This window comes from Myodes glareolus, chromosome 4, assembly GCF_982192425.1.
Source record: "Myodes glareolus chromosome 4, mMyoGla1.1, whole genome shotgun sequence".
Taxonomy (NCBI): Eukaryota; Metazoa; Chordata; class Mammalia; order Rodentia; family Cricetidae; genus Myodes; species Myodes glareolus.
Genome location: NC_142029.1, coordinates 26,689,944 through 26,761,348, shown reverse-complemented (window position 1 = coordinate 26,761,348; position 71,405 = coordinate 26,689,944). Strand labels below are relative to the sequence as shown.

Below are 71,405 nucleotides of genomic sequence, written 5' to 3'. Positions count from 1 at the left end.
GTTTAACTAGGTTGCCTGGGCAGTGAGCTCCAGAGATCCTCCTCTCTCCACCTCCCCAGTGTTGGAATTATAGAAGTGGGTCAGCATGCCTGTATTTTTATGTGGGTGCTGGGAATCTGAACTCAGATCCCATGCTTGTATTGAGTCATCCTCCTGGCCTCCCATTACCCTCTCTGTCATCTGTCCACAAACTTTCTCTCCCTTTCAGAAGCAGAAGCAGCAGACAGTGGTCATCACACAGAGACAAGCACAGCCCCACATAGGGGCAAGAGACCCTCAGGAATCCCTCTTGTCCTATTGTGACCCCATTGCTTCTTGCACCCATTTCTTTCCCTTCATTTCCCTCCATTGGAAATGAAATAACACTGTGACCATGGCCTTGGCATGGTGGATGGAAACACAAAGATTAGAACTGATTACACTGTTTGGGGTTTCCTGTCACCGTTTACACAGAAACCAGCCACACAGCTCGCGTTCTAGTCAGAGCTCTTAAAGTCACCCTCACTCCTGTTATCCATCATCTCTGTGTTGCCTCCCAGGTGATTCTAGATTTTGTCAAATTGGCAATCAGTATTAACCATCGTAAGACCACCCATGCCAGGCAGCGGTGGTGCACACCTTTAATCCCAGCACTCAGGAGGCAGAAGCAGGCAGATTTGAGTCTGAGGCCAGCCTGTTCTACCGAGCGAGTCCTAGGACAGCCAGGGCTACACAGAGAAGTCCTATTTCGAAAAACAAACAAAACAAAAGCAAGCATGCGTTAACAAAGAAACAAGGCCAGACACTCACTATTTCCCATTTGGAATACCGGGAGTAATGTTTGATTCCTCGTAGGTTATAGCGCTCATATCTCGGAGTAAGCTGTCATCCACTTGACTGGTCAGAACTGTACTACTTCAGGCTACCCGAGGAAACACTGAGATGAACAAAGTTATTTATTATCCTCTCTTGTCTACCACCCCACTCTTCCTCCACAGCCCACCTCCGCCTGTTCCTGCTGCAGTCAATTACATGGCCTTCACACCTGGAGGGTTAAACTGGGCCAGAGCACATCTCAGGTTATGCAGACCAGGGGAGTCTGGGGGTTGCTCAATTCCAGCTCCTTTTAAACGCTAGATTAGATATGGATAACGGCGATGGTAGAAACAGATGTCGAAAGGGTTTCCATTCGGAAAGTCAGGGAGACGGGCACACGGGAAGTCTTTGTTCTGTTCAGCAAAAGTCCTGAAATCCTGGCCCATCTAAAAATAGAATTAAGATAAGATGGAGAGTGGAAAAGACACCAGGTGTACTCTGGTCACTGCATGCACATGCATGACTTCACGTTCATGTATACATACACATCAATATGTGCACAGATATCACACACACACACACACACACACACAAATAAGACAAAATGGCAATAGTGAAGAATGTAACTGGTGCTGACTGGATAAAGGGAAGGCGTGGGGCCTGTAGTCCAGGTAGCTAGGAGAGGAAGATGGAGGCTCAGGGTTTTGCATGAACAGTTCTGACAAACACAGGCACCATCTCCTGACAGATAGAAATAGAAAGCATTACTTCTTTTTGAGATGGGAAACTGCTACAAATTTGTAAAATAAATCCTACTCCATCTTTGCAAAATAAAATGTGGCCTTCCTCTGCTGGCATCTGGTCTGTGGAGGTGTGGTCTCAGAGGGAGGTTGTGTGTAGGTGACGCCAACTCCTCATGCTGACAGTCGCATTTGGGAAGCACACATCAGCTGAGCTGTTCTTTTGCTTGGAACATGGCAGGTTTGCTACCAGTCAAGTGGAAAGATGCAGTTCTTTGTGATTATGTCATTTAGTGCAGTCACCCGGACACGTCCCCAGTGGGCTGCCCTTTGTTCAGACTTGAGGCTAGAATCACAGATGTTCATGAAGCTATTCTATAAACTTATAACTCATTTGCAGGAAAGGCCGTGCGTGCTGTGTTGTTAATTTCTGTCCTCCTTGCTCTGAGAAAATAACTGGCAGCAGCGTCTGAAGGAAGGAAAGTGGGGTTCACAGTCTCCTGAGACAGCCCACTGTGGTGGAGAAGGCACGGCGGCAGAGTGGAAGCCCGCAAGTCACACCGCATCAGTGGTCAGGAAGCAGAGAGAGAGAGGTGGATACCAGTGTTCCATTTGCTTTCTCCTTTTTATTCACTTTGGGAGCCTAGCCCATGAAATAACGCTTTCTTACAGTTAGGGTCGGGCTTTTTTTTTTTTTTTTTTTTTTTTTTTTTTTTACCTCAATATAATCTAGATATTTCCTCACAGACATGCCCAGAGTGTTGTCTCCCAGGTGATTCTAGATTTTGTCAAATTGGCAATCAGTATTAACCATCGTAAGTCCACCCATGCCAGGCAGCGGCGGTGCACACCTTTAATCCCAGCACTCAGGAGGCAGAAGCAGGCAGATTTGAGTCTGAGGCCAGCCTGTTCTACCGAGCGAGTCCTAGGACAGCCAGGGCTAAACAGAGAAGTCCTATTTCAAAAAACAAACAAAACAAAAGCCAGAAAATAAAATAAATAAGTCCACCCATTATCAACTTGATGTCTAAACATATTGCTTTCAAGTCTTAATTTTCCGTCCCTTGCCTTGGCTCATGGTCATCTCATACTGCAAATTCGTTCAGTCCAACTTTAAGAGTCTCCATCATCTTTAACCACTCCAACACTATAAAAAAAAAAAAGTACAAGTATGCCGGGCGGTGGTGGCACACACCTTTAATCCCAGCACTCAGGAGGCAGAGGCAGGTGAATCTCTGGGAGTTCAAGGTCAGCCTGGTCTACAAGAGCTAGTTCTGGGACAGGCACCAAAGCTATAGAGAAACCCTGTCTCAAAAAAAAAAAGAGTACAAGTGTAATCACTTCTGAGACTCAGATAATCTCTTAACTGTGAGCCCCTGCAACATCAAAAATCAAATTATAGAGAGCTGGCCCAGTGGTAAAGGTGCCTACTGCCAAGCCTGATGACCTGAACTTGATCCCTAGAACCAACATCATGGAAGGAGAGAACAGACTCCTATAAGGTATCCTCTTATCTCCACAAACATGCTGTGACTTGTGTGTACCCGTATACACATATATACCCACATACTTGAACACAAAATAAAAATGTTTAAATCTAATAAAGCATTTTTAATCACTTGTTTCCAAGATGCAATGGTACTGTTCCAAAAGGTAGAAATATAGGCCCAGAAAGGAAAGGTCAGACTCAGCATAGCAGAAATTCAGTAGGGCAAACATGGAGTCCCAAAGGTCCATGTCAGGTATCTGGGGCTCATAATGGAATCATTTGCACTCTAAAAAGGCTTGGGGGGGCCCCACCCTTCAGCACACAAAGGTGCTCTCTTGAACTTGATCCATTCTCTTCATGTAGCTTCCCTCAGTGGACATTTCATCGTCAAGACATCTCCAGCATCCTGGGGTCTCATTGCAACTTAAGCGTCACCTCACATATTTACACAGTGACCTCTCGTGGCTCCTCTGGGGGATGTCTGACCCCGACACACTTTGCTTGGCCTCAACAGTCATTTGGAGTCCTTGTCCAAGTCTCCAACCTCCATTCTCAACCACATGGGCATCCCATTCTTTTCCTGTCTGAGATTCACACTGACACTGGCTGCTAGTTTGCTGTCTTCTATACCCTGGGTGTCTCCTTTACCAAATTCCTGAATGTTGCGCTGACTTAGAGTTTGGCGCCCCCTACTCTTTCTGTTTATTCTATCTTCCCACACTCTGGGCACTATTTATTGGGTATTTACTATATGCTGTACTTGGCTTTAGGCATCTGAGGCAGAACAGTGAATGCGTAAACCAAGTTCCTACATTTAATAAAGCATATGTTGTCATGAAACAGAAAAATGTGCAAACAACACAGACAGCATGGAATGTGATATCTAGTAGCAACAGTGCCACACAGAAGGGGGGGGCAGAAGAGGAAAACTAGGTGTTAGCACACGAAGACAGTGGCGCCAGCTAGGACTTTGTGAAGAGGTGACATCGTCATCAGAGTGAAGTAAAGCGTGAGGCAGAGGAGTCGAGGACAACTCCACTTGACTTGAGTGACAGAAAGAAGGATAGTGGGCTTGAGAGACGTCTCGATAAGTAAAATGCTCGCCCGCTGTCTAAGCCCGAGTCCCTGAGTTCAGGTCACCAGGGCCCGCATACAGCTGGATATGGTAGCGCAGGTCTGTAACCCTAGTGCGTCCGTGTGGAGATGGGACACAGAGAAAGGTGGAACCCTAGAAGCTTGCAGGTCACCCATGCCAGAGTGTGCAGGGGCAAACAAAGAGAACCTGTCTCAAATAAGGTGGGAGGAATTTCCCTTTTCAACCCCAGGGAAATATTCCTGGCGACTTCGTCTCTAAAAGCATTTTCTGCTTTCCAGACCCAATGGCCTCCTTATCTTGTTTTTATGATAGTTACTGTAATCTCCGGTAATAAAACTTGTTTTTTGGTTCCTCCTCCTCTTCCTTCTTTGTCTTCCTTTTTATTTTTTGCTGTCCACCTGTCTATCTTGTTCATAGCTGTACTCTCTGTGGTCAGTGTGATACCTATTGCAGAGAAAGGGCTTAGAAGACTTGGGTGAGACAACACAGGGTAGACCAGTCGTCTGGAGAAGTCTGGATGCTTTGGTTCATGCCTAGGTCAACTGTGTGCACTAGCTACATGGCTTTGTGAAAAATGTCTCTGTGATGGCAACTCAGTTTTAAATTATATGATATGCCTGCCTTAGAATTATATTTAATGCAGGATTTGTGTTGGTACCCAGAACTTCATCTGGCTAACAACAATGGGAAGAGGCTTTCTGATACAGAATAAGTGTGAATCATTACTACTACTACTGAGTAAGCATAAAGTGGCCATGGGAAAGCCAAGGCATTCTACATTCCTGCTGTGGGGTCACTTGAGTGTTTAGTGTTAGCTGCCCATCAGCTCGGCTCCATTCAGGAAAACCACTGGGAAGGAAGCACAGGGATCTGCCTTCCGGACTGATGTAGCACCTGTTCTACCGGGCAGGTCCATCCTGTCTTGCTATGGTACCATAAGTTACTGTATTCAAGAGCTGACTGGGGTCCAAGCATCTTTTTGCAAAGCCCCCTGAGACATATATTTTACTGATGAAGCAAAGGACACTTGGACAAGCAACAATGGGCAGAAGGAAAACAAAAGACTAGACCTCATATGTTTCTATGTCTGTCTGACTTTCTGCTATACTGTGGGTAAACCAAGGGCAAACCTTTGGGGTGTAATCAGTTTCTAGTGAGCTCCAGAGTATCTGAAGAATCAACAGATGAAAACAAACCATGTCTCCTTGGTGGGCCAGGGAGATAGCTCAGTGGTTAAGAGAACTTACCTCTCTGGCCCAAGACCTAAGTTTCATTCTCTTTGCCCAAGTCAGATGGCTCGCAACCTCCTGGAATTGCAGCTCCAGGGCATCCAACACTTCCAGTCTCACTGGCACCTGCACTCGGGTGTACATGTCCACAGATACATACCTACACATAATTTCAAAAAATAATAAAAATACTGGGACTGAACGAGCATGTTATCAAACCGGATTCTCTGAATATGGCTGACATGGGGGCTGACTGAGAAGCCATTGACAATGGCACTGGGTCTTGTTTCGTCTGCATGTACTGACTTTTGGGGATCCTAGTCTGTTTGGATGCTCACCTTCCTAGACCTGGAGGGAGGGGGGAGGGACTTGAACTTCCCACAGGGCAGGAAGCCCTGACTGCTCTTAGGACTGGAGAGGGAGGAGGAGAGGGAGTGGCAGGAATGGAAGGGTATTGGGAGGAGGGGAGGAAATGGAAATTTTTATAAATAAATGAATAAATAAATAATAAAAAATAATAACAAAAATAAACCATACACACACACACACACACACACACACACACACACACTTAGAACCCACAGCCCCAATTTGACAACTGATCTTAACTCATCCAGGAAGTCCTACTGTAAAACTCAGCATCATGTAACTTAAATACACAGTTGGATGGGAAGATGGCCACAAAAATAACTTGTTTACAGCAGCCAGAAAGGCTCCTCCAAAAAGAAACAAAAGGAATGCCCATCCCCACCATCCCCTCCAGGTTCCACTTCCTTCCCTTCCCTCTGCTCCTGCAGCCCAAGGAGAATTCTCATTTTTTTTTCTCAGAGAGGATTCTCTTCTCACCAACATGTCCTTGTGATGAAGGAGGGCCTTTGTCCAGATCATATGTGCAACTGAGGTTGTGAACACCACCACCTAACCATGTAAAACACTGGAACGGATCCTGTCTGGAATGATTTTGAAAGAATAATCAAAGAGAGTCCAAGTTAGAAAGTTTGGTGTTCTTCATTGCCATCCACCTAGCTCTCTGCGACAGGGTCTCCCATTGATCTGGAGATCACCAAGGAGACTAGGCAAGTCAGCAAACCTCGGGGATCTGTCTGCCTGACTCTGCCTCTCCCGCGCTGGAATTATCAATCATGCACCAACAAGCCCAACTTTTTAAAAGATGGTTTCCAGGAACAGAATTCAGGACGTCATGATTGCACGGCAAGCGCTTTACTAATGAATGACCTCTCTCCTCTCTTCTCCTCTCTCTCTCCTCTCTCTCTCTCTCTCTCTCTCTCTCTCTCTCTCTCTCTCTCTCTCTGCCACGTGAACCTCTCAGTGTTCACACAAAGCAAGGGGACAGGAAAAGCGAGCACGTGAGATGCTTCCCTTTTTTCTCACTCTTCCACTTCAGGGAGAACCTGTTTTTGTTTTTATGGTCTGAAAGAGGATCAGGTGCTATGAATAGACCTAAGGAAACCATTACTTTTTCTTTTGCTACCAACAAGCGACGAGAAAAGTGGAGGCCAATGAAGCAAACATCAACACTGCAAGGTTATAAATAGAAAAATAAATAACTTTTATTTTGTACAAAAGGGAAAATATACTTAAGCCAAGAGGCTGTGTGTGTGTCCCAGGGCCAGGCCACTGTCAGCGTCCTAGAGGCTCTGAATGTCCTAGGGCCAAGAGTATGTGCATCTCAAGGCCAAATGAATGTCTGCGTCCTTGCTCCCACGGAATCCGGGCTCAGAGCAGCAGTAGCGAGCCCAGCAGCAGCTCGCCCTGGCCCAGCGGTCGTCCACGCTCCAGCCCGCGGCCCTTGCTCTCAGCCTTGATGCGCACGGCCAGGCGGCGCAGCTGCTCCTCCGAGAGTCCATCGAAGCAGCAGTCCTGGTCCAGGACGGCCTTGCGGCTGCGCCGGAGAACGCTGGCGCGCTGCTGACCCGAAGGCCGCAGCACCAGGCTGAGGCGGCAGCCCAGGGCGCGGGGTTCGAGCGCGGCGGCCGGGCCCTCGGCGCGCAGCAGGCGGAGGCGGAGACACGCGCTGCGCGGACAGTACTCGGCGGCCAAGCGCAGTGTGCAATCCCCGCGGCCCAGAGCCACGCTGGCCTCGGCTTGCAGGCGTTCATGATCCGGGCCGGTTGGGGTTAGAGGCGCGCAGGAAGCAGCGCGCTCGCGCTCAGCGCCACTCGGCGCGGGGCGCGCGCTCGCCCTACCCCGAGGGGCCCGCAGTGCGCGGCTCAGCAGCCCATCGGGGGCGCGCAGGAGGCGGCGCACGCGGGGCACAGAAGTGGGTGGCGAGGTAGTGTTCATATCAGTCGGGGCGGGGCGCGCAGGGTCCGAGGCTCGGCGCGGTCCCGCGTAGGTGTGCGCGCGGTGGCGAAGTCCGGGTCGGGGGACGCCTGGGTGGCCGAGGAAGAGCGACTCCTTTCGGCGCGTGTGCGGGCTCTCGAGCAGCGCACAGAAGCCGTAGGCAGTGCGCGCGCGGGGCAGGTGCGGTAGCGACAGGGCGGCCTGTGAGCGCGGGTCCCAGTCGGTGCGACCCGTGTGGTCAAAGTCATTATCATCGCAGTCGGTGGGGGTGCGCAGCCACAGGTCGGGTTCGGCCGCGCAGCGCCAAGGTAGTGCGGCGGCCGGTAGCGGCGATTCGGGAACGCAAGGAACGGGCAGCCGCGGAGGGATGCAAAACTCTGGGATGCGGCCCGGAGTGAGCACGTTGGAGAAGGCGGGCTCGGGAGTCGAGGAGCGGAGTCGACCGAGGAGGCGCATCCTCCTAGTCTGGGGTTCAGCGCGGCGAACAGAAGCGTGCCTGCAACACAGAGAAAAACAGTTGAGTTTCGGCTCCTGGAGTCCAGTGGATCCCTCCCTTGATCCTCTGAAATCCTAGATCCCAGTTCCTCTAATTCCCACACATCTAGGGTTCCGGATCAGCACGAGCCTTTGGCACATTCTCATGCCCATCCTGCATTCCAGTTATCAAAACTAAATACACGAATATATAGAAATCAGACCTTTTCTTCTTCGGTCTCACTGGGTCTGATTGCAAGGGCACTACGATGACTTGCCGTTCACAGCTGGGGCTTGCTCCACCTTCAGCACTGCAGCTGGGACAGTGGCGTGCCTCTTTTATACCATAGCCGGAGTCCCGCCCAGCTTTCAAGAGCCCAATCCCAAGCGACAATGGACAACCCACCTTGTAGCCATCTCCTCCTTCTAAGTCGCAGTAGCTGGCTCTGGGACCTGCCTTGGCTGCCCCTGCGCTTGAGCGCCACATACAGGCCTGGGAAATGTTGCAGGTGACTAGAGGTCACCCTGTCACCTTGCCAAAGAGGATTTGGCAGTTCAAAGTGTTTGTGGCCTCTCAGAGAAGGCAAGGAAGGATGAAGAAACGGACAGCTGAATTTGGCAACAGTAAATCCGCCCCCCCCCACTAGGCGCGTGATCTACACTCACGTTCCACTGACTTCTATTTTTCTGCCCCCATTCATCACCGTGTGCAGGCGGTGTACACCTGCTTCCAAAGACAGACTAAACTTGGCATGTCCGTTTAGGACGGGGTTACATGCAGACAGTTTTTGAGAAGTTGAAAATGCATTAGTCAGTCTACCCTTAACATATTCGGACGCCTTGTATTCAACACTGGTAGTTCAGTACCTCATTTACTCAAACACTGTGCAAGTCCTAAGTCCCGGGTCCACACCTTATTTAGCCTCTGTCTCCCTCTGCCGGACTCTCCCTGAAATCACACGATCTGGGCTACCAAATGCCTTGGGCATTGGTGACCTGAGTGAATTAATAATATGCAAAAATTTTCTGGATGACTATAAGCTAGGGCAAAAGATGGAAGTTCTGCTCAGATCCCTAAAAATACTTAATTTTTCAAAGCTACCATTTTCTTTCTGCCCTAATATGGACCTATCCAGAAAACAAAATCTTCCACAAAACCGAAGGACACTCTTGGCAAGGCCTAACCTTTATTTGCAGAGGTGTGGAAGCTGAAATCTGAGGGACTTGAGGAAACTATGCAAAGGCTAAAGAGAGTGTGTTGATATGGAAGCTGCAGCAGATCTGGCATGTGGTATTTCCCAGTCTGAAACGCCCTTTCTCTGTTTTTTGTTTTTGTTTTTTTGTTTTGTTTTGTTTCTGGGGGTATAGTATTGGGGATGATATCCCAGACTCACACACAGCAACAAAGAATGCCTTTGAACCACATCCCCAGGCCTATTTACTTATTTTGAGAGAGGGTCGGTCTTACTAAGTTACCCAGGCTGACCTGGAATTCATTCTGTAGCCTAGGCAGGCTTTGAACTTGTAATCCAACTGCCTCACCTTCTTGAAGGCTGGAAATACAGAACTATGACACCAGACCCTGCTGACTTTAACTTTCTATAGGCATTATCCTATCAGGAACTGTCAGGAAGTCCTGCAAGCCTCAAGGTCTGCGAGGAAATGTGTTGTAAAAGGAGAGGTGGGTTGCTTTTCATACAGCCCGGCTCCCGGCCGCCCAGCTAGCTCTACCCGAAATAATTACACGGAAACTGTATTCATTTAAACACTGCCTGGCCCATTATGTCTAGCCTCTTATTGGCTAACTCTCACATATTAGTTTAACCCATCTCCAAAAATGTGTATTGCCACTTGACTGTGGCCTACCGGCATGAGTCTAACCAACATCAGTCTCAGAGAACCATGGCGTCTGCCTGACTCTGCTTTCCTTCTCCCAGCATTCTGTTCGATTTACTCCACCTATCTAAATTCTGCCCTATCAAAAGGCCAAGGCAGTTTCTTTATTTGACCAATGAAAGCAACACATAGAAAGAAGACCCTCCTATACTAGAAATGATCTGTGCAAGGTGAAGAATGAAGGCCGAGTCAGCACCACTTTTGCAAACACTGGGCCAAAACCTCCAGACTTTGACCTCAGGATTTAGTTTCCTTACACATTTCAACACAGAAAAACTTTGGGGAAAGGTTTCCACATGACAATGATTACAGTAAAGCTTTCGGTATCGATACATAGAAACTCCCTACCAAGATAGCAAAGCACATGTGATCTTTACAGTAAGGATGAGTCCTGTTGACTGTTGAACAGTGCTCAGGGCAAGGGCCTAGAGAGGAAGGGTTTGTAACAAGCCCAAGGATAGATTCTGTTGGTGGAGGCTGCAGAGTACACGGAACGTCTTTCATAAGGAAGGGTTCCATTCACCGAGAGACGAAGCTCGGGATTAGAACCTGAATTTTGAAGGACTCAGGAGACCTGGCTCCTTAGAATAGAGAAAAAGGAAAACCCACCGGGTTGCCAGACAACATTTACTCCAGCCTGCCGGGAGACCAGGACTCGTCATTTCAGGACTCTATGTTGTGCCGGTTCTGGTTCCTCCAATGCTTTCCTTCAGCTGTGTCTCCTACAAGGAACTTTGGTCCAGCACCTCTTCTGCATCTCATCCTCACTCCCTCCAGTCTCAGTTTATGCACCACTGTGGTATTTCACATGATGTTTTGGAAATCTTGCCTTGTTGCTTCTTCTTGCCTAATAGGCTGAGTTTCCTACTATAAAGTTCCTTAAGACATCTGTGGTGGTTTGAAAGAAATTGGGCCCCCAAAGAGAGTGGCACTATTAGTAGGTGTGGCTTTGTTGGGGTAGATGTGGCCTTGTTGGAGGAAGTATGCCACTGTGGGGGTGGGCTTTGATGTCTCATATATGCTCAAGTCACGCAGTGAAGCAGATCACTTCCTGTTGCCTGTGAGTCAAGATGTAAGGACTCTCAGCCCCTGCTCCAGCACCAGGTCTGTCTGCATGCCTCCATTTTGTTCTATGTTGATAATTGACTAAACCTCTGAAAATGTAAGCTACTTCAATTAAGTGTTTCTTCTTTATAAGAGTTGCCATGATCATGGAATCTCTTCACAGCAATAGAAACCTTAACTAAGAAGTTGCTACTAGGGTATTGCTGTGATAGACTTGACCATGCTTGTGTTTGGAGGAACCTGGACTTTGGAAATTTTGGTTAGGAAAGCAGTGGAATGCTTTAAATTCTCTTCATGGGTCAAACCAGTAGAAGCAGGGAAGGCAGTGGTGCCAAGAATGACTTGAACTGTCAGGGCTGAGTCAAGAAGTTTTAGAGAAGAATTTTAGTATGTTGCCTAGAGATGGTTCTTGGGATATTTTAATGAAGAAAGTGGCTGCTTGTCTGAAAAGTTTGCCTGAGGCTAAAGTGACAGTTTTGGATTAATTTTCTTGGCATAGGAAATCTCAAAACAGCCTAGTTGTGTGATTACTAGTGTTAATTTTAATGAAGATATATAATGAAAAGGAACAAGAAAATGTAAATTTTGAGGAAAAAGTGAGCACCAGAAAGTGAAATGGAGCTAAATTCTGTGCTCAAGAAGATAAAGACATTAAGAAATGGAATAAAGGGAGTGGTGACCTCAGGGAAAGATCCCACCCACCTAGGTTCCAACTTGTGAAAAGGAATTAAAGAAAAGCTGAAAGCAGAGTGGGGTGGCACACACCTTTAATCCCAGCATTCAGAAGGCAGAGGCTGGCACATTTCTGAGTTTGAGAACAGTCTGGTCTGCAGAACAAGTTCCAAGACAGCCAAGCTTAGAGAGTGAAGGTAACCATTGAAAATAGAAAGTTGGTGAAGATGTAATTGAACAAGGGGGCCATGTTCCAGCCCCAGTAAGCAGCTGAACTTGGCAGCTTCAACCATGTGGTTTGGGAGTTTAAGACAGAAGAAATAGACTGTGGAATTTTCCTCTATGACTAAGGAAAATGACTGAGACCAGGCATGTGTAAGGAGGGTCCCTGAACAGAGGCCTAGAGAGACCATTGTATGAAGCTGTGAAGTTGACAGCTGGTTTGCCTTGGAAACCCCAAGATGTTAGAGGTGCCAAAGTCATGGGATATCCACCAAATCAAAACAGGGGTGCATGTGAAATGAATGGGGATGTCTCCAAACACACCCAAGTCTCATCTCAAGCTCGCCACATGGATCGGATTTCTGGCATGGCCAAGACTTCAATGGAAAGAAAGCCCTAAAATCTAATGGGTCCTCTACCTTACTGGCCATGTACTCCAAAAGGGGAACTCACCCCATCAAAGCCAATCTTGCCTGTCAGAGAGCGCACTAAGGGCATTTACCAGCATGTGGGAAAAACAGACCCCCTCAGTGGGAAACCTGCATAATGTTAGGAATATTCTTAAGAGGAGCCTCTCCACCAATGCAAATAATTCTAATCAGACCAAATTAGACTGAATCAATGTCCATGTTTACTGCAGTGCTCCTGGGAGGTTGGGAAAGCATGGTGGGGAAAGAAAGAGACAGACAGAGGGTCGGGGGCACGCAAAACCCAAAGACCACGTGTTCTTTTTCTTGGCGGCAGCCTAAATAGCCTGTGGGAGTGGTCCTGATGGGCTTTTCCAGAGGTGGAGTCCGGACCAAGGCAATTCCCAGGGGAAGGGGGCTTGAGATGGAGTTTTCTGCTCCATTGATGCCCCAAGGATGAATGCCAGGGCTTGGGTGAAGCTTTCAATCAATCAGAAGTATATAATTTACTTTTTTGATTTTGATTTTATAGGGTATTAAGAGATTGTATGGATCTCAGAAGAGACTTTGAATTTTAGACATTAAAAGTTTAAACTTTTTTTGAAAGTTTGAGACTATTTTAGTCCATTGGGACTTTTGAAGTTGGACTAAATGCATTTTTGCATTATGATATAGCAACAAGCCTTTAGGGGCTATGGGGGTAGAATATGGTGGTTTGAATAAAAATGACCCCCAAAGGGAAGGGTACTTTTCAGAGATGTGGCTTTGTTGGGGTAGGTGTGGCCCTACTGGAGGAAGTGTGTCACTTGGGGGTGGTCTTTGAGGTCTCATATATGCTCAACCCACACCCAGTGTCTCAGTCTACTTCCTGTTGCCAGATATAGCCAGCACCATGTCTGTCTTCATGCCACCATGTCCTGCCCTGATGATAATGGACTGAATCTCTGAAAATGTCAGCTACCACAATTAATTGTTTTTGTTTTATAAGAGTTGCTGTGGACATGGTTTTCCTTCACAGCAATAGAAACCCTAACTAAGCCAACACCATATATGTCATAAATTATAGGAACCAGAGTGAATAGTTGGGGTGAAGGAAGAAATGAGAGAAATTGGAGCAACACAGAGTAATGAATGACTGGACACCTATGAATATATTTATAATATATACACATAGTCCATCTGCTACAGAGCCCCAAACTGCCTTCATTCAAGTTATCCTGGTCCAAGTTGTTAGCCTGACATCTTACTCAACCCCTTTTAATTCCAGGACCAGGAATAGAGTCCTAGGAAAGTAGTAAGGGCTCAGTCAATATTTGATGAGTTATATTGCACTTAATTGATAGTAATCTACCGTTCAGTTCTTATGACTGTCAGATGCTTCCAACTATCTTACTAGCTAGCTACGTTATTTGATTTCTTTCTTGTAATAAACCAGCAAGGCAGATGTTTCTGTTTGCCAGATGGGAAACTGAGGTGCACACTCAAGACCTTGTTTAGGGTCATTTGCCTGAACCTGGCCATAGCTAGTGAGTTCCAGCTTTCTTGCTAATTTCTGATTATTCCCTTCCTTCTTTCTCCATTCACTCTGGTTTCTGTAACTGAGGTGTTGTGTGACTTATGGATGACCAAAATTTTGCTTGTTTGTTGAGACAGGTCTCACATGATAGCATTGGCTTGCCTTAGATTTGTGGTGATCCTCCTGCCTTACTTCCTTAATGTTGGAATTAGAGACTTGCACCAATAAGCTTTGAGAAAATGTCTGATTGGTTGATTTTGTTTTGTTTTGTTTTGTTTTCAAGCCAAGATTTCTCTGTGTAATAACCCTGGCTGTCCTGGAACTCACTTTGTAGATCAGACTGGCTTTAAACTCAGAGATCTGCCTGCCTCTGCCTCCCAGTTGCTGGGACTAAAGGCATGTGCCACCATTGCCTGACTAAAATATCCTTTCTTTAAACACTGGAGTCTATTCCTGTGTATTTCCTACTATCCTTTCTTTGGAATAACTCATTATGTCCAAATCCTTACATGTGGGGAAAAGTGAACTTCACTCTGTATAAATACCAAATTCTTTGTTTCTCCTTCCCCCTTCCCCTACAAGAGAATCACATTTCTCTTGTAGCTTCTTTTTGTGATTGGTCAAGTATTGATCCATATGAACCCTACAGGGTCAGGGTCATTCAGATAAAGCCAAATTCAGGCAGAGGTGCTTTGGGGGATCCCTGACCATCTTATTCCCTCTGATTCATCAGGTCAGTTGTCTGGAGTCATTGCCAAAGGGTTATTCCTCTCTAAGGCAGAGCACATTTGAGCACATCTGAGATAGACTGGCAGGGCTATGTAGTAAATTGTGTATTCAGGGAATTAATGGTGGGAACGGTTAATCAAATGAGTGCCTTTTCTTCCTCATTGAGGAGCGACAGGCTTTTTCCTATCATTTTAAAAAAGATATTTAGTTTAACTATCTAGACTAACCTGTGGTTACCTTTTAACAATCATTAGTCTTGTTCCTTTGATGTCAGACATTTGTTTCCTTCACGTAGGTACAATGTACACAGAACCCTTAATCATTTTTGCAAACATGGTACTTATTTAATCCTTGAGATAATGGAAATCTAAGACTCAAGCTACAGCTGAGGAAATGGAACTTTGTAATTCACAATGGCTGAACCATTGCTAAGGCTGGCTTGTGACTCCCATGCTGTGGGAGCACCTTCCGCTCCTTCAGCCACACTCCCAACCATATTTTATCTTGGGGCTGTAGAGATGGCTCAGTGGTTAAGAGCCCTGGCTACTCCTCCAAAGGATCTGGGTTCTATTCTTAGCAACCACATAGCAGTTCATACCCATCTTTAACCTTAATTCCAGGGGGTATTAAGGTCATTGAGCTTTGTCGGGCCCGACTGAGACACAGCAAGGCTCTAAGAATAAGGTGTCCAACTTGGGGAGATGGACAACTAGGACTTCCGGTGATAGCTTTTCAGCCTGTGATAAAATACCATGAGAATGAAAGTAAAAGATTTTTTGGCTTATGGTTTCATAGGTTTTCATCCATAGTCAATGAATTGTTCTATCACTTTGGGAACCAAGGAGGCAGAATATCATGTTGAGGGTGTATGAATGTGTGTATGTGTTTTGTGTGTGTGGGGGGGTGGGAAGCTGTTTATTTCATGGCAACTAGAAGCAGAGAGAGCAGGGAAGGAACTGGACAAAACCTCCCCCTCGATGCTGCATTTCCAATGCCCCCTCACTTCCAAGAGTTTCTATTATCTCCCTCATAGGCCATCAGACTCGGAAGCAATGAATAAATTAATACATGTCAATATCAGTGCCCTCCAGGATGTCAACGTCTCATAGTAGTGACGCTCTAAACATTACTACATGGTGCTACAGGAGGTTTGGTGGGACATTTGAGACCCAAACCAGGAGGGCAACTAACACTGGCACTCTGTTTACATTTGGCATTGCTGAGGCAGTGGCCCCCATAGGGAAGGGAAGCTGTGTGCTAGGCCTCGAACTAGCAAGATCCACAGCAAAGTGAGTCCACTATGTTGGTTGGCGGTACAGGGGAGTTGCCTGGATCTGAAACCATGGGTCTTAGACAGGAGCAGCTACAAAGCAACCCATGGTGGTAAATGTGTTGTTCTCAGTTAGGAAGGATTAGAGGTATGGCATCCTCTTGTTGGATTGTTGGATCCAATTGTTGGATTGGATGTAGCTTTCTTGGAGGTGTGACACTGGGGATTGGCTTTGACATTAAAAAACCCTTGTAGGCCTACTTTTACTCTCTCTCTCTCTCTCTCTCTCTCTCTCTCTCTCTCTCTCTCTCCCTCCCTCCCTCCCTCCATCTTTTGCATCAGATGTAAACTCCCAACTACTGCTGCTGTTCCATGCTTACCTGCCTGCTGCCAAGTTTCCCACCATAATAGTCACGGGCTATCCCTCTGAAACCATAAACAAGACCTCAATTAAATGCTTGCTTTTATAAGTTGCCTTGGTCATGATGTTTCATTGCAGCAATAGAACAGTAGCTAAGGTACAACACAACCCAATGGACCAGAGATAAAGGTCTCCACGCTCCACTAGTTTTTTCCCAGTTAGGATGGACTCTGGCACAACCAGCAACTAAGAAGCCTACACTGGTTAATATAGAACAGCTATCACTGTGCTTCTTAAGTTAAAGACTCAAATATAACATCTTTGCACCCAAATAATATGAAGAGACCATCATCATCTACTACGTACAGAACCAAACATTTCGTTTATGTTTGGAAGATATTTTATACACATTTTCTTCAGCTTGTCTGTCATCAAGGTACACAGAATAGTGTTCTAATATCATTTTGAAATACATTTTGAGTTGGCAGATCCCTTCAGAAGGTGCAACATGTATGCACCTCCAAGCTGGATAGGTGACAGCATAGAGTTCTACGAGCAGTGACCCATCATTCCCAAGAAGCATCCATGTCATAGAATCTGCCAATCCCATGCTGCTGTGCAGAGTGATACCTGCCCTCCCCCACACCCCTTTCCATGTCAGAAAAACTTCCAGATATCACATCCTCTTGTCTGAATCTCTGGCTGGTGACCACTCATCTTCTGCCATGGGACCTGTGGGCAAAAGTAGAATCATGAAACCAAGCACACGTCAAAGCGTTATTTTCAATGTGGGGCTTTAGGACACAAGAAGCTGAGAAAACCTAAAAAGCTACAAGAGAGTGTAAGTAGATCCAGTTGCTCAAAACACATACCGGGCAAACACAAAATTAGAAGAAGATGCACAGAAATTACAAAGTTACAGGATATGCAAGAAAAATGACACCAGACAGCTGACTCCAGACGACTGGAGATGCATCTCTAAATTTGCTTGCCTGAATTTGTTCAAGTGTAGATGAATTAAATGTGCAGATGAACTCCTGCCTCGAGAAGGTGATCCTTCTGGAAAGACACAGCAAAGCGTCTTTACGCAGAAAACAAAAAATGGTCACAGCTGGAGGATTCAGGTAGGCAGTCTTTTGAGTGGGTGACTGCAACACGAGTTGCCACTTCAACTCCAGCAAACGTAAGGAAAGGTAGGTGTAAGGAGAGGCAGACGTAAGGAGAGGCAGGCGTAAGGAGAGGCAGACGTAAGGAAAGGCAGACATAAGGAGAGGCAGACGTAAGGAAGGGCTGCATGTAATAGGACGAATACATGAGTTCCTTGAAAGCACAAAACACAGTGAGAAGGGGCTATAGGAAGTCCAGTGTGTGGCCCATGAACCGCCTGCAGTCAAGGACAGCTATGAAAGTGACCCAACACCAAATCAAATGTTCGGAGGTTTTTCTGTTGTTTTCTTGTTTGCTTTGTTTTTATATTGTTGATTCAATTGAACAGTTCTGAAGTGTGAACTTTGTAGAGGACAGTGTCACAAGCTAGAACACAGTTACTGATGTAGTAGCCCATGGACAGTGTGCATTTCCTCGGTGCCCTAACTTGATCTAAGCGGGCACCTAAGTTTGTTTCTATAGGAACCTCTGGAACCACTTAACTTGACTTGGTTTAGCGCAGTACACAGGATCAGCTCAGCAGTATAACTGAGCATTGGACATGAGGTGGTCATCCTAGTCCCTGGGGATGTACACCTTAAGGAGAGTTATCAAGGAGGGAGGACTGAAGGACTTGCTATTTGAAACTTGTTTCTGGACCTATAAAGCAGTTAGTGTCCTAGAGGACAGTGAGTGGTGGGATTTTGTCTGTGCTTTGACAAAGCCTGCCTGAAGAAAGTATAAGATTGAGAGACATCAAAAGATAATTTGGGGTTGGTAATGCAAATTAAAATAGTGAATTAGGTGCAACACTTTGGACTCACCAAGATAGGATAGCTAATGGAGTATTTTCTCTGAATTTGTCAAATGCAAATGAGCTAGACATATTGTTGATATATCCATTGCCTGTATATAGTGTATATAGTTATCGTACTTATTGTATATAGCTTTTTATATTAGTTATAACCTTTTTTATTTTAGACAGAAAAGGAAATGTGGTGATATTTTGTTTGTGCTTTAACAAAGCTTGTCTGAAGATCAGAGAAGCAGAGCAGCCACCAGCTCTTACCTCTACAAAGTCCTCAGACCGAATGGGGTGTCCTGTCTCTCCCAGTCCTCAGACTGAATACTGTCTCTATGAAACCTCAGACTGAATCCTGAGATCCTGACTCCTCCCACCTTATATTCCTCTCTCCATCCAGCCATATCACTTCCTACCTCTACTTCCCTAGTGCTGGGATAAAGGTGTGAGCCACCACTACTTGGCTCTGTTTCTCTTTTAGACTGATTCAATCTTGCATAGCCCAGGATGGCCTTGAACTCCAGAGATCTGCCTGCCTGTCTGTTGAGTGCTGGAGTTAAAGGTTTGTGCCACCACTGCCTGGCCTCTACGGTTAACTAGTGTGACAAGCTCTGCACTCTGATCTTCAGGCAAGCTTTATTTGTTAAAACACAAACAGATATCACCACAGCAGTGGTTATACCAGAAAGGTTAAACACCCCCCCACACACACACTTGCACACACACACTTGGTACAATTGATCCAATTGATCCATGAAGGAATCTTAACAAAGGGTCTTCAGCTAACTGTGAATACAGAATTCTGTGTTGCAGTCAGAGGAAAAGTAAAGCCTGGATGGACACCTTCCTCTTCGTGTCCTCTTTCTTTTTACACTCCTATTGTTAAATGATTTTTATAGACAAGGTGTTTACACGCTTATCTGTGTACCCTGCGCATGTCTGGTGCCCACAAAGGCCAGAAGAGAGCACCAGAACACCTGAAACTGGAGTTATAATTGCAAGCTGCCATGTAAGGGCATGAACTGAACCTGGGTCCTCTGCAAGAGCAGCAAGTTCTCCCACCTGCTGAGCCATTGCTCCTGTCCCAAATGTCCAAACTTCTTATCTCTGCCTTTTTTCCCCCACAAATATACTAGCTCTCCTCACTCCAATGTTTGGATTCTTGAGATATTAAATTGGTATTTAAGTGAAGACTTGATTTAAAAGAACATATTAGGACTGTACAGTGCTTTAAAGGTGCTGCTTTCTTCCATTGGTATGCCCAAGAAAGATTTGGCATGCCTGGAGTGGGAGAATCTGTTCTGGCACACGGGATGCTCTGGGGTGACACTGACTTCCAGTCAGCTGCCATCACCTTCTCCATCTTCCTCACCTGGATAGAATCACCCTACATGCTGTGCCAGACACTCATGCCTACATTTGTAGTAGGGGACAAGGGAGTATATTCATGGGAGAATCTCTGAAGTTCCAATGGAAGCTGCCCACCCTGTCAGGCAATTTCCTGGGTGCCTATCCTAGGTGGAGTAGGTGGTCACAGTCACTTAACCTAGCATACACTGGCCATGAGGGAGAGAGAACTTCCAAATTCACCTTCAGAAGCAGAGACAGAGACACAGTAAAATACACACACACACACACACAGTAAAGATATTCCAATTTTTTTACAGTTAAAATTGTAAATCTTATCACTTGTATACACACACACACACATACACACACACACACACACACAAGATCAAATCAAACTTTTCAGGGTTGTGAAACATAAACAGGGTAGGGTGTAAAGGAAGAAATCTGAGAAAGAACTCCATGTAGTGTAGTGGAGAGACAATTATACAAAGTTAAGAGCAAGATTCTGTCCACATACTTCAAATTGGCAACTCGTAGTTCCCTGCAAGGAAACTATGCCTGCAGCCACTCTCACCCCGCAATGTATAGCAAAGCAGATGGAACCAAGTCCAATTCCTTAGAACAATACCTGAGATGTAATCCTTCCTAAATGTCAGTTAAATGTGCTCCAAGAAGAAGGCCTAAAGGCTTGGCAACTGGTTCATCAATAGCTTGTCCACTTCTAAAGAGTCACATCTCCGCTGGTGTCTCTCTCTCTCAATCCAAGGAGTCAAGTCTTCCAGTGTCAGGGAAACAATAACCACCCATTAACATCCAGAATCGCAACTGAGAGCTACAGGGGCTCCTCCATCCCACACTCTTTGAAGAAAATAGTTCCTAGCTTGATGCCCTAAGAACTACCGTCATCTTCCTTTACATAACGCACATATGCAGTATTCAAAATAACTAACATTCCCTTCAAAAATGCTTCATGGTAATATTCTAGGACAAAGAGTTTGCGTTCTGTAAAGGGTAAGTCAGTAGTTAACCTTGCTGGCTGTGTATGCTTCACTGCTGTTGAGGTAGGGTAAACTGTAAAACCAGGTAAGAGTCAGGTAGGCAGGCCGAATTGTTTCATGTGAGCTAAGAGTATATATTTTAAAAATTTAACAACATGTTCAGAAACAAACCTAAGAAACAATAAATGATAGATTATTTTACATGCCTATAAAATCCAAAGGGGCTGGAGACATGGGATAGTCAAAGACATGTCACATGCTTGCAGAGGACCCAAGTTTAGTTCCCAGCACCTACGCTGGGTGGCTCACAGCAGCTGTAAGTACAGCTCCAAGGGTTCAGACTTCATCTTCTGGCTTCCATGGGGCAACTGTGCTCATGTTGGCACATAGCCTTATAGACACCCACTTACCGCTAATTAAAACTAAAAGTGAATAGTTAAAAAAGATGTTGAAATATTTGAAATGTTTATTAGAGAAAAATTGATTGTAGAGAAAGTTTGTTCTTAAAATGTTCAGTTTTCCAGACTCACAAGGGTATCAGAAGAAAAAAAAAAAGAAGTATTGTCTCCCATTTTCTTCAGTACACACAAATCTGGTTTACTTTTTCAAAATAACACCAATCATTTTCAAGGCTGGAAAAAAAAAACTCAACATCAGTTCCTAATTAAAAGCAAGCAGCAAACTGGTATGAGAAAACGTTTCTTCATCTGTATTAAAGATATCCGTGTCTACTAAGAAACTACAGCCTGCACCTTTTTAAAGGCCAAATAACTTCTAAAGTCCAGAGAGAAGGAAACATGTGTGCGTGCTCTCTCTTTCTCTAGTTCAACCTGGTAGCCGAGGTTTTAACTATTGTAATAATGCCATCAATGGGGCCAAGGGGATCTACATAACAGGGTTGGACATCCTGATGGAGGCTTGTGTGTGGTGCACAGCTGTGATACAAAAAGTTCTTATGCAAAAAAAAATCTAGAGTAGGAATGAGGAGTCCAATCCCCTTAAAGGACAAAGAAGAAGTTCCCCTGACTTCTCTGGTGTCCCCCTTTCTAGTACTTACTTGAGTCCTGAGGCATCTGCATGGCTGTTTCCCAAAAAAGCCGGACCAGCCACATCACACAGCGCTCGCTCCTGTGAGAAAGTTCGCTCCCAGAAGGACTGCATGCTCTAAAATGTTGGTCCCAAAATGGAATGCGGAGCTTGAGTGTCTCTCAGAGTCAGAGCCTTCAGCAATAAATAGCAGCCCGGTAGCTTTCTTCCGGTTCCAATGTTGTCTCCCAACCCGACAGGCTCATGTGTTCCCTGTTGGCTAGTCTGATTGCCTCCTCGTTTTGAAGTTCACTTATTTCAGCCATGATAATCCTTCCAAGTTTCGTTTTGGTTTCACCTAGTGGATCAAAATAAGAGTCTCCAGCAATTCTCCAGATCACATTCTTCTCAAATGAGTCAACAGACTGAGTCACATCAAACTTCTTTGGGCCAAGTATTGAATAGTTTTGCATTATGCCCAGCTTTGAATGAATGACAGTTGGATAATCTGATGGCAATCCATGGGCATACCTGGCATTCTCAGCCTCACATTCTCTGTCATCAGGCCACATAATGAACTGGGGATGTGGCCAAGTCTAGAACGCATCTAGCATACATAAAATCTTGGGTTCAACCCTTGACATCACAAAGCACACAAACTAAATACTGAAAAATCAGGACATGTTAATGAGCTGCCTCTAAAATTATTGCAATCACTTCTGTGGTCATGTTCAAAGGAAACTTCTAGAAGTAATCACTATTTTTGAATCCAGCTTCTTCAAGTCTGAAACACTGGCTTCCAGATTTTGAAGGTCTGGGGCCCCCTTTAGGAAACTGATGAGTGCTGCAAACCTTTCTATATATCCACATTTACATATAGGCATTTTAGTGCAGAGATTAGCCCAGGCAGCATGCAACGACATGTACAGTGGCAGTAATGTCTGCATACATGTTCTCTATATGGCCAATGCATGTTTAAAGCTAGCTTTTCTTTTCTTTTTTTTTTCCGATTATTAATCAGCAGCGATATGCCAATTTCATCATCGATTCAGCATATAGATCATATCTATATGACGATCGACAGCAGTCGCAAGCAGGATTCCAACCTGCGACCTTGGCACAAGGCACTCAGCATTAGGTGCTCCTACCACTCTGAGCCACTGCCCGAGCTGGTTAAAGCTAGCTTTTCAATCGTAGTTTACTAACATGAAGATTGTAGAGCATATTCAGTCCTCACAACAACCCTGTGAGGTGGGTATCATTATCCCAATTTTGTCCTTGAGGAAACCAAAGTCCAAAGACATCAGGAGATTTTCCAACATGAACGTGGCCCAGAACAAGAACACTGACTTGTGTACTCAGTTCAAGTGCAGAGTGTTTAGGGTAGGGATCAGGGCTTCTGCTATCCCTCAAGGGGAAACTCGGTGTCAAACCCTTTCAATATGGGCATGTCAGCGAAAGCCCCCCAGGACTCTGTAAAGTTGCAGGCCATTCTCCGAGGACTACCAACAGCAAGCCTGTCATTTGACATTGCTGACTTTGAGATAGAGAATCCAACTCCATTTCAAACCAAACCCAACCTGAAATCAGCAGCAGCAAGTCACCCAGGTTTGTTAGGGAGGTTGAGACTTCCTTTTGCACAGTAGCTGTGAAATAGTCAGTTCATAGAAGACAGCAGAGTGTTGGGAGAAGAGGCAAAGGAAAAGAGTCGTTCACCCAGGGGAAAATACAAGACCTGGAAAACAAACTTTCCAACTTTATGAAGGATTCAGATGTCGGGAAATTTGCATACTGCCTCTATACACAATCATCCAGAGAAATCAAGGGAGGAACCCATAAGCTAGTCACCCTTATGGTGCTCAGCTCTTATGACATCTGCTGGAAGGAACGAAGAGAGAGTGGGTATACAGCTCGACACCATCACAACGGTTGTGAACCCGGGTTGGGTCCTTGGCAGCTAGACGCTGTCCAAGAATAGTGGCAATCTGAACGTTTCAAAGGCCCATGGCCAAAGAGAAAAAAACATGGTGCTGCTGCCAAGTGAGTAGCTACCTCTCTAGAACACCATCCCTCATTACAGAACCATGAACAGCAAACGTTCCTCAAGCCCTTGGGTAAAATGACAGTGATACCACTAACGGTAGTGCCTGTCTGTGCTTTGGTCTCCATTCATTTTGAACTCTGGCCAGGAGACCTGTCCATTGCAAGACCATGGCAGAAAGAGTTTCCCAGACCAAGTCAAGCACTAGGCTCCCGAAACTCTGGAAGCTCGCAACTCATTTCTCAGGGCCGGCTTTACCGTTCCAAGCTAGATGGAACATGATCCTTGGGCTCCCTCATATCCTGTGGGTACTGTGTGGATAGGTCTTCAGAGCTCGTAAAATAGCAAACACACACAACTCCAAAAAAGACTCTATAAGAGAAAGTCCAGCCTCAGCAAGGACCCCCCTCCATCTCTCAACAATATCTTCCCCTACAACAGTAAGGTTTTGCTGTGCTGCTCGGGTTTCCCAGCCTGCAGGAGCCCAGGCATTAGATGCCAAATTCTTTGCCTTTGCTTTCTGGTTTTGTTAGTTTGGGAATGCAAGGTAGCTTTTCCCCCACCTCTAATAAGGCTTATCCGTTTCTCCCCTCCCCGCTTCATGATGACCACAATAAAAGACAAGGCGAGCTGCTACTAGACAACCCACAGCAACATGGAGGGCACTTTGAGAAAAGAAATGCACAGCTCTCCCTGTCAATGACTGTGGGCCCAACCACAACCCAGGGCTCCTCCCACCCGGCTCATTCCAGTTGCCTGTTCTGTGCTTGTAACGGTCCCAGTTACTGGCCAAAGGCAACCAACAATGATGCTGTGAGTCCCTTGCTGACACAGATCAGCTGCTCTCTAAACTAAAGTCAAGAGTTGCTGAGATAGCTCCTCCTTCATTTTGGGGACTTTGGGTGTCTTTGCCCCTCTCCTCCTCTATGCCCAGGAAAGGCAGTCAGTGGAGACACAATTTCATTCTTTCTACAAAAGGCACTCCTTCCACCATGCAACAGGAGACTGTCACAGCTATCCCTGTGCCTACTCAGCACTTGGCAAGGGTTTGAAGGTAAGGAGGAGGAGGACAGGAAGAAAGTAGAGGGAGAGGAAAAGGTTTCATCTCCTGGTTCTGTTCTGGTTTCGTAGAGCATTCTGGACTTCCTTCCCATTGTTCTTTTCCTTAGGGTGTTCCTCTTTTTCTTGATTATTTCATCTTCTCCTGACCCCCATCATCTCTGTTGCTGGAGCCTAACTTCTCTCCCATTTTTAATTCCCTGTCTATATTCTTATCTGGGTTTCTGCTTTGACACTTTTCTGAGTTTTTTTTCCCATTTTTTCTGAATACAGTTTACCTTTAAGGCAACGGTCAGACTGACTTAAGTAGCAATAGTGATGAAGGGCTTCATCTAAGCACTCGGAGAGGCAGTGTCCATCGGTCCACAAGTGACTCACTCTCTTCTGTTACATGGGCATCACTCAGAAGCTCTTCCAGTTACCATCAACCTAGAAACTAACATCCACATTGGGCTTTCATCCCATTCTCTCATCATAGTCTCATCTCCAACAGAGCTGGGTACCACTTGGAGCTCCTTCTTAGATCTCATCTGGTCTCTGAAGTTTATTGCTTTCCACTTATGGCCTCAGCTAGAGAGTACTTGGCATATGCTGTCGAAGAACATGACCCCAGGTTCCCACCTGTCTGTGACACTCTATCATTGAGCCCAGAGGACAGAGTTCCAGATGAGGCAGGGAACCTAGTACCCATTAACCTCAGGCATTTTTTGGTGATGTTAAAGGATACCAGAGAGAAAGAAACTATCAAAAATGAAAGAAGGCTTTCTAATTCTGGAAGATGGGTAATGGACAGAAATATAGTGGCCAGACATTAGAAGAAGATCTAGGCAAGCCAGGGTGTGATTCATGGAAACTATGGACCTAACAGGACTCTCGTGCATCAGTGGCACCCAACTCCCACAGCTTGGTGCCGCATCCTGGACCACAACAGTTAGAGGGTATTCAATTCCCACAAGTTAATTCCCAAATTCTTAAGAGTCCTTAGAATTAAACCTAAACTGCTGCTTCATCTTCTCTGCATTATTGTTTTATTTTTTCGGGATCACTTAGAATTAAAAACATAAATCTACAAAGAGAAGAATTTTTGTCCCCATCCCTTGAGGTCAGGACACCCAACAACATACATCTCAACAACATACATGGTCAACCTTCTCTGATCAATACCACTACACATGTGGCTATTCATAAATAGGTCTAAGCTACTTTAAAATGAGATTTAATAATGACCACACCAAAGGATAAAGATAGCGTTTCTTAACAGCGCAGCAGCCTTTTACTGGGAACACCATTTCATTTTTCCAGTTTGTGGCTTCAGAAAGGACACCTCCCCCTTTTCTGTTCCCCAGTGCCTGTCAACACTGGGGTTTCCGCACCCAGACTGAAGTCTAAAATCATTTCAGGATTTCAACTTAAGAGTTTCATAAATGACTGTCTCAAGCTTCAGAGCTTCTTCATGCAAGCCATACAGCCACCCTAAAGGACAAAACGAAGTTTCCCTCCAGGGGCATAAGTTCTGGAGGACAATATTCTTTATTTTAATCCTTTCATCCTTGTAATGTTCTTGTTAAAGTGACTTCAAATGACATCAAAGTGACTCAAGAATCACTATTTTTTTTCTTTCTGTGTAGAAAGAATGCCTCTCAATTGAGGTCATGGATTTGATATTAAAAAGGAGCAAAGGAGAAGTGGGTTAGGCAGAAACACCTAGGCTCCTAGAGCTTGACCGAGCCCTAAGAACTAGGAACAGGAGCTGAGCGGTGTAGGGTAAAACCACGGACCCTTGGAAAGTTCCTTCTGGGCTTCATTCATTCAAGTGAGATAACTCAAAAGGCAGGAGACATGCCAGCTCTCTTGTCAGAAAAACCTGGCTCAACATCTCCAGTCTTGCGCAATAGAGAAGGCACCTGTGGAGCTGTGAGTGCAAGTCAAGAGCCCACAGAAGAACACCACGCGTCCCAGACCCATATCCCTTTTCTGGGACGGCTTTGAAATGTTTCCAAACATCTCTCCAAACAAAAGGCCACCAGGCAAACCAGTAGCATTATTTACTGGTTTCGCACAGTGCCTACCTAATCTTGCCCTAAGGCCACTGTCACCACAAGAATATATAGCTCTGCCACCGTTCAAGGTCTTGGTAACAGTTTAGGGTTTGGGAAGATGGGCTCCCCCACCCTGCCCCCACTGCCCACCAGAGCCTTATGGAGGCTAGCGGCTGCATTCTTGGTGGGGCCAGCCTAACTGAAAGGCACTGGGCTGGAATGGCCAACGCCTTCCAACCGCCCCGAAGGGTTTTCCCGTTCCAATTACTAGGATATCTGGGACTGGCTGGGACTTCCGGTGCTGCCTGCCAAGCGTGGAGCCAATGGCTAGGCTTTCCAGTAGACTCCAAGCGTGCGCACGTGCATTCCTGTCTGTTTTATCAGTGCAGTTGATCACCGAGCTCAGGGCACGTTGGTGGTAGTGGCCGACGCTTCATGAGGCCTTCGGGAACCTCTCACGGGCTCAGAGACCTCAAGAGGGTGGGTTTTGAAATCAGGGCCCGAGTTTGAGCACACTATACCCAAGCTGTGAGACTGGCCCCACCCCCTTTTTGAGCCTCGTAGTCTTTGACGGAGTTGAGTCATCTGGGACACTTCTGGATCAAGGCGTCGAGGGGGGGAAAGGGGGCTGCCCAAGTCTCACCACGGAATCTCCCACCCCCTGTTGTGGCGAGCCTCTTGCCAGTCGACCCTTGACTAGCTCAGAAGTCCTGCTGGGGCTTGCTTGTTCTGGGGAGCAGGGGCATCTTGCCACCATGTTTCAGGTCCTCTTCCTTCTTTCCTAGCATGTTCTATGGTGTTCTTTACCAAACCTCTCCAAGCCACATTTACTGCATCTTTGATGTTGACTGTCGGTTATTCTATTAAGCCCAAATGCCTTTTGTGAACTAGATAGAGTTATATACTTGCTACTATGTGCAGAATTTTGTGTAATGCTATTTCTTAAACGCATACGTTTAATAAGCTTCATTTTTCTAAATGTGTTTTTACTTGCACATTTCTTGGTTGCAGTCTTAATAAACATTCCCTTTGCTATTTAGCTTCTTTGAGTTCTTTGAACACCAATCTCACAACATCCTGCAAGATTGAAGCTCCTTTTACAAACGCTGACTGTTTTACACCCTCCGAGACAATTGATTTGGGTTTCTTACACTTAGTTACGATGTTTTAGCCAGAGAGAGCAGTGGCCAGACAGCAAGAATTTGATTGTGATGAGGGATAGTTTTCATATTCTTTTTTTACAATGTGTTTTCCACAGTGTAAGTACGTTAAAGATATTTTCAGTTTCAAGTGAGAAACTATGGGATCAGGCAAGATTAGAGCCAACTGATGATTTAAGAGAACCCAGCCTGCCTTCCAACCTTCCTTCACCATGGTTTCAGCAAGAATTGGAAAGGAGGCCATGGAAGCTGGCAGAGAGGCTAGGCAGTGGACAGGCTTAGTAGTGATTCTGATCATGGTTTGGGAGGCTGGGAAATTTGTTTCCTTAGAGGTTCCTAACCGAGGGGCCAGCCAGTCCACCTTGCTCGCTCACTCGTACTCCTAAGCCAAGCACTAGGAAGTGACTTGGGAGCAGATGGCATTCTGTCATTAAGGGTTCATCTACAGCCTGGTCAGTCCCTGGCTGTGTTTGGTCTCTAGGCTCCTTTCCTTGATTTTATTTGTAGGTCTAAGACCTAAACTCCAAGCTCATTAAAGCGTGTGGAATGTTTGGAAGTGTCTAGAGACTTTGAAATCAGAAAGGACTGGCTTTCCTCCACGTCACACACCTGCTAAGTGTGTGACCCTGGGCAAATTCTGGAAAAGCAGAGCCTCTGGGTCTGCACCCACCACCGACCACAACAGGAAGGAGAGTCAGTAATCATTTCTACCTCCTCCACCCTGTCCATGTAACGTAGCCCCAAACCCAGGCTGATCTGACTACTCCTGCACCCTCTAGGACTCAGCAGCCTTCCTTATCCCCAGTCAAAAATCTCACCCTTCCATGGCAAGAAGGCCCTAGTGGGGAAGCCTATTTTGGTAGGAGCCTCTGCCTGAAGTCCCCCAACAGAATCCCATTTCCCACCTCCAAGAACACTTTTAAACACTCCATCCTCTGCTCTGTCCTTGGCTGTGACCCCAGGGGGTACCTTTTCTGCTGTGGCATTTTCTTGATTTTCACAAACGCAGAGCCGCAACCAACACTGGCGCCGTGGAGCACATCTGCGGCAAAGGGGTCCGCTTCCCAGCAAGGCCGCTCACAACAGACGCCACTCTACAACATCTCGGAGGCCTGTTTCTCCCTGTATCCCTGGTGCCCGCAGGGACAGCGTCTTTAACCTCTCAAGTCCAATCTGTCCCCCCGTGCCCTCTAAGGGTCTGATGACAGGTGTCTAACAGTCTGAGAGAGGCACCTCCAGCTTAGCTTGCCAAACGAAGTTTCAGGGGTCTCCTCAGATCCAAACAGTCCATGGGAAACAGCCTTTGGTGGAGCCTGGGAGGCCCACTGTCTTGGAGGATCACTCTGTTTGCCCCAGCTGGGTGTGCTGAGCAGCTGGAGAACTATGTGAACACGTGGCTATCGGTGTGGGAGGAAAAAAAAGGGACGACCCCTGGGCTGGAGAATCTTTCAGCCTTTTGGTTACTAGTTTCAGCCTCAGGTATCAGGAACTTGGAGAGCATTATGAATGAAAATGAAAAAATCCATGACTTGGAAAGGAGAGGGAACACACAGAGGAGAAAGACAAACTTTCAAGGGATAGCTGTCAGATGGTAAACATAAGGCAGGCTGAATGGCATTAAGAGCCATGCATTGATTTCCCCACATTGTAAGTAGCTGGGTTTTCCTTTCAAAAGAGACTGGGAATAGATAGCCTTTTTTTTTCTTTATACATTTGATAATATGTTGCTTAAGAAGAGCTACACTTCAAATTAAATGTTCCTGAAACATGAACAAGAGCAAATACTTATATGTGCGCATACATATAGAAGAAGATGGAATAATATTAGCCCAGGATGTAGATACTATGCCCAAAATGTACACACACAACATAGCAGCTGTCTATATTATACAAAAACTCTGTTCAAGATTCAAAGAGAACTTGACTTTTAAAATAGAATTTAATGAGTGATTCAAAAATACCACCTCATAAATCTTCTGGGAGGTCTCAAAATCAGACAGAATCTTCACATTCACATATGAAAGCCAGCATCTCACCCAGCTAAGAATATCACTCTGCCCTCACAGGATGATGTCTAATTCCCTCACTGGGAAGCAACATATGACGGGGCTGAGAGCTCAGGACCATTTTGGGAACAAGGACCAGGGTCCTGTAGTAGGCACACAAAGCTGGGATTCTGGGAATTCAGTCCTCAGACTATACAAGAGCTGGTATGTCAGCTGGCTGGTGTATATATGGTCATCTTTCTGATGTATATTAAACCTATGTTGCACCTGTGTCTATTCCTTGATAACTTGTCCATGTGCATACACCCCCATATGACCACACACAGACACATGTATACACTAAGACAGTTCAGCAAAAATTATATAGACTTTGAAAGAGCAAGCTAAATAATGGAATATGGTTGCTTTCCTTTGAAGAATGCATATGCTATTATGAAATAGTGAGAACTTGCTGATATCAGACTGGCTTAATTATTGAAGTTTCTTGCCTGTAATTGGAGCCTCCACAATGGTTCCTAGAAAGATGCTCTACCCAACTTCATGACCCTGAAAGTCCCAGAAGAAACACTGCCAAGGGCTTGATGCCTATTGAAGTCCACAGAACTTTCATGTTAGGTAGGAAGGATCCATATCTCAGAGATGATGGTGAAGGATGGAAACCATTAGTCAGGAACCAAGTCTGGGCCATATCCCCTGGAAAGGCGGGATGTGTGAAGAAGACATTGAGGCAACACAATACACAAGATTGTGGTTCTAACTGTAGAACTATGGGGTGGAATCAAGTGAGAGAAAGTTCAGAGTGTCTTCCAGAAGGAGTCTGTGTGAGGCTTAATGAGCAGAAGTCAAAGTGGCTTTGGGGTGGTCACGTCTTCCTGCCCCTGGGAATGGTACCTATGGAGGACAGGGAACGACACTTTCAGTGAAAGGCAGATTTCTTATGAAGGTGGCATTGAGTTTTTTGACTTAAGTTGGAGGCAGATGTAAAAGCTTTTAGTTCATTTTTAAAAAAAAATAGAAAAGGGGGAAAATAGGAGGCTAGAGAAATGACTAAGCAGTTAGGAGCACTGACTGCTCTCCCAGAGGTCCTAAGTTCAAGCCCCAGCAACCATGTGGTAGCTCAACTCACAACCATCTGTAATAGGATCTGATTACCTTTTCTAGTATGGATAAAAACAAAGCACTCATATATATATAATATATTATAATATATATATTAAAAAATAGTAATCTTATCATTTGAATAACCTTATCTCTTGAACCCTAGAAAAGAAGAGGGAAAATAAAGACTGTAGCTTAAAGGCAGCATAAGCAAAGGCATTGAGTTTGATATCCAGCATTGGAAGGGGCAGAGGATGGGGGGAAAACACACATATTCAGCAGTATACACAGAAAAGCTCATAAGCTGAGAGAATATATGTCCCGAAGGTTACCATATAGTAGAAACAGAGGAAGTCAGGGCAAACAAGCACAACAGCACGGACGTATGGAAATGAGGTTGCTCAAAAGACAGGTGGGGGGGATTGGTGCAGGGAAAGCAGGTGGGAGGCGGAAAACAGGATCTCAAAGCAATAAAATGGGACGGGGCTTCTGGAGATGTGCACCCACCGTGCAGAAGGAATAAAGAAGTCACCCTGACTAAAGAGCCAGGGGTGGAAAAGTGACAGAGGACATTTTGCCTCCGGAGCAGCTAGGTGACATTGGGTGAGAGATACTTAAAAACCTGTGCCCCATTTTCCTCAACTGTAAAATGAAGCTGAAGTAGCAATGCCAAGTCCCTAGGGATGTTGGACAGGTGAAATAAGATCCATAGATGAAGACTGAAAGAGTTCACTGATCCCTGGTTCTCAATGTTCATAACGTCACTGTTCCTTCCTCAAATCAGGCACCGCCTCTCCCAGCCACAATCCTGGTACCCATTGTGATGTCATATACTTTCAAAGACCCCACAGCAGCTTTTCCTACTTCCTAGAGGGAAGGTGGCTGTGAAGAAAGGGCCTAAGGACAAGTGTCAGTGGGGCTTGAAGGTCCTTGTGGTCAGTATTCAGATGGAGAAGCCCCCTGCTGCTGTGGACGCCCACCTTGCCAGCTCCACCCTACACTTGCTTCTCTGAGTTACAGTGCGCAGGAGTGGTTGGTGCCACCTCTAGGACTAACTTGGACCTCCTTTTCAAGGCTGTCCTAAAGGCCAGCTATGCAATAGGGAAGTCCGTCTGGGTCTTTCATGGCCAATTAGCCAGCTCCACCGCACACACACCCGGGGCCCCTTCCTATCTTATGGGTGATGTCTAAAACTTAAGCCCTCCTCTGCCTTTCAAATGCAAAAATCATGCTCTCCTGCTTTCTCTGCAGGGCTCGAATGGCTTGTGTGAAGGAGAGGAAATTATCTGAGCTTGAAGATGTCCTGGCATTTTCACTAATAGGGATCCTTTTGCCTTCCCCTTAAAGAGAACCCTGAATGACAAGTTTCACTTGTGTGACAGAGGCTCCCTGCTTGCTGGGGAAGGCTTTTGAAGATGAAAAGGTCTGGTCGCAAGATCACTTCAGGCACATGCAATGAGACACAATACAGTTTGTCAGTGGCTTGTGCTGTCTTTTCCAAGGAAGAAACTAGAGAGTCCGGCTACTGGGCCAAAGAGAAGGGCCTGGGTAGACTGTTTTCGAGCTCACAGGCCTCTGTCAGGTCTTGTTCTTGAGAAAACCTCTTTGTAGCCCTCAAGAGCATGTGTGAAGAACTGAGAGAGGTCCTGGGATGAGTCCTTGGTGGGTGACACAGATTGGATCCAATACAGGCATTTCAGAGGAGCCTTCAGTGTCTACAGGAGAAACTGTTCCACTTAAGGAATGAGGGATAAATTCCCAAAGCTGTGTCATGCACGAGGTCTAGTGAGGAGCACACAGGCAATGGGAATTACAGAAATGGAGACCTAGGAGCTCTTCAAGGTTGGTGTCAAGTGTCCTGAGTCTCATGTAGCTCAATGCCTGGACAACATATTCTTTTAAGTGTTGTCTGAATGAATGAATGAATGAACGAACGGGTGGATGGATGGATGGAAGAGGGTGGCTAATAAAGTTTCTCAAAACCTGCCCAATGCAATGTCCCTCATTTAGTAATAAAGGACAATGTAACAAGCTCTCCACATGCACCCAGATGCTACCCCCAACATGAACTTTGAAAGCTCCCAGAGTAAGCCAGCATTCAGCCTTCCCAACTTGGCAGCTTCAGAAACCGTGAGAAGGTTTGGAGATCCACAAGCCTACCAGACTCCAGGGTTGTCTTACCGCTTTCAACCCCTAGTGGCTGCTCCTATGTGTTAAGCATACAGTCATCAATTTTACTCATGGTACTATGGAGAACGCCACCCATGTTTGCACAGTACTCTCCTTGTAAGCTGGATGTTCTGGCCCTTTAGATGCTTCTGCTGTGAAGGAGGCAGGAGGTTTGAGGCAGCCAATCTGTTGACAGCCCTGCTCTGCCTGAATCACAGGGACTATTGCTGATGCTACCAAAGAGCAGGGGGTTGTGCAGATTCCTGCACTGTCTCCTCACCCCATATGCCTGCACTTTCAATTTCTCTCACAGTTAATGTTCACACCCATAGGTTCCTGGCAATGAACTCTTATTGTTGCCATTCCTGCCTGAAACACTGGAGGGGAAATGCTAACCTCCCCTGGAGCATCAACGGACTAGCCTCTTGGAATAATTACTACCAAAAACCACTGGCCAAGTAGTAGGTTAAGTCTTACTAAGAGGAAGAGCAATAGTTGAATGACCATAAACATATATGAAATACGCACCAGATTTTCTCAAACCTGAGCAGGAGAGACTTATGGGAAAACAGGCCATTCAGTGTCAGGGCATCAAGCCTGATAGAGTTGTGCATTAATAAAACTGAAAATAAAACTGAAAATAATTACAACCAAGTTGTATTGCAAATCTGTTAGCTAATTCTTGTTACAAGTTTTTCATTAAGATTAAATAATTTTAATTTATGGTTAGTAAAAGAAGATGAAGAATATTTTTGTAAAATATTCTGCAAACTCTGAAAAGAAACTTCAAAGAACCGAAGTGAAATCCCTGATAACCATCCCAGAAGGATGATAGAAGGCCAGTCTGTAGGCTATACACACTGACCGGTGGGACAATGGGAACTGGCAGTAGTCACACAAGAAAGACTGATGGGGGGGGAGGTGGCTATGGTTTTGGGTTACTACCTCTACCTCGGGCTGTGTCTCAGTCACCAAGACACAGCGGTACCAGGCAAACATGATGCTCCTTTCAGATTTTTCAGTCTGTGAAGATGACCTGCATCTGGGGTCACACATGGGCTGACTTCACCTCTGGGTGTGATAGCTGAAAGACACAGCTCTCAGCCTGATGTCAAGTCAATAACGACAGGGTCTTAGAAAGATTCATGCAGCAGGGAGGGGGTCTTAGAAAGATTCTGACAGGCAAGATGCTGGCCAGCGGGGCAAAAGAAGGAAGCTGTGGCCCCACCGCTGTCAACACATGTGTCCTTTCCCTAGGCCGGCAGGGCACAAACTGCTTGGAGAGAATTTGGTTGAGAAGAGGAAGCAAACAATACCGATGTATGCCAAGGATAGATGCAGAAACACTTTCCGCACCAACCTCAATGCAAACAGTGGAGTGTGTTCACCCAGCAGAGGGGGAGAAAAAAAAAACACACTTGCAAGAGGGATGGTGAAGAGATTGAACCCAGCAAGGCCTGGGAAGCCAAGACTGACACTGTCCACATAGCAACCAGCACGCGAGCTGTTGGCCACTATATCATGGTCCTCAGAACAAACCACACACCCAGACAGTACTGGCAGGATCGGCAAGAGTCTTGACAAAGACCTTCTGAGAGAGAAAAAGGGAGGAACGAGGCATAAGAGAGAGAGAGAGAGTAGTTTACTGTCTGAAAGGAGTGGAAATGGGAATGAATAGAGGTATCAGATCCAAAGGATAGAAAATTGGTTTTCCTCTCCCTTGGTCAGACCAGCTCCCCAATGGTGCTTTCAGATATACAAAGAGAGGGGGGGAGAAAGACCAGATATACAAAGAGGGGGGTGAGGAGTTGGGGGCTTCCAGAAGGCCACCATACCTTCACCAGTGTCTAGCAGGACTCTCAGGAGTCAGCACGGGGTTGCAGTCACAATGTGGGTTCACTCCAGAATATAGAGCAGATTAAAAGTTCAGATCCCAGGCACAATGGCCAGTCTCCTTCCCAAGGGAGTCCCCAGGGTGCACAAGGTCCTCTGGCATCCAGGAACAGTAATATCTGTGAGAGGATTCTCAACAGAGGGAGTTCACTGCAGATGCTGGGCCCAGAGATTTCATTGGAAGTGGGTCCCACAGCTAACCCTGCACCTCCTTGGCAATAAGGTCTCAGACACAGAGGGAAAGCAGCTGACAGCAATCCCATTGTGGGCACACACACAGGTGTGAACCTCGGTGGTCTGAGTTGGCCTCCCACTGTCCTAGAAGGGCCAACCTCAGCCAGGCTGAGTTTTGAAACTGAACACTCTAGGGCTTGTGGATGAACTCTTTTCTGAACCAGATGCTCCGGAGAGTGCTGCCTGCTGTGGTCCCCACAAGACTTCCTCCAGTCCAGCTAAAGAGCTACCCTGGCACCCTAGCCCTCAGCCCCTTCCCCGAACTGCAAAGCTCAGGCTGCTGATAAGTAGTTCTGCCTTAGGGAAGGTTCCAGAGGCTGCCCACTGAGGCCTCATCTGGAGAAAAGTCCTGGTGTCTGCTTGGAAACTGACACCCCTCCTCCATACCATACCCCAGCCTTGCCATGACCTTGGAACCTTGGCTGCCCCTGGGAGCACCCCTCCCTTCAATGCAGATGAAGAGGATCAGATGGGAGGAGGAGTTCATCCTGTTTTCTCTGCCCTTCTCAGTACTCATTTGTGTGTGTTTACAAAAGAATTGGTAACTTGCCCAAGTAACGGGCTGCTGCTTAGGTCCAATGCTTGAGCCTCAGGAAGTGGAGCACTGATGGTATGTTCACATGCACCCATAGGAAGAGTTAGTTTAGCTCTTCAGCAGACTGACCTTGGCTTCATTCTTCAAAGTCCTGCAGTGCTGTCACATAGACCATGTTTCCATTGGTCGAGGAACCACCCAGTTCATGAGTCTCTATGAAGACCCTCCAGATGGGTTTACTCTGTTCTTCTAGGCCACAGTCTTGGAAGCTTCCTAGAGCATCGGCGGTGTGGTGCGTGAGAAGTGAGAATGGAAACATAGTGTCCTCATCTTGCCCTTGGGGCTCCAGCTCTGCTTGTGTAGCTGGCTATCAGGTACCCGCCTCCTCAGGCCTCCCTGCCCTTCATTGCTAATGTTCTGCTTTTTCCTGTGCCAAAATATGTGGCGCTGATTGGTGTCACTAGCAGAAAGATGAGAAATCAATCCATGAGAGTCAGAAAATCACAGAGAGCACCAAACGCAGGAAAGACCCACAAAGGGGTTCTTGAAGAGGAGAAACCATGGTTATCTCAACTGATTTTGGCAACGTGAACACCCGATGACTCTCATTAATGGAATTGCTAAACGATGCAAGGCAATGATAAGAAATTGTCTTTAGCCTGATAAAGGCATTTGTGAAGGAACTCAAGGACAACATGGCACTCAGTGTTAAAAGACTGAAATCTGTTTCCTAAGTTGGAAACACAAAGTTTCCCACTTCCAACAATGCTATTGAACATTGTAATGGAAGTTCTAGCCAGACATATCATAAGCGTGTAAACACACATGCACACACAAACACAGAGAGTTCATGCAACGTTGAAAATCAGTAACTTTCCATTCCTGGAGGAGGTGATTTCTGCTTGATATCACAGAAATCTGAAAAGTCCTCAGAGTTTCTGGGTATAAAATGGAAATGGGTGGTATTCTGTCTTCTAGCAATAAGCAACCCCAAAAGGACATTTGGCAAGGCGTGGGGAGAACTTGTATACAGAAAGCTACAAAGTGCTGCCAGAAGAAATGAAAAAGGCATCTAGAAATGGAGCAATATCCCAGGTTCCCAAGAGAGCACCAATGGTGACAATCAATACAATTGTACCCAGAGAGAGAGGGACAAATTGAGTCAAGATCTCTAGTCACTTCCCTGCCAGACCTTCTTGCACAAATGTCGTACTTCATGGGGATCTGCAGCCCGCCCCCAATAAAAAATATTGGGAAGGAATCATAAAGACAGATTCGTGCTTCCTGATTTCAAAACCACCTAAAACCACAGAATCCAAACCTGGTGATGAGGCAAGATAAGACACGGACATCAGGGGACTCGTTGACCAAGAACTCGCTTCAATGAGCCTACTTATGCAGGCAAAGCACTCTCAACCCTCACTTTTTAAAGTGGCCAGGCACAGTGGATGGGCATCCTATGTGTGCCGCTGAAAGCCTGTATCAACAGCAGGTTTAGAGATTGCCACACTGAGTCTCCCAGAGCACTCAGAACCACACAACCTCTGTGACTCCCAGTGCTCTTGTCCAGTAGCCATGGAATGTCCTGCTCAGAGAGACAGGCCTGCTCGGTATGGCTGGACAGGAACTGTATTACTGTAGGGAACAAGAAACTCAGCATTTTTGGTTTTTAAGCGGAGAGGTTTATTTTTTTCCCTATGATATTTCAGCTATATGTAGAAAGAAATTCTCACTACCAATTACTATTTCTAAGTCTCTACTAAGGTCGTTGTATAAGATTGGGTTGGCACCCTCACATGCCAGGGCACTGTCAGACCAACAAATAAGTCACTGAGCTCTCTCATTTGTCCTGCTGGGCTTTGCTAGGTAAGCCCATCTCAGCAATCCTTGTCACTTGCTCCCAAGTCTGTCATTGCTTATTATAAACACCCGAGTCTCTGCCGAGTCTGTCTAATTCCAATGCTTTAGTCCTCTTGCTTTGGACGGGCATCATTGGGTGGTTTCCGAGGCCCAGATCTTCTGCAGACCCCTCGGAAATGTGGTTTTGAGGGATCACTACTCTCTGGCTATTGAACCTAGGAACCTTCCCACTCTGCAGATTACATTGTTTTATTCTTTCTGCTCTTATTTCAACTACGGGTTTCTTCTGTATGGTCAATGGCTGTATAAATATATGAGGACAGTGTCCATGAAGAACAGACTTAGGCAAAGACGTAATAAGTGACCAGCAGAACCAGCTTGAGGACTGAAGACTGGAAATTGTTTAGATAGTGACCAATTTTTTGATATAGATGCTTCAAGGAGCCCTTACCTCTGGGTGCTCTGGACTCTGAGGTGCCTGCCAAGTGTCGCATGGCTCACTGGGCTTGATGGTCACAGCACAACAGATAGTTTCTTGTCAGAACCAATGAAGGAATGATTGAATGAATGAATGAATGAATGAATGAATGAATGAATGAAAATAAGAAGAGGATAGAAGCATTTAGAGAATTTCATATTCAGTGTACCACACTTAATGATAGTGATTCTTACTAAAGCCCCACAGAAGCCACTGGGAACTAATTACCATGGTACCTTTAAGGTTGTAGATGGAGGAGGAGTGCCTTCTGAGCGGCAGCTTTGGAAATGTTGATGAGGCACACAGGCCCATGTGGGAAACCTTGAAACATTGGAGTGAAATCCTCCAACCCCTGGAAAGAAATTTCAAAGATCCTAAGTGAAACCCCTGATAACCATCCTAGAAGGATGATGGAAGGCCAATCTGGAGGCTATACACACTGACTGCTGGGACAATGGGACCTGGCAGTAGTCAGACAAGGAAGTCTGAAGAGTGGGGGGAGGTGGCTATGGTTTTGGGTTACTACCTCTACCTCTGGCTGTGTCTCAGTCACCAAGACACAGCGGTACCAGGCAAACATGATTGATGCTCCTTTCAGATTTTCAGTCTGTGATCACAATGCCAGGTCTGTGAAGATGACCTGCATCTGGGGTCACACATGGGCTGACTTCACCTCTGGGTGTGATAGCTGAAAGACACAGCTCTCAGCCTGATGTCAAGTCAATAACGACAGGGTCTTAGAAAGATTCATGCAGCAGGGAGGGGGTCTTAGAAAGATTCTGACAGGCAAGATGCTGGCCAGCGGGGCAAAAGAAGGAAGCTGTGGCCCCACCGCTGTCAACACATGTGTCCTTTCCCTAGGCCGGCCGGGCACAAACTGCTTGGAGAGAATTTGGTTGAGAAGAGGAAGCAAACAATACCGATGTATGCCAAGGATAGATGCAGAAACACTTTCCGCACCAACCTCAATGCAAACAGTGGAGTGTGTTCACTCAGCAGAGGGGGAGAAAAAAAAAAACACACTTGCAAGAGGGATGGTGAAGAGATTGAACCCAGCAAGGCCTGGGAAGCCAAGACTGACACTGTCCACATAGCAACCAGCACGCGAGCTGTTGGCCACTATATCATGGTCCTCAGAACAAACCACACACCCAGACAGTACTGGCAGGATCGGCAAGAATCTTGACAAAGACCTTCTGAGAGAGAAAAAGGGAGGAACGAGGCATAAGAGAGAGAGAGAGAGTAATTTACTGTCTGAATGGAGTGGAAATGGGAATGAATAGAGGTATCAGATCCAAAGGATAGAAAATTGGTTTTCCTCTCCCTTGGTCAGACCAGCTCCCCAATGGTGCTTTCAGATATACAAAGAGAGGGGGGGAGAAGAAAGACCTGGGTGAGGAGTTGGGGGCTTCCAGAAGGCCACCATACCTTCACGAGTGTCTAGCAGGACTCTCAGGAGTCAGCACGGAGTTGCAGTCACAATGTGGGTTCACTCCAGAATATAGAGCAGATTAAAAGTTCAGATCCCAGGCACAATGGTCAGTCTCCTTCCCAAGGGAGTCCCCAGGGTGCACAAGGTCCTCTGGCATCCAGGAACAGTAATATCTGTGAGAGGATTCTCAACAGAGGGAGTTCACTGCAGATGCTGGGCCCAGAGATTTCATTGGAAGTGGGTCCCACAGCTAACCCTGCACCTCCTTGGCAATAAGGTCTCAGACACAGAGGGAAAGCAGCTCACAGCAATCCCATTGTGGGCACACACACAGGTGTGAACCTCGGTGGTCTGAGTTGGCCTCCCACTGTCCTAGAAGGGCCAACCTCAGCCAGGCTGAGTTTTGAAACTGAACACTCTAGGGCTTGTGGATGAACTCTTTTCTGAACCAGATGCTCCGGAGAGTGCTGCCTGCTGTGGTCCCCACAAGACTTCCTCCAGTCCAGCTAAAGAGCTACCTTGGCACCCTAGCCCTCAGCTTTTTCCCAGGACTGCAAAGCTCAGGCTGCTGATAAGTAGTTCTGCCTTAGGGAAGGTTCCAGAGGCTGCCCACTGAGGCCTCATCTGGAGAAAAGTCCTAGTGTCTGCTTGGAAACTGACACCCCTCCTCCATACCATACCCCAGCCTTGCCATGACCTTGGAAACTTGGCTGCCTCTGGGAGCACCCTTCCCTTCGAAGCAGCTCAAGACATTCCTGCCACAGTTGGCTCAGGCCTTCCTGACAGCCTGACTGGAGGCCAGTCTGAAAGGGCACATCCAAGTCCCCTACTCTTCCTAAGCTTCTTGAGTTTTCAGAGCCATAGCTCCCTCCTCATCTTCACTGTCAACCTTCTGAAAGGATCTGGGCTAAGCTGAGGTGGAACCAGCTGTGTGGATTCTGTTTCAGAGGCTCCTCTCTCAAGACTGACCTCCCCATGGTGAGGTCTGGAGAAGCCAGATTGCCCCCTCCACTTCGATGCTTCCCAGACCATATTAGGTAGACTTTGGCTCCCTGCATTTTACTCCCCCACTCTTATTTCTCTCTCTCTCTCTCTCTCTCTCTCTCTCTCTCTCTCTCTCTCTCTCTCTCTCTCTCTTTCTCTCTGTCTCTGTCTCTCTCTTTCTGTCTCTCTCTCTCTCTGTCTCTTTCTCTCTCTCTCTGCAGAGGCCCAAGCCTTCATTCGTCTGTTGACAATGGGGTTGGGAAGAGTGAAGCCTTCATGGTGTTTCTGGCTGAAGTCTCCCCAGGCCAGGCTGTCAGTAGCCCAGTTTCCTAGAATCAGCAAAGGGCTCCTGTTATTCAGGTGCTGATGCCAAGTGAAAGCAGAAAAATAGCATCCTGAGGTGAGGATGCTCAGGGGCCCCTCACAGTTACTGTGTTTCAGGGCAGAATTAGCATTTCCTCTGGCGGGCACCGCTCAGCAGGCAATTGTCACCCCAGCCATCCTTTTGATCCAGTAGTTACAGGATTGCATTTCTGTTGATGCTCATTCCTTATTTCTAGTACTTGCTCTCTTTCCCAGGGCTTCTTTGAATCCCATGGTTGCTGGTAGGATCAGCACTGAGCAACATGAAGCTGTTTCTCCAAACTGCTGTCAAATCGTGAAAAATCAAGAATTTTGAGAAATAACCTTAAAATAGTAGCTCTTACTATTTCCAAAATCCCTGTTGAAACTCATCTAATAGCGTGTTCCTCTCACCAGATGGACATGTAGAACAAGGTAGAGAAATCTAGAAAGAATATTCAATAAAGGCAGTTGATGTCCAAGACAGCTGACAGGACCTCTTAATGAAAACTGAATTGTGTTTTTCACCAGTGGTGTTGGAACAGCTCAGCTGGGTAGTCATATGGACCAAGGTCAACTGGAGTATTAGCAGACATCAATGCTGTGGATACGAGAATTCAAACCGGAAGTTTCCAGACAATCTTCACAAGCTTGGATTTAACAGTGGTTTCTTAGACATGACACCAAAGAATGAAAAACATAGAGTAGCATTGAAGTTTAAACTTTCTATGTCTCCAGGCATCCTGAGAAGACAATGCCTACACCTGAAATCTGCCTTCTCATCATAGATCAGAGAAGTCTGGGTCCTGAAGGCCTAAAGAACTAAAACTCAAGAGAGGAAATCTCAAGCACTTCTCAAACGATGCCTCACAAGGGGCTAAAGCCTTGTGGAAATGTGTTCCCAGTCTTTAGTCTTTGTGGAAATTCAAAGGAAAACCGTGGGGATTGTCACTTCACACCTGCTAAGACAGCTATAGCCAAAACAGAAAATGACTGTTGCTGGCTAGGATGTGGAGGAACCGGGCTTCTTGCCCAGGACAGGATAAAGGTAAAAGTCTAGGAACTGTAACAAAAGGCTGGGAAGTGTGTCGATACACTGAGCATAGCATGACACCCAAGGATGATCTCTGGACTTCAAAGCTGAAAGCAGGCAGGCATTCAAAGAGAAATGCATGTGCAAATGTTTAGGGCTGAGGCAGTATCTGTGCTAGTCAACTGGCATAAGCAGCCCTGCTGTTCATTAGTGAATCAGCAGGTAAACAAAACCCAAGCTCTCTGGACCCTCGCCAAACAGAATGGTATTTGCATGTTGACGAACAGTTATAATCCAGGTGAAACTCGCAAGCGTTGCAGAAGACAGACACAAAAGGCTATAGTTCATGGCACAATTTTGTGGAGGGCAGCACCTAAGGAAACCCGTGGGCACCAGCAGGGCACCAACAGGAAGGGAAGGGCGCTAAATGGGGACGGTCATGAAGGACCTTTCAAGGGCTGTTGGCTTCTTCTTTGTAACGGTGAAGAAGGCCTGGAACTTGATGGCGACTCTCAAATTGTAGATATACCAAATGTCACAATAGCCTCGCCTATGGCTTGTATGTTTTTCCTCTTTTTTAAAAAAATAATTACTCAGAGTAGGAAGAGGCAAGATAGGGACCTGAGTTTGTTGGGAAAATGTTGCAGATACTACAAACTGTGGAAGGGACAGTTTCTGAAAATTTCCTGGATACCTGGAAGGCCCGGACTGCTGCCGGCCACGGTTGCATGCCATTAGAACCCTTGGTTCAAAACCCTTGACGCTCTTCAGTCTCCTCCTGTCCACGAGGGTTGGGCTCTGGTGGGGCTCCATGAGAAAGAGAAGCATGCTGGGGATACTTTGATAGCAAGCAGCTTCAAAACAAAAGAGTGAGCTGTCAGCAGCCTGCCCTTGGTGCGTGGGTGGCCGTAGCCAGCCCCACTGTCCGGAAGCCCTGAGACCCCTAGGGAATTTTATGGCTTTCGTCAGCAGTGTCTGAAAGCATGGTAAGTAGGATACAGGATACCACTGACAATCTCTCAGACCCAGACTCGAAAGTAGTCTCCTCTAGAAGTATCTATTGCATTAATTACAGTTGGTTCAAAGGGGCCAGCTCAGAAAATTAAGTTCTTAAGGGGCCTCCTACCTGAAAGGGGACCCTCTAGAAAATAGTGGCAAAAAGATTGGCAGCTCAGGAACCTCGCTAGCTGAAAATCTGGAATGGGCCCACGTTGTCCGGTAGGTGATGCGGCTGAAAAGACTTGGTGACTGTGAAGTAACTAGCCCATGCGAGGGAACCAGAGTTCTGAGAGGCAAAGACCACAGCAAGTTGATGAGACTTCTAGTTTATTTCACGCTGAATAACGCTTCCCAAGAAGATATGTCTACTTCTTGTGCCTTTGGGGAGCTCCCCAGTCTTCAGGATACAGATTTACTGTTTCCCAATGCAAGCGGGGGCTATCAGAAGACAGCCTTGGCTTCCCAACTGCCTAGGAAACCCAGTCTGGGAGGTCTTCTGTTCCCTTGCTCTGGTCCTCTCACTGCCCAAACAAGCGCCATGGGTGTCTTCTGTCTCATTTCCTTTCTGTCCTCCCACTGTCCAGATGAAGCATTTTGTGCTTTAGATAAAACAATACCACTACCACAGGCCTTTCTGTGTGGCTCAGTCAGGGCTAGGGTGCCTGATGATGGATGAGCTTCTTATCTCAGTTTTTTGCCCAATGGTACAAATCATTTTGCTTTCAAATAGGATAAGGGATTTTGACTTTAGATTTTAATGGTTTTAAGATCTACATGAATCTCTGAGGATTATCTCATTAGGTCTGACGTGCCCTTCATGTTAGCTCTTGAAATTATTTTGCTATAGATCTGGTGTGAGCAGAGATGTCAACCTGTTGATGGGATGGGTGTGTGTATGTGGCGGGAGAGAGGTCCTGAAAGCAGAACTAAAGAAGGTCATGTTGGATCTGAGAGGAAGTAGGTTTACTGTAAGTATGCAGAAGAAACCAGCCTTTCAGAAGCCTTGTGGCAATTCAAGGTCGAGATCTTGACTCTGATATGTGGTGAGATTTGGATTAGGCATAAAACAATGAGTCTTGAGGCCAGTTTGAAAGGACAGAGTGTCTGCTAGTATCATGCCCAGCTCAAAAGGGAAATTTCCAATGAGATTTGTTTTTCTTCCCACTTTGGTTCTTAGATCATCTCTGAGTTCATCACAATTTCAGAGGCCGAGAGAAAGACTAAGCAAGAGAAGCAGAGAAGCGAGGGTCAGGGAAGAAAGAGGAGGAGGAGAGGGACACCCTGGCAAGAGTTTCAGACGGAAGGCTAAGACCAAAGAACATAAGGACAGGACTGGCTGAGCCTTCTGCCCGTGTACTTTTAGCACAGCAAGGAAAATGGAATGTCTCTTGCTCTTTGTTTTCTTTTCTTTTCCCTACCCCAACTTCAAACCCACTCTCCCCTGCCATTAGATTCTTTTGTTTGTTTTCAACTCAAGGCTAAATACTTACTCCTGGGAGAGTAGATTCATGAGAACAAAATGTCAGGTGCAATGACATCATTGACCTGAAGAGCCACACTTCATTTGGTTGATCCTCCTGATAGTTGTTGAGGCACTTTCTCATCCCTTTCCATCCCCAAACCAAATAGGCTCCGAGTAGCCCAAGTCTACAAACAGGTCTGAAAGGGTTTGAAATTCACAGACTTGAGAAAAAGCAGTGACCACCAGCAGTTCCAGTGCATCCACATTCAGCTTCTCTCCAGGCTGGGGAGCAGGGCCACACCAAGATTATCAGTGTCTTGTGATAAACACATATGGAATGGCGGAGAGGCAAATGCTACCTAAAGACCCATAGCAATGATGAGGGCTGGACCACAAGGGCCAGAGAGTTGAGGCTGTGGAGAAAGTTACTGAATTTCTTTCTACATCCATGGGGAACTGTAGAGCACACAAAAGAGTTCATCTTCAAAGAGAACGTAGGAATCAGTTCATCAAATCAAAATGCAAAAAACAATGCAAACAACGTGTATTAGTTCTGCTGCTGTGATAAAAGTACCACAAACAAGGCCACTCACGGTGGCGCGGGGGTAGGGGACTTATTTGAGCTTACAGTTCCATAGGGATAAGAGTGGATCGTGGCAGGGAGGCAAGGCATGGTGGCGGGCTTAGAAAGCTGAACTTTCAGTTCTTCAGTCGCAAGCAAGAGGCAGGGAGAGAGAGGTGAACTGGAAGGGGCATGAGCCTGTAAATTCTCAAGGCCAGCTAGCTCCCAGTGACATAACTTCTTCCAAGCAAGGCTGAACCTCCTAAACCTTCCCAGTCACCAACTGGGAACCAAGTATACAAATAACAGAGTCCATGGGAAAGATTTCTCGTTCAAACCATGACAAGAACCCCTAAAGCTTCATTTGAGTTTAGCGAATCTGTCTGTAATCCACTGCCTTAGTTCCCTGGAAGGGGCTAAATCAGAATGGCAGAAATCACCAGCCAAGTGATTCCAGGTGACATATTTTCGTCAACTGCTTAGAGCCTCTTTCCAGTTAACTTTAGGGTTCTAAAGAGAGGAAAGGCCTTTTTGTGCTCTTCTCAGACTCCCCTCCCCTCTCACATGGTCTGAGCCTCAAGCACATCACAGACCCTCACCGTCTAAGACCCAGTGTCTGCCTGCCTCTGCCCCTTGTTCTGTACCAAAAGCAAATGGCCCTTCCCTAACACTTCGCAGTGCTTTAGAAAATGGCCTCATACTAGAATGTCTTTAGGGGAAGGATTGTGTCCTTTCAACAGAAAGAACCTACAGTGCCAGGTACTTCCTGAGGCTGGGATCAAAGATGATGGAGACATAACCCCTTCCGTGTGAGCCTCTTTGGATGTAATATAACTGCTATCAGGCTGAGGCTGGACTTGAGGGAGTTGCTCAGTAGCCTCCAAATGAAGGCTAGTTCAGGGTTTTTGGTGTTCTCAGCTACCAGCTTCTAGGGAAGAGCCTGTAAAAGGGAATCTCTGGGCTCTGGTGGAAAGCGTCCTTCCTGTTGCTCAAAAATAGGGCCTGGAGCTGCTTCTCTTAAGATGGGTGGGGCTGAAGGGGACAGGAAGTTGGGTAAACATATAAGGTTAGATTTTCTTCCAGCATCTGGTAGATTGAAGAGCAATAAAAAAGATCCTAGAGGGACCTGGGGAAGAATATCAGTTCTTGAAGGGGCGGGGTGGCAGAGGAGTATGCATGTGCATACGGAGATCAGAAGCTGTTGTTTCACCTGGGTTTTTTGTGGGGGTTTTTTGTTTGTTTGTTTGTTTGTTTGTGTGGTTTTTCGAGACAGGATTTCTCTGCAGCATTGGAGCCTGTCCTGGAACTAGCTCTTGTAGACCAAGTTAGCCTCGAACTCACAGAGATCCGCCTGCCTCTGCCTCCCAAGTGCTGGGATTAAAGGTGTGCGCCACCACCGCCTGGCCTCCCCATTCTCTTTTAAGTCTGAATCACACATTTGGGTCCGCAGCTGCCTGTTGGCTGAGACTTTTCTAGGAGCTATTTTAAGAGTCTATAGAGGTAGATAATAGTGGCTAAATATTCAGACCCTTGGGGAATCTGTGACTTGACCACAAGTATAAGCTGGAGGTTTTGGGATTCCTGGGCCAGAGGCCATGTCTTCATACATGTCCAGGTGCCTCCTCCGCCTCTCCAGCATCAGTGTCTAGTCAGAGAATTAACGAATGCAAACGGAGCTCGTTAGCAAAATTTAATTAAAAAAAACATATCACTACCAAATTTCAGGTCCTGGTCCCATCTTCTGTGGAACTTGTCCCCTTTGTTGTTGATGGCATCTCCTGGCTTCCTTTGACAACTTTTCCCATAATGTTCCCTGGAGTCTATGAAATCTGGGTGCTGTGTGCCAGGGTCATCTCATGATGTCAGCAGTTTTCAGAGCAGACCCCTCTCAGGGGCCCTGCCCCAGCTAGTTGGTCCGACATAATTCCTTTTGACCTAACAGGCTCCCAGACTCTTTGGCAAGAAGTTACCTAACTAGAAAATAGGCAACAAGAAATCCTCCCGTGCTTGCCTTCCCTGGTTGCTGCTTGAGGGAGGATTAGGGTATGTGCTTTTTCTGCTACCACAGGGGCATGTCTGGAACGACACCAGAATCTTGGAGAGGGCTTCTCACCCTGCCTCCTGTTCTATGCACCGTTCTCTTCCACTGTTGGCGTCTCAGGCCAAAGCTACAGAGGGCCTTTTTTCTCTTGAGCTTCTATGACGTGTGGTTTATTTGCATCTTGCCTCATGCCTCTCACCACAGCCAAAGTACTTCCCAAGGCCTGCTTTTACTCAGCAAGTGCCTTCATGTTTTGCCTTGGCCTTCCTTGTCAAAGCCCTGGAGACGTGACAAGCGTAACACATCAAGGTGAAAAAGACCCACCATCCTTCATTTTGACCTTCAGCCTGCTGCCCAAGGAGAGCAGGATGGCCATGGCGAATGTTGCCTGTGTCGACAGGGATTTATACAGTGGCCTTTTCCAGGAAGAGGGAAGCCAGGAATAGCAAGCTGCGGGCTATTCTCATGCTGTATTTGGGGTACGCCAAACCATATCCCTAGAGCAGGGTTGGAATCCCTGCCCACTCCCACCCTGAACTGCTCTATATTAAAAGTGGAACAAGGCTTTCTTGCTCTTTCATCTCCCCCTTTGATCTCTTTCTTCCACACTCAGCTGTGGGGATCCCCTCATACTACTACCCATAAAATGGACTTGAAGCTGTCTTAGGAAGAGACCAAAGACTTGATGCTAGGATCAGTGAGCCCTGTGGTTTCAGGCTTTGCCTGCCATCTGAATCCTGGGTTGGGGCGTGTTGCATGAGGTCAATGGGGACCCATACATACCCCTTTCTCAGAGAAGAGCTGGTGTCCCTTTTGAAGTCTCCAACTCATGGTTAGGTTTTGAGGCTCATCTCTTTTCTTTTGGGAGATTGAACTAAAGCTTGTGGCATCTCTAGCCACTTGATCTTGGAGGAGGGTGTGCTATAGACTTCTCTGGGGTTGGATGTGTCTGCTGGTCCCACCATAGTCTCCTTTGAGATCTCTGTCTTGAGCCCAGAGTCTTCATGTGCCAGCTCTCCCTCTCTAGAAACAACCTCCAGTTATGCTTTGGGAGACAATCAGACCTACAGTGTTTACCAGGGAGGTGGGGGGAGGGGGTGGAAAGCATGGATTTAGCAGTTGGTTTTTCGGTTTTGTTTATTCTCCTAAACTATTTGCCAAGGAAGGCTGCAAACCTTCCATAACAGTAGCCTAACTTTCTCTATTTCTAGAAGGGCTTGATGTCTCAACATATGAATGGTTTGGGCTGCTGTGAGAGGAAGGGTATACCTCAAGATGAGTGTGTGTGAAGGAGGGGGGGCCTAGTGATTTTGTGTACTCTAAATATGGCTCATTTTTATCTTTCCAGGGGCTCTTAAGTCCAGCGACACATGAGTCAACTGCCATGTCTGACACCCCTGGCTGAGACCAGGGTCACTTTGGACGACGTAAAGCAAGATACCAAATTCTCAACATCTCACGCTGTCGCTCCCTGATTTAAAAGGGAGACGAGGAACAGGGGTTCGAACTGTCACTTCCCTATCTTATTCTGTCCCCTGCCTGTTCTGTGAACCATAAAGTTGGGCCTTTCTTCTCAACCCTTCTCTTTGGGTCATTTTAGGGCAGTGGGGGAGACCAATATCAATAAGATTCTCAAATACTTCCCCCAAAAGGAGAAAATAAAAATGAGAAAATAAACAGTTTTAACATAATGCAGTAGAAAATATTTTAGAAAGAAAATATATATATAATTGCAGTCATTTCCAGGCCTCTGGTGCTCTTTAGCATATCTCTAGAACCTGGACGATGGGCCTTGCTCTTGGGGTTCTGGCATAGGGATAGGAGTGTTCTGTTAGAGTCAAGCTTGTGGTAGGGATAAACAGCTTCCCAGCTTCCTCTCATGTGAGGAGACCTGTCATGAGGCCCTTGGAGAATCCCAGGCTATTTCATGTATTGGATGGGAACTGTATGCAGGGGCTGTTGAAAAGGTTCAGGCTTCTGAAAGGGCCTGTTTTACACAATGCACAGTCAGGGACTAGGCAGTGATCAATTACATCCAGACCACTGAACCAGTAACGTTTCCCCAGGGCCATCTCTTGGCCATCTCTGTTCCTGTGGCTAGACTTGGAGGTGTCAGCACTCCCTTAGCTTGTCTGGAGTTCCCCAACACAGCTTGAACGGATGGGGAGATGCAGGGGAAGGCAAAATGAATTTCTTCTTATAGGTCGGCAAATAGCTTCTTGGGGCTTCTCTTCCCTAGGCCCCTTAGCTGACTCTCTGTAGAGCCTCCTAAGTGCCTGTAAAGAGGAAATAACCCATCAAACAGCACCTGCTCGCAAGACAGTGTTGGAGAAAAAGTAGACAAGCAAAGAAAAAGGATTTTTAGGGTGGCATTTGGAAACAAGATGAAGATAAAGGATTATTTGTGGCAGCAAGTTGCGGGGGAAGAATTCTCAAGATGAAAGACCTTGTTAGTGTTTAGGTGACACTGCTCATATCTGAAGGACTCCCTTGCACTAGCAGACAGTCTTAGACCTATCCTCTGCACAGAAAATCCATTAGCTACAGGAAATCTGACAAAATGCCAGGATGGCTGAATGAGAGACATTGTCAAATGTCCCCTGCTCCCCTGACTCTTAGTATAATTTCAGAAGTCAGCTGACCATACTGAGAGCCAGCCTGGTTATTCCACGACTAGAGTTCATGGACAAATGAAAACTTAAAAGAAAAAAAATTGATGCTTCATGGTTGATACCATTGGTGGCTCTAGCAAAAAAGAAAAAATAGTGAAGACTTTAAGGATGCAAAAAAGGCCTTCATAAAATAGCACCCACCACAGAACTAGCTCCAGGCCCTGCTCCCACGAATCACCTTGATTTCACAAAGTGAAATAAGAAATTCAGATTCTCTGCAGTGGAGGAGGAGCCTCCACACACCTCCCAGGTCCCTCTTTTAGGGGACAGAGAGGTGACACCACTTTTTGGCAACTCATGACTCACCAATGCGGGCCTCCTGCACCTTCACCCCATCCTGCTTTTGGAACCAGCTACTGTTCACTGCAGAAGGTGTCTCTGGTGTGCCTAGAAAGCCACTCCCCACCAAATAAATAAAAACCAAACATACAAACAAACAGACACTTTCATCCCACAACTTGCTCCAGGTTGTGCAAGGAAATACAAGACATGGGCACAGGTGTTGCTCCCTGTACGCCAACCTTTTGATTCATACAGTAGTAGTCTCTCAAAACCCGTCTCAAGTTGTCATTTTTATTTTAGGCCAAAGAACTTAAGTGTAGACTATGGCACCACGCACACACACCCACATCTCTGAGCCACTCTTACAGGATGCAGTGATGGCCTGGGTCTACAGCTTTCTCTTCTTTCTCTAGGGAGGCTATGTTTTGTCCAGCAAACTTTGGCCATGGTCTTTGAACCTCTGGACTTGTTGTACTATCTGGAAGTCCACCCTCGTAGCATGAAGAGGCCTGCTTGATTCTCCCGCACCACACCCTCTACTGCTCTACTGCTCAGGAGGTTCCAAGATCTCTGCCTAGCCTCTTTCCATTTTGATTCTATTTCATTCTTCACCTCCATCTCTCTGGTGCCCAGAGCCTTTGAGCTAGTCTCACACTCTGTTACCAAAACTGCCTCTCACCCCTCTTAGGGAAGGGACCAGATAACTTCAGTGAAACACACCTCTCATTCCCTGAGCCTCCCCAGCCTCTCCTACATCCTGCCCAGGGGGAAGTTTGGCGATGAGAATCCTGGCCTAAAATATACAGATGGCTGACAATGACCCTATCTCAGGGCAAATGAAAAATGACCTCATTTCTCAAACCCATGACTGTGGCTGCATCCTTAGGGTCCTCACCCTTTCTGCTTTGGTATATACCACTCTACAAGGAGAAGAATTTGCAGTTAACATGGGGCCCAGACTCATGGATTGCTTGTGCTCATTTAGAGGGAGTGGATTTTGGGTTTCGGGGTTTCGGTGGGTTTGGGGTTTTGGTTTTTCAAGATGGGGTTCTCCATGTAGCTCTGGCTGTTCTGGAACTTGCTTTGCAGACAGACTGACGTGGAACTCACAGAGACCCACCATCTCTGCCTCCTGAGTGCTGGGATTAAAGGCGTACCATTCCACTGTTTGGCGCGTGTGCTCTTCTTTATGAAATAAAGAAGCTTTGTTGGTTTATCTGGTTCTCTAGAACCCTTAGCTCACCGTCATGAGCTGCATTCATGTTTCCTCTGCAGTGTTTTGCTTCTCCTCACTTCTTGCTGAGAAGAAAACACCTCAGCTGTCGTCCGGGCGGGGGGGCGGGAAGGTTTGCCCTAAAAGCTGACATTCTGGAATCTGTTGTTCATCCATGGCTACACTCAGCTGTCTCCCCAAGCTGGCGTACATGTGGCAAGTCATGGTTATTGGTAGTGTGACCTGCTTGGGTTTGGTTAGAAAAACTCAGGAAAGAGTCATTGGGATCACATTTGAAGTCTCTGCTTTATCTGTGGACTGTCTATGTTGTCACACTGTCCCTCCTCAAATGAGTTAAGTCTATTTGCTTGCTCTCTCAACTCCCCAGCTAGTACTACCCACTAAGATCTGGGCAGAAGTTCTGTCTTTTTAAAACTTTGAAAACCACCTCTCCTTGGTCCTTTGGAATCCAATAAAAAGATTCCTTTTTTTCCCCCCTCTCTTTTGAAATTTTTCTTGGTGCCAAAGCAGAGGCATTCTAATGAGTGCATGATACTATCGATTGGGAACAACTCCAGAGCTGTGAACTTCCCAGTGTGGATCTAAGCCCTCTTTGCTGACTCACCCCAGAGGCACCTGAAGATGTTGAAAGTTTACTTAACCTGTGGTAACCAACATGTCTCTGGCACCACCCCAAGATCTCTAAGAGCCCAAAAGATAATGACAGGTCTAGCATGTCTTGTTTTGTCTCAGTCTTCTTGATTTTGCTCTTAAAGAAGTTTTCCTAAGGACCTCAAAGAAGTCCACCCCCAAAAGCCCGAAAGGTTAATTTTCCATTACTGTGGTCACGACAGGGCACAGATCAAACTGCATATGGATTGGATGATAGGGGATTGAGATTGGCAAAAAGGTTTCTTTCCTTCAGGTTTTGCCACTTTGCTGGAAGAGTGAAAGGGTCTCCTAAACATTTTGATCTTCTGTTTGGTTCCTCATAGGTAAGCTTGGAATAGTTTGCTAACTATGCAGTCTCTCAGACTAAAGCATTCCAAGGAGGAAGGGTATGCAGTTCCTTGGTCCTTCTGGCCTAAGGGTCTGACTAGCACCTGTGCTCCTTGCCTGCCTGCGGTGTGTGCCTGATGTTACCATCCCTGCTGCCAATACTGATGCCGCTCCTTCTTTTCTCAGTGTCTCCGTAAAGTTTTATTGGCAGGCAGTCCTACACGTGCATCTTCATCGTTAGGTTGTTTAGGAATTCTGAGCAGTGGACCAAGGACCCCTCTGGCTCATGAAACACAAAATATTTGTTGCCTGACCCTGGGGAGGGAAGGTTTGCCTATCTGGGGTAGATGGTGGTAAGGGCTACGAAGGAAAATGAAGCTGAAAGAAGAGATGCGGGAGACAGAGAGCGGGAAGGCGGCATCTTGCTATAAGCCACAAGGCTGCTGCTCATTAAGAAAACAGCCTGCGAGCAAATCCTTCTGAAGGCTGTCACGTTAAGCACAGCCAACCCACTGCAATGGCCTAGTGACTGTTACAATCTTTGATTTAATTGGTAGAGCAGCTGATCTCAGACACCTTGAAAAACCCAGAATCTCCTTGTGGGGAAGATAGCCCCCTCCCAGACGTGGTTCTCTGTCTCGCTGAATGGCTCTAGGATATATTTGCACTGCAAGGGTGAAGTATTTAGGAAAGGAGGCATGCTGCTGGGGTGAGGTGAGGGTGGGGTGAGGTCACATCACTTCCCGTTTCTTAGTTAGAGCCCCAGCACCTGGGATAGAGGCTATCCTCTCCAAACATGGAGGAAAGGATTTTATGGTTCAGCTTGTCCCGCGCTACCGTCTCGCCAGCAAGAACCACGCGGTACACATAGGATACTTCTGCAGTAAAGCTTTAATGCCCCTTGGGAGAGCGGGCATCAGCCAACATGGCGGAGACCCAGATAAGATGGAACCCATCCCTTATATAGGAAACAGACCCTGCTTTGGACGTGTCACTCTTGGATAGGTCCATTGTTCATAATCCCAGGTGATGCCTCGGGAGTAGGCGGGGACTCAGTGGGAAATTACCGAGCACATGTGCGTTCACCTGGTGGTGAAGCCGGATGTCAGCGCCATCTTGATAATGGAGAATGTGGCTGCGGCCTTCTACATCTCCCCCTAATTTTACTTCTTTGCAGAAAGGCAACTCCCTAGGAAGGTAAAGATAGAGGTCGCACTTCCCAAAATGAAAACATTAAAATGGGCTTACACGGAATCTGTCCCTAGGCTCATGACACCTGGAACCTATCCGGTCTGCCCTTTGCCAATTTTCTGGGAAAGGGAATATACGGCAGGAAACCCTTAAGCAAAGCGACTTATCTCTCAGAGAGGGCCATTCTCTGTGCGATGCTCTTCAGCTCAACAACCTTCAGGGCTAGCTAAGCCAAGCACTCCACCCTGTGCAATGGACCACAGTCCTAGGGGTGCAGGAGCTGGTTGGCTTAAACCTTACTGCTTTAACATAGATAGCCATATATCAGTAGAGGCCCCTGTTCCAGGGCAGCCAGCGCTTGTGCAATAACCACTTTGTCCCTACGATTTTGGGATTTGAGTCAGCAGACCATCCATAGGAAAAACACTAATCCATAGCATAGGACTGTTCCAAAACATTTCCACCCCCACCCATTCTTTGAAGTAGGGGAATGAGGGATACGGCCCAGGACTGGAGTCCTATGGCCAGGCTTATAAATCATCTCTAGGATGGTATGAGGGGCCCCAGAGTCATATTGGTTGTAAAAAGTCGAGGAAACACCACCATCCTATGGCTGACTGGTAACAGCTTCGGGAAAGCTGAGAGTGTCCTCCATCGGTACTCTGTCATCCATCCTCAAAATGGCAGGAGGAACAGCAGCCAGGTCCTCAGGCGAATCCGTGTGTTGTGGATCACTCTTCACTGTTCGGGTCAATCGCTCTGGCAGCCAGAATGGGCTTTCTTGATCCTGTGGGAAGACACAAACAGCTTCCCTGGATCTCAATAAGATGGGATCCGGGCCTTTCCATTCATTAGAAAGCACATCTTTCCACTTAACCAAATCTTTGGGCCGCTGCGGATCCGAACAATGTCGTGTTGCAGCATTTTGGCCATTATCATCCAGATTTAAAAAATTTATGGTGAACAGAGCCATGGCGATGGCCGTTCTTGGCATCGGGGGCAGTTCCTTTATATTATTCCCCCCCTTTTTGTTTAAATAGATATTTATCCAATTCTTAATTTGAATAACCATGGCATTCTGTAACCTGTCTTGAAGATACCCATAGTGTTTAGCAGAAATAACTGACAGGATAAGGGAAACTGATAGCAAGCAATAACTGACAAAACAAGGGGAAATCCAGCAGCATAGCAATGGCACAGCAACAACAACATTGTAATGTACAACAACAACATAGCAATAACTGACAGACCAAGGGCAGGAGCTGGACCATCCCTCAGGAACCTGCCAGCTCCGCAGCAATCAGGCCAGACAGCTCCATAGCAGAGGCTTTGTCCTCAGGCCTCTGGACAGATGAATCCACAGCATGAATAGTAGCATTTCTAGAAAAAAACAAACAAACTCTTCTCCCAAAATAACATTTAAGAGTATTAAAAAACTCAGTGTAAAAATTTAGCACAGTCAGTACTGGAAGTAGGCTGGTCTTGAACTTAGAGACCTATAGGTCTCTGTTCTAAAGAGCAATCTTATTTGTCTGTGTCATTATAGTAGGCCTTAGAATTAAACCATTTTAAATCTGGCACAGATGAGATTATTGTTTTAAAAATATGAGAAAACCGTTTTCCTGTTTCCAGCCTGGAGTCCTAAGATGACGTGGCCATTGGGGAACCCATATGGGGATCTCTGTTTTTTACGGTATGGGCCGTGTTGCCCCAGTGGCGCCTAGGAAAAACCCAGGCCCTGTTTGTTGATATTAGATTTAAGATTTATTGGCTCCCGTATTCCTTGCCGGTATGGTGGCCTTGGGTTCCAGAGCCCGCCCGCCATCCAAGGGCTGTGTGCGGCCCTGGGCCTGCTCGCTGCACAGCTCCCTGTGTCCCAAGCCAAGAAGTGGCGGCTCCACCCCCAGGCGCCCCTGCCTTTCCCGCGGGGCTAGCCTCGTTCTCTGAGGTCTGAGGCTGTGTTGGTGGCGGAGTGTGGCGGGAGCCGACACCCAGACCAAGGCTGCACAGGCCGGCAATAACTCAAGGTCCGCGCCAGAGCCTGCGGCTCAAGGGGCCGATGGGAGAGGCGGCGACCAGGGCCGCTTTCCTACTAGCAAACTCTCAACACCTGTGCCACAGCAAAAGCGGCTGTAAACTCTCACAGATCCAGCCAACGACCCAATCACCCCAAAATCCAAAGGCCCTTCGCATCCATCTCCCTGCGGATCCTGAAACACCAGACAAGCCAAGCGTACACATAGCAATCTTTCAGGAGGACTTGAGTTCTTAAAATGCTAAGCAGTTCTTAAAAACTTAAGTCGCACTATGTAGATGTAATACGGTACTGCCTGTTTACTGCATTTAAACCTTAATTGCGCTTTTATTATGATAAATACGACCAGCCCTGCCTGAAGTCAGCATCGTTTAGCATAGCCAAATGGAATCAGAGCCATTTTACCCTCAGAGACCCTCACAGTTTTAGGTACATTGCAAGCCTTTTGGCCCGGCTGCCTGTGGCACCGCTGTGACATCCTCCAGGCCAGGCACCAACCAAGCTGCACCAATTGAGCCGGCGCAACGTGCTCCCCACCATAGCCATAGAGCAAAGCTCCGCTCCAGCCGCCCTCCAGCCCCAGCTGCACCCACTCCGTGCCCAAACCGGTGTACGGAGCAAAGCGGAATTCAGAGAAGCAGGCTTGCTGCTCTGTAAGGACCTCATTTAATCTTTTAGGGAATTTGGGCGTCGTTTAGTCTCTCTGGCTGCTTCCTGCTGTTATTGGGCCGTTGTATTCTTAGGGGTATACACTACAACATTTCAGGAGGTCTCGGTGATTCAAACCACGTGGATCTCAAGCACGTACTTAGGCTCCCATCCTCCGTGGAGGCGAAAACAGAACCTCTCTCCCAAAACATCATATTCTTAAGCCCATGCCTTAAATCTAAACTACCTTTTTTAGCAGCTCCCAAATTCAAATATCCCTCTCCTGTCCAGTACATAAAAAACAACACGAACAACACAACACAAAGCCTTCGACCCTGCAAATCAGCCTTCTCCCCCATCTCCACTCTCCCAAAATCACCGGGAGGTCCTTTTTAACTTATTTTCTTTTCTGTCTCCCCCATTCTTTACCGGAGGGTCCTTTTTAACTTATTTTCTTTTCTGTCTCCCCCATTCTTTACCGGGGGGTCCTTTTTAACTTATCTGGGTGCGCGCACAACCTCCCACTGCTGCTCAGTTTCTGATATGCTCTCTGGACTTTAGAACGTACCTCTCTGAGCACGCATGCCTACAGTTCTGAATCCTCCTTGTGTCCAAGGGGTCTCCGGTGGTGCAAAGTTCTTCTTTTTCCCGGGTATCAGCACCAGATGTCCCGCGCTACCGTCTCGCCAGCAAGAACCACGCGGTACACATAGGATACTTCTGCAGTAAAGCTTTAATGCCCCTTGGGAGAGCGGGCATCAGCCAACATGGCGGAGACCCAGATAAGATGGAACCCATCCCTTATATAGGAAACAGACCCTGCTTTGGACGTGTCACTCTTGGATAGGTCCATTGTTCATAATCCCAGGTGATGCCTCGGGAGTAGGCGGGGACTCAGTGGGAAATTACCGAGCACATGTGCGTTCACCTGGTGGTGAAGCCGGATGTCAGCGCCATCTTGATAATGGAGAATGTGGCTGCGGCCTTCTACATCAGCTGAGACCAGCAGCTTGATTGCCAGTTACCTTTAGATCTGGGGCTATGAAGCCCCAGCATTTACTGTGTAAATACCACTGGGTTGTATATGCAGACAGATGTATGTAGGAGCTGTCTGGGGAGATTATTTCTGGAGAGATTGTTTTCTTCAAATATCCAACAAAAATCCAAGATCTGGAAAGGGTTAGCACTAGAACTGGAGAGCTAAACCTTTGATTTCATCAGCAGAGAGCTCATCATTGTCCCTAGAGTGAGTATAAAGTTTCATAAAGGACTCCAGTGTCTTCTCTTTGTGGGATAGAATGTGCGAGATTGTGTTGACGCTGACAACCTGAGACATGGCCCACTGTTGTGAGGTTCACTGTGCACGTGTACAAGGCGGACAGGACACAGCACGTTGGCTATTGCTGAATTCTAATCAACTGCTTGACTCTGAGAAGGCCCCTTCACACACACACCCACCCTGCCCTTTGGTGACCTCATCGGTAAAATCAGGTCTTGACCTCGTAGTTTTCTTCTGGAATCTGGAGCCCCTCAATAGCCATAAGTCAATCCAGTTATCTAAGGGAATGGTTAAACCCCACCCAGACCCCATAATAAATGAAAGAGAAGTGAAAGAGAAAAGTGTTTCAGGCACGAGGTCTCTGGATTCACCTTTGCTTCCGGGTGATGGTGTCCCCTTTACTCAGAGAGCTCCATGGCGCAAGAGGGAGGGCCTTGATCCAAGAAAGGCATTGGTCCTTTGCAACTTTCCCTGCCCTAGCTCCAGGAGCAGAGGCCAAGGCTGGCTGTTCTGCAGGCCTGTGTCCTTCCCACGGCAAGCTATGTTGTCAGTGTCCAAGTTAGAACAAACCTAGACTGTGTTTTTAGAGCCGCTTTACCTGTGATAGGCTGTGTGAGGGGTGCGGGTGCCTGCCACTGGAGACACAGGGGTCTCGTGGAAATCTCAGGGGCTATAAAAACATCCCCTTATCTTGTACTTGAGCTTTGGTCTTGGTCTGTGAGCATCCTACTCCTGAACTTGAGGGAGAGGAAAACGGGAGCCTCAGAAATGCAATCACACTGGGCTGAGTCAATGATATTCTCTACCATTTTCAAAAATAATACATCACAGATTCATCTGTCTTGTCTTGAAAACCTCCAAGGGAACTTTGGAATCATTGGCTAGTATCACTTAAGGCCCCAAAATTTAGGAGAATGCATGAGAGTGAATACATTCTATGACGGAAAATGTAGGGCGAACCTCAGGGAAGAGATTTGGAGATGCCAAAGACAGTGGGGGAAGGAGTGTGCATCCACCACGCTTTTCTGTACAAGATGCTGAGAGTATACCGGAAGAGCAGGAAATGGAGGCACCTGTTTCCCAGAGCTGCCACCCCTGCTCCGTGAGGACCAGTGGGACACAGGACACCTTGGGAGGTGGTGGATATTAAAGATACCATGTGTTCATGGAGTCCCATGTAAATATCAGGATACCAACAAGAATTCTGAGTAGGAGATAAAAATGGCGCCTCTGCCCTCTGTCTGTGCTGTAGTAGCTCCCGTGGAGAGCCTCTCCTTTGTTTCCTGACCCTCCACACACGCCAGCCTGCCGCGTTCTTATTTCCATTTCAGAGGTCAGTTTGTTTGGATGTCTGGTTCTTTAGCTGACAGCTACATGCTATTCTATAAAACACCGCCCTGCTACAATCATGGTAGTGACTCTGCCCCACACAAACTCTTGTTTGGCTTACCTGCAAGTTACGTTATCTCTTTTTAAAGGAGTTTTATGCCATGTGAATTGAAAACAGCTGCCCCAAAGTGCTTTTTCTTTACAAAAGAACTTGAAATTGTTTCATCCCATGTTTGGTGGGTTTTTGTTTGTTTGTTTGTTAAAAATGTAGACCATTATTCTCAGTCACTGAAACCAATTCATTTTAAAATGAACTTCTCTATTACATATAGGGCAGATAAAATCAGCTAGGGTGCAAAGCAGGTGAGTGAGTGTGTTGAGGGGATTGACAGGGGAAACTGTCATGACTTCTAAAGATCTGTGAGGGAATGCCTCACCCCCAAACCTGAAATATCTTATCAGCCTTTAAATGTAAAGATTTCAAGAGGGATTAAAGAATTTATGTATATTGCACTTTGTCAGAAAATATTACACTTTTCAAAAGCCCTAGAACATTTATAAAATTAAGCAAGTAGGAAAACAATAGGTTTTATGAGAATGGGTTTTTTTGTATAATATATAAAATTTAAAAATGGGTAGATACAATTGCAGCTGCCCAGGCAAAGCCATGAACTCCCTCAACTATTGAGTTCCCTAAGAAGACATAGGGAGGGATGCTTTTTTGGTGTGTGTCACACCATAGCTTGTCCACGCTGTCTGTGGAGCCTGGCATGCTGACACCTCTCGGCTACCGTGAATCGTCCTGGCATGAACATAGGTGCTCAGATAACTCTTCAAGATAAATAACCAGAAATGAGATAACTGGGCACATGGGAACATGATTTCAAACCTTCTAGTGGACCATAACGTTCATTAGTTTTTATTGCCAAACAATGTTGCTGCCAAAAAACTTATTTGTTTACCCATTGGCTATTGTTTCTTTTCAGTGAAATTCATGTTGAGATGAATGTAGTAGTAATGGGAGAGGTGGGTTTGGGCAGACAGACAGACAGACAGACATTAGCAAGCTTGGAAGCCCTTGAGGGTGGGCCTGTCTGTTTGGGGATCCCACCTTTCATTTCCTGTATGGAAAGGTGTTGGGAGGCGGGTACTAGGGCTTTGTTAAGGCCCACTGAGGGGAGGTTACTTCCTCCTGGTCAAAATGATAGAATGTGAGTTCTACCTCTGGCCCTAGGTGGAGACAGAACATCCTGACCTACCTCAAAGATTTAAATAGTGTATACTCTTGTGTCCTCTGCTGAGAACTAGCCCCAAATGGGCCTGTCAGTGGAGACCATCCTCGAGGGCGGAGGGTCCAGCCTTCTTCTTTTCTAAGGGATAAAAGCTTCGCTTTCATCTTCTTATTTCTGGTGCTTGCTCTCCTCTACCCTTTTCCTGCTCTGTTCCTCCCCCCTGGTGTTTCCCTTCAGTCTCTTTCCTGAGGACCTCCTCCTCCCTACTTACCGAAGTCTTCCTCCTGGCTCGTTTGTGTTTTCCCTTACAGCTTACAGATCCCAGCAGTTTTTCAAGCAATATCAAAATTGCAATATGGTTCCATTCTATTTCTAAGTGAATGAGTACAATGAATGCAGATGAAACCCACGCTGGGCTTTCTCAGTTTTCTCTGAAGATGCTTGCAGGCCCTCCATTGCCCGGCCTAACAGAAAGTGTGGCCTCTCCCTAGCTCCCTCTTCCCAACGCGGCTATGATTTGCTGCGTGACCGCCTTGTCAGTTTTCCTCTCAAACTCTAGTAAAATGGCCGTCAAGTTTCCTTCTGAGTCCATTTTAAAATTATTTTATCAGTGAGACTAAGAACCCACAAAACGCCTGATTCCTTGGTACCACTGGGACTGTTCTCCACCTTATGGGACTACCTTAGTGTCAGACTAAATTAGTTCTCTCGGGAGAGCATGTTGAAAGTGTCTGATCTCTTTCGTCGCCTTGCCCTGCCACACTCTTGCCGCGTGTCTCCACAGTGTCTCACAGGAGACCTTCCCCGGATCCATCTTTGCTTTCTGTATAATATGAGAGCTGTGGATCTGGTTTTACTCTTCTATAGGTGAGTACCCAAGGTTACCAGCACCATTTTCTAAAGAGCCCCCCCCCCCAGTGTCTATTTTTTACGTTCTGATCTAAGAGTAGATGGTTGGCTCTATTGTATTCCACTGGGCTGCGTGCCCGGTTTTGTGCCGGTGCCCTGTTGTTTTGGTCGCTAGGATTCTGTGTGTAAGAGATGAGATATAATGGTCCATCTTCAAGACAGAGGTGCCTTGAAGTACAGCTGTAGGTGAACAGGAAGCACTGCTGGAGTCTGCTAGTCTAGCCATTACCCGAAGGAAAGGTTTAGAGCAGAATATTACTAAGAGCCAAGCTTGCCTAATGGCTTTACAAACTGATCAAATTCGTGCCTTCTAGAAGCTCTAAAATATAGGATATAAAATGTGCAGATGAACTTTGTTGAGAAAAATACGTGAGGCGGTTGATATGTAAGATTTTTTACCACCACCCCATTTCTCAGCCAATGAGGAGGATGAGGAAGGAAACTTCGGGGTTATAGAAACCATTCTCTGTCCTCCATCAGTTCACCCACCCCACCCCCGCTTATGTTTTCGGTTATTTTTTTTTAGGCTGGCACTCAGTTCTATTGAAACTAAAACTACCCCCTTTTTGCTACATGGAATCTTGAATTCATTCTTATGAACTGTGGGTCCCCATCCTTCACAAATTGGGTGCTCTCTGGGATTTCTGTATGTGGGGAAGCAATCCCTCAACCTCTGTTGCACACTTGGGTGGCAACATTGCCTGACTTTGGTCTGTCCCCAACCATCCAGAAAAGACCCAGAACAATTCTGAGAAGAAAGTCAATGGCAGGGGACTCCAGAAGAAAAGGGGGAGGGGGTGTCTCCAGAGCAACCAGACAACTTCGAACATGAACCAAGGCAGAAAACTCAGAATATTAAGTACTGCCTTGGTAGCTGACAATTTGTGGGGTTGAAAATGTGTGACTGTCCAGGGAGAGTCCAAGAAACCTCCACTAAAAGAGACTAAGTAACTCCAGGGGGGGACAGAGGCACAATCTTCTGACACAGACTCACGGTTCTCCCGAAGAGGGGCACTACACAGACAGGCAAATCCATGGCGGGCAGGTGAGGAAACCACAGTGTGTGGGGGTGGAGTACGAAGGGAAACTTAGACCAGTCAAAGTCAAAATTCTAGGACTAGGGAATCCGAGGGGGAAATGAGGATTTTTCCTCTGATGTCTCCTTGATAGTCCACTACAGAGACGTGTTGAGCTTTTTAAGAGGAAGACTCCTAAGCCAAGAGAAGAGAAAAATAGAAAATGATTAAATATTGTTTCATTCAGCCAAAAGAATCCCGCCCCAAGACTTCTGCCTTTGCATCAAAATGTTGCTCAGTTAAGGATTGACTATGTCAGCTTCGTGTTGACAAAAGTCCTATCCTCCCAGACTAAAATCAAATTGGTTGCTGAAAGAATTATCTCTCATCCATGTTCTCCTTAAAAAGAGGGGAGATTCAGATAAAAAGTCCCAGGATCCCCCATCTTGTTTGCACCTCATTATATTCCTCAAAATGGAGGGCAAGGAGGCCTAGGAGCAGGAGATGGGGGTCAGATGACAAGGGACCAACAGCCCCTCCCAAACTCCCCTCTGCCCTCAGAAAGGAATTTGAGCAGTTCTAGAAAGAAATAGGAGCGTTCTCCCCTCCCTCTAAAGAGCTCAGACTCTTTCCACCAGGGTTGCTTCTATGGAGGAGCGAATGGATTTGTAAACACTCGGTGCATTAATACTGAAGTTAGGACCTTCAAGAAAGACACCAAGCCCCCTAGGAAGATCCCCTGGATCTACAGAATAGCTGGGCTGATTTCTGGGACCTAGTTTTTACATGAGGTCTGAGATGGTATCTGTTTTGACATTCTTTCCTGGGGGAGAAGGAAGAAGGATTAGAAGAACAGCTTTGGCTGTCTGGGGATAACACCTCACCTCAGAGGAGTTCCCGAGGCATAGCAAAAATTTCCAAATAGAGATCTTAAATGGGATTAAAACAATCCCAAGGACAGAGCTTGGATGCAAAAGCTCCCCATGTGAATTCTTTGGGCACTAGAGACTTGACACTAAGTCACAAAATATTTCTGAGACACTAGAGGAAAGGCCATTGAACTTTCCAGAAAGGCCCAGGGAGACAAACGAGAAAATGTCCTCAACTAGATCCAGAAACGCCATCAGACCAAGGCCTCCCCCGGGTCCACCTTGGCCTGAAGACTGAAGCCTTTCCAAAGACAGATGCGTGACACAAAGGCCCACTGAGAGAGCTCAGAAAGGATTTGTGAAGAGGAACAAAAGATTGTGGTCTCTGTAGTGGCAAAACAGGTAGTCAAAAGGAAACTAGACTATGATTCCTCTGAGAGATGGGGAGACGGCTCTAGACTCCCCCATTCGAGGGGTAGAAAGGATATAAGGACTCCTAAGACATCAGTAAATGGGAAAGCAAGAGACTGTTAGAGAATGTCTAGACTAGAAAAAGGAGGAAGACATATAATCTTTATGACTTTTGATGAAGATTGGGGGGCTGGGGTTTGTTGTTTTTTTTTTAAGCTAGTACCACTGAGAGGTGGCACAGGCCAGCCATGGGCGAGGGGGTGCAATTTCCACTGCCTGGCATCCGGCTCAAGTTAGGCCGGCCATAGAAGTAGCAGCTTCACTCATTCCCTGGTGTGGGGCCTGTCCTGGGGAAACCACACCATGGGTGAGGGGAAGACAGGCAAATTTGAGGGCGGGACCAGAGGGAAAGGAATTTACGTTCTGGTGGACTCCAGAGCTGTGCACTGTTCTCTCCTACCCACCTGGTGTGTGGGAGTGTGGGGGTAGGTGGGGCTAAGCCTTCCAGGGAAAATTGACAGTGTCTGGGATAAAAGGGGAGGAGTTACAAGGTGTGGTTTCTTGAAAAGATTAGATTAGGAGAAGAGAACCACTGAAGAGCCACTTTGGTCTGACCCTGAAGCAAGAATTTAAGTGCCGAGAGCCGGACTTGACTGTGAGGTGGGGGTTGGTTTGAAAGGAAAGGAAAGAGAAAGAGATAACATAATCCCCAAGGAAGGTGGGGACTGGGAGAACTGAACCTTGTGTGTCTCCTTGTGCTCATAGGCAGAGAGGGGGGTGGGTAATATCAGCTAGTGTGAGAACTGAGAACTGTTTATCAAGTTGCCGGAGTCCTTAACCTTGACCCATGGCCCAATCAAGGAAGTTCTCTGTGCTCACCAACTTCTCATTTAGTGCAGCGGATCTACAGGAGGCAGCCCCAGGTATGCCCGCCAGAGTCTGAGAGGAGAGATCTCTTTTTCTTTGAAAGCGAAAATCCCAGACATAGGTCAAAAAAGCAACATTGCTGCCTCGTGTTGCCACAGGACTTTGTCAAAGTTCCCACTCTCTTTGGCCAAATCCTAGAGAAAGTTGGACGAGATTTTCCAACCTGTAGGAATAGTCCAATTATCATAGATGACCTTCCGATTGCTCCAAAAAATAGATCTAGTGGCCTGTAAGTTACTGATCTCCTAAACTATTGGTTCTCAACCTTCCTAATGGTGAAGCCCTTTAATACAGTTGCTTTGGACCCCCACCACTACATACACCATAAAATTATTTTCATTGCTGTTTAATAACTGTAATTTTGCTACTGTTATAAATCATAATGTAAATATCTGTGTTTCCCAATAGTCTTAAGTGACCCCTGTGAAAGGGTCTTTTTACCCCCAGAGGGGTCATGACCCACATGCTGAGAACCACTGTCCTAAACTACCTTGGGAAAGGAGGCTGATGGCCTTCAAAACTAAACTGCAATTTGTTGAAAAATAAATAAGATGTCTGGGATATTTAATTAATAAAGATGTTGCAGAAATCAGCCTAGCAAGGAACAAGTACTATTGTTCTTTAAAAAGATAATATGTTGGGATGCCCCGAGCGGCCTGCGAGCCAGGCAAGCGGCAGAGTCAGGCGGCTGGATACGGTGGACGGCAGAGTAAATGGACATAAGGCTATACACAAAGCTAAACATTTATTACTTAAAGAAGGGGGAGACATTTATTACTTAAAAAGAGGGAGACAGAGAGACATGGAGACAGACATAGAGAGACAGAGACACGTGTACACACACCAAGAGACAAAACAAAAGAGAGAAGGGAAGATGGCAACGAAGGAGGTCAGAAGTGGCTGGGGAGTGGGCGTGGTTAGCTCTTAAAGGGACCGCAAAGTAATAACAAGTACCACTTCTTAGACAGTTGGAGAACTCAACTTGAATGCCAGCAGCTAGCAAAGTCTTCACAAGCAAGACCCTGGTCCACCGGTACTTCCTTTTACGTCATTAAAAGGCTCTCCAGCATCATTTTTGAGCTTTTCTATTTCTGGTGGGTTTGAATTTTAGCCTATGTGACTGTGTCCTCTGAGCAGGACTTACTCTGTAGAGAGCATGCTGACAGAAATGCAGGTAATAAGGCTAGTGCTGCTGCTTTGCAAGTGTCTGCTTCTCAAGCCAAAGAGGGGGTTTAGCTGGTGTAGGAGGCCAGCAGGATCACAGAGGCAGAGTTCGGAGCTGTCAGTGGAGAAAACTTTTTACTCATTGTAATCCTCTTCCGATGTCCTTATACCTTCATAAGGTGTTAATTCCTAAGTCCTCTTGGCCCAAGGGCTGATAAACTAACAACTGGAGCTTGATGGCACGTCACGAATGCAGGGACCAAACAAGAGTGCTGGAAGAAGCTAGACAGCAGAGCGTGAGGAAAGCTCCATTTAGTGGGAGGAGACAGGGTGCCCAGCTCCAGATGTTGCTCTGAGAACTCCGGGAAGCAGCTAGTTCTTATCTCCTCTTTGTAATTTGTCCTCTTTTCTACTGGATCATATCCTTGACTCCCCTGACTTGTACACACAGAGGCAGCACTCTTCACTTAAGAAAAGACAGATGGCTCCTTTCTCAGCCGTTCGCAGCTCCAGTCCTCCTCCTGTTTTGTATATTACCGTAGCCAGGGAATCTATATCATCTGGCATATGCCTGGACAATTGTTGATTAAAGGTAACCTATGAAGCAATGCCTCCTATTCCAGCCATAATCCCTAATCCAATCAATAATGGTATGAATTGGATGTCTCTTTTTGGCAAGATGTGTGCAACCAGGGGAAAGGCTAAGGTTTGGTTATTGGGGGGGGGTGCAGGTATGTCCATATCAAGAGTGAAAAAGCCAAGGGGTAGGTACATGTCCAGTGATTAGGTAAACTTAAGCGTCTATTCCATATACAAAAGAGTCCTTGATGAGGAAGAAACAAAACAAAACAAAAAAAAAACAACAAAGCACACAAAAGCTATTTGTGTAGGGTGAATGTACAAGGCTTTGATTGTCATGGGGTCATGGACTTGGTTGCATTGGTCACGATCAATTGTTGCCTTTTTAGTCATAACCCATGTAGGAGTCCTTCAAGACAGTTCAGTTCCCCTTCTGACAGGCTTTAACAGAGGGACCTGTCAGTGATCCCACCACAATTGCATTTGTCAGTGCTACTGATGAGGGCAAATACCGAGGCGATTCTAAAGATAAACAAAGCTGTCTTTTGTCAGGCGGGGGGCTAGTTTTACTGAGGAGGTAGCACACTGTGCTCAGGATCTGGTAAAGAGAGAGGATCGAGATCACGAGTCTGGTTTGGCTTGAGTCAGGGTGAGGGTGAATCGTTTGGGTTACTCTTTGAACAGATGAGGCCTAAAGTGTAAGGGTAGGTCTGCTCGGGAAAATCCCAATGCTCTGTTTTTAGCTCTCCCACCCAGTACACATTCCATATTTTCATTGGGAGAAAACCTCATCTGTTTGGCATGTGGGGGCAGGCAGAAGTACAGGGGCACAGTGGCAATGCCATCATTTGATTAAGGATTAGGGATGGAAGCAGGCTCCTCAGGAGGAACTGGCTTAGGGGCATGAACCGGCTCCTTTGGTGGGATAGCAGCAGAGCAGATACTCTGACTGTGGCCCTGTGATGGATGTCTGTCTCTTGTGAATACCGAAGGTGGGCCTTGCTGGGATTCACATATCAAAATCATTGTCTCAGAAGGAGAAATGGTATGCGTGGTAAGCACAAGGTGGGTAAGGGGTGTGTCCCAGTACTACAGAGTTTAACAAGGCATAGGTTAGTATTTAAAAAAAGGAGTTGGAGAGATGGCTCAGTAGTTAAGAGCACTGGCTGCCCTTCCAAAGGTCCTGAGTTCAATTCCCACCACGACATGGTGTCTCACAATCATCTATAATAGGATCCCATGCTTTCTTCTGGTGTACAGGCATACATGTAGACAAAGCACTCATATACATAAATATTTTTAAAAGTAAAGAAAAACAAGCAATCCTTTAATAGACTTACCAAATTTATAATGTAAAAATAAGGTTAGGACAATCTTTTGTGTCTGGTTACAGTCACTGGAAATTGTTGCAGCCAGGAAAGTTTGTTAATATTACCAGAAGTTCCAATAAAGCACGCTGCCATCATAGTCCTAATTCCCAAGCTTCCCTCTTTGAAATCCTCAGGCTTCTGCCATGGGTAGACCAGGTGACTTTCAGGCTTGCAACTGGAGCGAGAGTAAAGAAATTCCCCAAGTTTCGACCATGGGTAGCTGGTCAAACTCTAGTGTGGCCAAAGCAAAGCTGAAGGCTGTAGAAGGGCTCCATTCCTTATAAAACGTGACCCGAGATTCCTGCTATTCTAGGGCACCGCCTCCTTTACCCAAGTGTGTTGGATCCATGGAGTGGTACCCACCACTTTTACAGCAGGGGGCATAACAAGAATCACCATGTGAGAACTTTTTTCCATTTTTTTTTTCCAGTCACTTTTCTCTTTGTGGCCATGTGCTCAACTCCCTAAGAGAATCAGGGACCTTTCTAGGGTCTTCAAGGGGATGTGGCAGAGGATTTTTCCTAGAGCCTGGAGGTGCAAGGACTTCTCCAGGCCAACTACCTGCCAGGGGTCTCCTTTCAATTCCCCTGTTACCAAGGAAGGTCTCTGCTATGGGATAGCAAAAGAAGAATAAACCTGAGAGTCTTAGATCCAGAACAGGGCTTGGTGTAACATAACCCAAAGCAACTGGGAAAGCTTAACTGAAATAGTCTTGAGGGTCTACTTCTCATGCTCAACTATCCCTGAACATTGGTACCTGTAAAGAACATGGAGCTAAGTTTATCTCCAAATTCTTGCTCAGAATATGAACTATTGCTTACACAAATACCAGCCGATTGTCAGACCCGATGGTGAGATGCAGTCTTATCATGGAATTCTCTCTCTCTCTCTCTCTCTCTCTCTCTCTCTCTCTCTCTCTCTCTCTCTTTCAAGCCTAGGCCAACTCCTATGCTCTTGTGCATGTGGGAAGGCTTCAGCCCATCCCAAATAGCGTCAAACTAACACCAGTAGGCATTCCCCTGTAGCCTCTACAAGGCTTGGTTGGCAGCACTGAAGTTGATCTCTGTATATTTGAGAGGAACTGATTCCTGTTGCTGATCCTGAACCCCAGGATTAGGTGCAGGCCTTTGGCTGGCATTGTTTTGTGTACATGTCCCACATCTAGCACTGATCTGGGCACATGGAGTTGGTGGGAGCAGGGAGGGAGAACTTAGGTACAAAATAATATGACTTAAAAGGTTTTCCGTAGCAGTCTTTCCAAGCTGTGTCAATTTAAGGCATAGGTTACCACCATGTTAGAAAAAAAGACCCCTTTTACTTTAATCCCATCTTCATCCATGACCTGCTGGTCTTCTTCCCTGGTATACTGTGGAGAAAGGGGCAATTCTGGTGTCCGTGAGACCTTGGAAGCTAGTTCCAGGCTTGTAAAGGAGTTTGACTTGTTGGCCAGTCTCCTTGGCTGACTGACGGCCTAACTGGTTTTCTTTGCTGACAGGCTCAGTCCCTTTTTGGTGTCCTTTGCAGTACATTACTGCCACCTGGGAGGGCTTCCAGGTTGTCATTTAAAAGCTGGGAAATGTCTTCTTTATTTTAAAATGTCACCCCTGCTGTGGGCAGTCCTCTCCTTAAGAATGGTCCTGTGCACACGCATGGTAGCAAAGGTGTGCTTTGAGTCCGTGTAAATATTGGCCCAGTTCCCTCTGGTGCAGCTGAGGACTTGAAGGAATACCCAAAGCCCAGACCATTGTACTGCTCCTCCCCATGGTAGAGCCCCTGCATTTATTTTCTTATTTATAGTCAATGGTTGAAGAGTTGAGCAGCCCCGCCACACTCTGACGGTTTCTGGGCTTGGTGGGCTTTGGTGGTGACAACACAGGGCGGTGGCCTTTCTGGAAGGCGAAGTGATCGAAGGACCTTGGGGACCCTAAATAAATTAAAATAAATTCCCTCATTCCTACAAAGTGCTGGTTATTAATCCTCGAAGGTGGGGGAGTTTGTAGTTTGCTATTGGCTCCAGCAATGCTCTCACCGTCTCAGACGCCTTCTGCTGCTCGGGGTCTTTGGCACCTCCGTATCATTTTAGGATGGTGTTTTCTGGTTTTTAGGGTTCTTTTTGTCGTTCTCGAGCTCTAAAGAACACTGTGATTTTGGTGGAAGTTGCATTGACTGTGTAAGCCACTTTCAGCTTTTCATCTCTGCCAGGGGATCAGCTTGGGGGAGTCTTCCCATCTTCTAGTGTGTTTTCCCTCCGTGTTCTAGTTGTTATTAAAGAGGTCATTCACATCTTTGGTTATACTCACCCTTGTCTTTAATTTTTAACCATTTAAACAATTTCTTGTGAATGGGTTCCTCTTTTGTAAATGGGTTATTGTTGTACAAAAAAAAAGCTATTGATTTTTGAACATTGATTCCATATCCTGCTTTGTTGAAAGTGTCGATGCAATCTAAATTTTCTCCTGGACTGTATTCAGATCCCTTAAGTATAAGATCATGTCCTCTGCACAAGTAGAAAATGTCACGTCTCCCTTTCCCATGTGTTATCTCCTTTGCTTCTCCCATTGCTCTAGTTAGAACTTCAGGCTGTGTACTCAGAGCCAGGAGAGGACCCACCTTAGCTACTTTTCTGGATTACTGAGACCAAATGACCAGCAGAAAGCAACTTAAAGGAGGAATAGACTGTTGGGGCACACAGTTTTAAAGGACACTCCATCATGGCAGGGAAATCGCGGTGTCAGGAGCAGCTCCTAGCTGCGGCAGCAAGAGCATAAAGCTGCTTGTTCACAACTGAACACAGATGGCCGTGGCGAAAAGGTAGATCCTGAAGAGGCCCTCAGCAGCCCCAGTGGCTCTCTTTGTGCAGCCAGGGTTTACATTATTGAGAGGTCTCACACAGCTGCGCATACAGCTCTGGCGGCTCGGGAAGAAAGTTGTACTTACAAAATGCAGTGGTACTTGTCTTGTTCCTGAATTTTTTCTTTTCAGTCTTAATTTTTATGTGGGTGTTTAGCTTGCATGCATGTTTGTGGATCACATGTATGCAGTGCTCACAGAGGCCAGAAGAGGTGAGTTTGATACCCTGGAACTGGAGTGGCAGATGGTTTTGAGCCACCAAGTGGGTGCTGGGAATTGAACCCAGGTCTTCTGGAAGAGCAGCCAGTGTTCTTAACCACTGAGCCATCTCCCCAGACTGCTGTTCCTGATGGGAGAGTATTCTCTCTTTCCCCAGTTAGTGTAATGTGGGCTATAGTTTTGTCATAATAGCCTCTGTTATGATGGCATATGTTCTGTCTATTCCCAGCTTCTTCGGGGCTTTTATCACGAAGGGCTGTTGAACTTTTACCAAAGGCCTTTTCTGCATCTATCGAGACGATGAGATGGTTTCTGTCCTCAACTGTTTTGTCACATTGATTGATCTGCAAATGTTGAACCATCCTTGCATCTAGAACGAGACCAACTTGGACTGCTGTACGAATTTCTTAGTGCACTCTCAAATTTGGCTTTGGTTTGGTTGAGACTTCTTGTGCCCGCATTTATCAGGAACCTGGTCTGTAGTTTTCTTTTGTTGGTGCGTCCTCACTCATTGCTGTCTGGGGGCATCCTCCCCTTTCTGTTTTTACAGTAGTTTGAAGGGCATTGATATTAGTTGTTCATCTAATACCAAAGACCTGACGAAAGTGAGCAGTACCTCTCCCTGGGCCTGGGCTTTTTTCTGTTGGCAGATTTCTTTGCTGCTTCAGTGGCTTCAGCACACTGCTTCTCAGGGAGCCTCTGAAATTGTTGGTAGACACTTTGGTAGGCCACGTGGGCCTTGGAAATTATCCATTTCTTCTAGATTTTTCGGGGTTTTTTATTTTATTTTATTTCCAACTCCCAGGAGTGTATGTTTCCAAAGTGTTCTCCAATAGTGCCCCGGATTTCACTGGGATCTGTTGTAAACCGCCATTTAACCACTGATCTTACAAACTCGTGTATTTTTTTCCTTTGGATACAGTTGCTAGCAAGCCTGTCAGTCTTGATTAGCTTTATTCCAAAGAACCAAAGCTTTTAAATCATTTTATTTTTCATTAATTTCTGCCATGATTTTTTTTAATCTATTCTTGTCATCCATATCTCTTACTAGTAAAGACATGATTTGGAGAATGTCAAGCTGGCATTTTGTCTGTTCCAGTACCCTTAAATTTGGGAACTGAGGTCATGAGTTTTTGGAAGACTCATGTTACCTTGCTGTGCTGGTTAGTTTTTGTCAAATTGACCCTAGAAAGAGGG

At 46.3% G+C, this 71,405-nt stretch overlaps 1 protein-coding gene and 2 long non-coding RNA genes across 3 annotated transcripts; all 3 read right to left on the bottom strand.

Moving 5' to 3' along the window:
• Positions 1-6,895: 6,895 nt before the first annotated feature.
• On the bottom strand, positions 6,896-8,454 carry LOC125393625 (C2 calcium-dependent domain-containing protein 4A). Its single transcript, XM_048424215.3, has 2 exons — positions 8,352-8,454; positions 6,896-8,149 (listed from the first exon to the last, which is right to left on the bottom strand). The coding sequence occupies exon 2, from the start codon at positions 8,107-8,109 to the stop codon at positions 7,087-7,089; it is 1,023 nt and encodes a 340-aa protein (XP_048280172.3). The 5' UTR covers positions 8,110-8,149; positions 8,352-8,454; the 3' UTR covers positions 6,896-7,086.
• Positions 8,455-16,628: 8,174 nt separating this feature from the next.
• On the bottom strand, positions 16,629-26,999 carry LOC125393704 (uncharacterized). Its single transcript, XR_007229907.3, has 3 exons — positions 21,619-26,999; positions 20,192-20,338; positions 16,629-16,997 (listed from the first exon to the last, which is right to left on the bottom strand). It is a non-coding gene; the product is annotated as an uncharacterized LOC125393704 (long non-coding RNA).
• A 26,054-nt stretch (positions 27,000-53,053) lies between these two features.
• Positions 53,054-57,042, bottom strand: LOC148122216 (uncharacterized). The gene is made up of 2 exons (XR_015737670.1): positions 54,622-57,042; positions 53,054-54,158 (listed from the first exon to the last, which is right to left on the bottom strand). It is a non-coding gene; the product is annotated as an uncharacterized LOC148122216 (long non-coding RNA).
• Positions 57,043-71,405: the final 14,363 nt, after the last annotated feature.

What these genes read in the sequence shown, in the direction of transcription:
- LOC125393625 (XM_048424215.3), bottom strand. Translation starts at nt 8,109, where the DNA reads ATGCGCCTCCTCGGTCGACTCCGCTCCTCGACTCCCGAGCCCGCCTTC.